At 41.6% G+C, this 55,255-nt stretch overlaps 1 protein-coding gene across 1 annotated transcript; it reads left to right on the top strand.

Moving 5' to 3' along the window:
- Window positions 1-2,328: 2,328 nt before the first annotated feature.
- Window positions 2,329-42,734, top strand: LOC104618044 (unconventional myosin-X-like; the record flags this gene model as incomplete). Its single annotated transcript, XM_010283531.1, has 20 exons — window positions 2,329-2,445; window positions 2,525-2,683; window positions 20,699-20,886; window positions 21,569-21,679; window positions 21,768-21,887; window positions 27,905-28,039; window positions 29,018-29,142; window positions 29,986-29,999; window positions 30,124-30,208; window positions 30,885-30,988; window positions 32,692-32,821; window positions 33,769-33,887; window positions 34,626-34,772; window positions 34,947-35,047; window positions 35,272-35,338; window positions 36,725-36,817; window positions 37,572-37,640; window positions 37,823-37,905; window positions 39,367-39,475; window positions 42,654-42,734. Coding segments are annotated over exons 1-20 (2,157 nt in total), but the record flags the coding sequence as incomplete, so codon positions are not given.
- Window positions 42,735-55,255: the final 12,521 nt, after the last annotated feature.

The raw sequence follows: 55,255 nt of genomic DNA, 5'->3' as shown, positions 1-55,255 counted from the left end.
GAAGAAGAGAAAATAGTGGGTTTGAGTGGGAAGGATGAATCTGAAAAGACATTCTTTGATAGTCCTGCCACTCACAAGTCAATGGTCACTTTGGGGTTTTTTTGTGCATTTTTATTAATTCCTCATGTTAATAAATGTGCTTAGTGATGTATGGAGTGCTCTGCCTACCTTACTAACCTGTGCATCACATATCAAAGAACAGAAATCACAAATACAAAAATTCTCCTACTGGAAAGGATGTTGTGTCTCCTTTCCGTGTTCACATGAGCTGCACTCAAAGGATATGTGCTGTTGCTGTTTGGTTTCCTAATTCTTTTATTGAGTCTGTTTTTCTGTTTTAATTCAATGCTGATACATGGCCTCTGTTAAGTTACTTGCTTTTCTAGGATTTGGTCTCCTTAAATCCCTTTTATTTATCTTCCAGCATACAGTATTCTTTGTTCTGCAGTGTCTGGGTTCTGGTTTTTTTTGGTCACGGTTCTTCCAACTAGGGACTGTGGTTTATTAGTCTTGAAATATAATTACCTCTAATTCTGCCTTGCACTTCGTGTGGCTAGTCTTGGGACTGCTGACACTGTTTTCGGCCCCCAAGTTTTGCTGTCAGTTGATTCGTTCTGTCTGTTAGATATCTGGACCGCTTGCCCCTGGATCATGTACAAGTGGCTGCTTTCTCTGTCCCAGCCAGCATTTCTCTGCCCTGTACAAACACTTGTCCGGTCTTCTTGATGGTTGTCTACTACAAAATACGGCTCAGATCTCTGTGTCTGTCTTTTCCTCGTAGTTAGGAATGGTGGTTTGGGTGCTCCGAATCTGGAGGAGCTTTCTGATGGTTTGCTCATGTGTCCTGTTGACATCTGAGCTCCCTTCCAGCACCTGTTAAAAACTGGTTTCCTGGATCTCCTTTCTCCCCCAGCCTTCCCCCAGTACACTTTGTGCTGGTGCCAGCGACAGCTGTAATGGTGCGATGGCCTGTGCCAGCATTTGGTACACCTGGGATAGGATTTTAATGAACAAATTTCATCAAGCAGTTCTCCTCTGTCAGCTGGTGGGACATCCAAGTACAGCTCTTCCATGTTAAGCGTGGTCTGCGCTCAGCCTCTTGCTGCTTCAGCTTCTTTTTCTCACTTGTCTTGGCAAGACAGACAAAATCACTATTTTCCAGAACGGCCTCCTATGATCACAGAATCACTAAGGCTGGAAAGGACCTTCAAGATCATCAAGTCCAACCATTAATCCAGTGCCACCGTGTCCCCTAAACGAGGATGACACGGCCGTCCTTGTTCAGTCTTTCGTTACCAGGAGCATACGTATGTTTTCATGCTGAAATCCTGTGAGGGGTTTTCTCTTCCCACGTGGACGTGGCCCCTTGCGCTGCCCCGTCCATCGGACAGCGCTGCGTGATCCCCAGCCCGCAGTGGCAATCCCGCGGCGCTCGCCCACGCTTGGGCTGCCGGTTATTGCGCTTCTTCTTTTGGCTTTATAAATAATGTTTCAAAGGATTTTGGAAGGTTTTTTTTTAAATGTTCCACGTGATTAAAGCATTCACATTAACCCCATACTTTACTTTCTTACACTGAAACGGTGACGTTAGCAGGGACTAGTATTGCCCAAGTAGCATTGGCTATGGGATGCAGATATATGTCTATAAGGACAAGTTGCCAAGATGTAAATCAGAAGGAAGTGGGAAGCTGAATTCCAAAGCTATTGTTATATAGTCTTTAGTGATGTCATTAGTATTCGTAAAAGCTTGGGTGTGTACATCTTCTGAGCATATTTGTGATAGTTTTACAGAAGATACATTGAAGTGTTTTCTGAGTATTTAAATTGTGGATTTTTTAGAGCTTTTACTGTCCGTTTCAAACAGGCTTCAGAAATTTGTCTCAAAACCGTGTTAATTAGAAATCGGTTTGCCTGTTTGTTTTCAGATACCTGCAGCACACTGAACTTAGCATGCTACTTGCATTAAGAAGAAATGACCTAACCCAGTAGTGGTCCTGACCGGAGAATTGACAGAAACATTTAAGTGGGTTTCAGATCAAACATATAAACACTTGCAGCCTGTTAGAACAATAATTTTCATTTGCTGTTTTGCACTGTGAAACATTTCCTCCCAGAGTAATTAGAGTGTAAGTGGTGTTTACTGTAAGGGGTGGTTTTTCATTTGATTGGTTTTGGATTTTGGGGGAATGATTATTGCTTGGTTTATTTTTCTCCTGATGAAGTCTAACGGTAGCCCAGTGTGAAACAAGATTACATTTGCCCGTAGAGAGGAAAAGACCTTATAGTCCTCAGTGCATTGTCAGTATGTGCTGGTTTCATCTGACCCCCATGTACCTATTTGGGGCTCCAGTTATTGTCAGAGAAGTTTTTGAAGAAGGTATGACTGGCAGACTACTATGTTTTACAAGTGTGCACACTGATAAACTGGATAGGGAATATGGATGGGTATGAAAGCTCCATTCTCAGATAGGAGTGTTTGAATGTGTGATCTGATTATATTTTCTTTTTCTCCCCCCTGTTTCAGGTATTCACTTACAAACAGAGCACGATCACACACCAAAAGGTAACGCCTATGCATCAAACAAGCGCAGAGAGCGTGGAAGACATGGCAGCACTCATAGATCTCCACGAAGGCTCCATTATGCACAACTTATTCCAGCGATATCAGCAAGATAAAATCTATGTAAGTTTCTTCTAAAATTAAGAAAAATACCCAGAGGGAATGTTTTGGAATGTGTAAGAGCCGTGTGTGTTTTGCTGTTGTGTGGTATCTCCCTTCCTAACGTCCTCCAGTTCTTTGTGTATCCACATAGAGCTGAAGCGTGCCTCATCTAGTGACTTCTTGCCAACTATGATGGAAGGAGAGGGGAGCTCAGGGCTGGCCAGGCAATGCCTTGGAGCCTTGAAAAACAGGCATGCTCTATATGCTTTTACACTTCCAGTGACAAGGTTGTGTAAAGGGCTCTTGTTTTCCTCTTCTCCTCTAGACCCTCTGCCCCAACTGTATGTGCTCTGTGTCACTAGAGAGGATGTGGTGGGATTTGGTCTGTGACTGTCATCTGAGATCTCATCAAGCCAAGATCCAGTTCTGATCAGCATCCCCTTTTCTATTGTAGTTGAGGTGGGATGGTACTACAATCACCAAGATGAGAACCTGTGCCATTAAATGCAGATAGTTGGAGTTTGGGTTGTATGAGAACAGGCAGCTGTTTATCAGTTTCAGAAGCAAGGAATTAGTCTACAAGGAATTCTTTTTCTCAGCTCTGTAATGAAGGTTTTGTGATTAGATTTACCTGCTTTTTAAATATTTTCATTAATCTTGAACTGACTAGATATGAATTTTTCCTAAATCTGGAACTACACTAAATGTGAGAAGGATCGAGGGAATATTAGTGGCTGTTACAGATTGTGAAATCTCACTTTTCAGTGGTTCAGTGGTTGGTGGTTTTTGGTTGGTTTTGGTTTTTTTTTTTTTTTTAATTACAGAACATAAATAATTCTTATTTGCATCACCTGTCTAGACCCTTGATTTAGCCATATACATGCTTTATTTTAAGCATTATCTGTTAAATTTGGATTCTTTATTTTTAAACATGAACATATCTTAACATAAAAATAAACTTTCACTGTATTTAGAAATTTATTCATGTTAAAAAGCAGAAAACAGCACAAGGAAATTATGTGCCTTTGTACATTACTTTTAAAGGGACTAGTACAGAGAATCCTAGATGTTGAGGTAGTTCTCTTTACAAAAGTCTTTATGTATGTTTTTTCTCAAAACAAACCATTTTGCCTTTCAGAAAAATCAGTAAACAAAAAATGAATAGCATATATGAACAACCTTGCATGTGTAGGGGGAAGAAAGCTACTTGGTAAGAGTTTAGTTTTCCACCAGTGTTACTAGATTAGAATACAATACTCAATATGAGTCAAAATAAAAAAACTTTTTTTTCTGAATAATTACTGGTACTCATATGTGGGACATGGATGTCAGCCTTTCTCCCTTTTAAAAAGCATGTGTGTAAAAATGGGTAATTTTTTGAAGAGGCAAAGAATAGCCTTGTTCTGAAGAGACATGTCCTTGCTTATTTCTTGGCTTGTCAAGGCAAGTTTAGGGTATTCTGATACTTGATGCTCAGTGCAGTGTACGTTTCTAGACAAACAGGTTTGTGTGCTGTTAATGATGACAGATCTTCAGTTGCTGCTGAACACTCATTGTCCTTTCAGTTTTGCTAGCTTTACAGCTTTACAGCTTGCTCTTTTGGGTCCAGCTCACCTGAAAAATGTTTGAAAAGGTGATTGGAAAAAAAGTGTGTTTTGAAATGCATATGAAAGCCTCTCGTCCTATATATGTAATCAGGAGCTGATGTACAAAGCATTTTCTTTTCTCCCTCCTCATTGGTACCCCACTCCTGTTGTGCCAATGGCAATGTTTTAACAGGACGGGGCTCCAGGAACAGAAACCCCAAGAAAAGCTGATAAAAAAGCTTGAATTTTATGAAAACTTGATCGATATATGAGCATGTGTTGTAGGGGCTGCTATTGTCATTGCAAAATGAACTGTGTCTTTTCAAGCCAAAATATCTTAACTATGTTGGAATAGTTCAATGATATTTTAATGTTTGATGTTAAAAAGACATGGAATGAAAGGTGCATTGATTTTACCTTTGTTGAAGGCATACATGCAGCTCAAGAAATTGGGTTCCTGGTCATTCTGCTTTGGGACCGGACTAGTTCTTGTACAGGACACTAGAAACCACTGGAGTTCATGCCAGCAGCAATTAAACATTCCAGATTGTACATTTGCCTTCTCCCTTCCCTCCAAGAACTTTTCTCTCTTGGTCAGTAATTGCACCATCAGTATAGTGCACATACTGTCTCTTGTAGCTGCCTCAGCACCTTGGCGGTATCCGTCTCTTGTGCGTTAGGGATAAATTGAGAAGGCACGTGCCCCTCTCCACTCTGAGCTCAGGGACTGGTCATCCCATTGGAAGACTTCTCGCCATCGCTGAATATAAACCTCCATATAATTGCCGTGCCCTGGTGTTAAGCTTCCAGGCCGCTCTCTAATTCAGCTCTGTGCACCTCCTTGTCCACATCCTGAGTGGGGGGAAAAGATACACAAAGGTGTATCTGGCTGGCATTTATTGAGTTATATGCTTGTATTGGTTCTTGAGTCTGGCAGCTTTTTATTCGTTTTCTCAGTGGCAATGAGACTGGGAAGCACCTTTATAGCCTTAATGAGGAATGCACTTAATTAGGACGTAAGTTTTGGGGCTTGCTTCTTCTCACACACACACACAAATTATATGAAGTGCAATTTACTAAATTGTGGTGTAAAGTATATATAATTTCAAAAACACAGAAGAAACAATTAAAAAGAAATTTAAACAGTTGCTTTCTCAGGAAGACAATTATTTATGCAAATCTTCCACCGTTAACTTGTGTGTTTGTCTGTATTTGAGGAGCTGTTTCTCCAGCAATGAGCATTTAAGCAAATGTCTTCAGATGTTTGAGTGCAGTTTGATCTTCCTTTACTTAATAACATATTTGTCTCACCTAATCAAACCCGTGTTCCTAAACTCTTCACTGCTTCCTAATTAATACTATAAAGATATTTGCTATGGATGCCAAGTTTTGTCAAACATGTCAGTGACATTTTTTGCTGCTGCCAACAGCTTCAGCTATAAAGGGTCAGCAGAGGATTTTCTAGATTTCTTGCTGGTTTTGGGGGAGGGGGGAATATTGATTTAGCATGCAGACTATGTTCATAGCGTGAATGATGTCTGGCTCTGTACTTAATGAGTTGAAGGCTCTTAGCTGCATCTGTGCTGCTAGTGAGAAGGTGAATGACAGAAGTTTGTCATTGTCTATGTGCAACCATCTTTTTGTATCGGTGTCAATTGTGTTGACAACTGCTTGTGATAATTTTTGTCTGAATTTCCGTAAAAGAAAAGAGTGCATGCTTTCCCTTTCTGGCCTGTGAGAAGCATGGAGTGTACATGCCCTTTCTTGATTACTTAAAGGAGGCTCCTGTCTGGTATTTTCTCAGGTTTCCTGTTTAATACTGCTTTTATCTAAAAGTTTGCTGCTGGGTTATCACCGCTTTTGTTGCCCAGGAAAGGAACAGGGTTAGGATGGCACTGATCATGTGTTGCAGGGGTTTTCATTGCTACTTTTTCCCCCATTTTACTCCATCAGGAACAATCTGATATAGGAGGTCCAGCTTCTAGACATCAGCATACAGGGTTTTAACACCCGTTTTAGACACCTCAGATTAGCTTGTGTGCTAGGCTGGTATGTGGCAACACGGGGAAAGATAAACACCAGTGCTAAAAGTGGAAGGTGCCCACGTTTGAAAATGGAGCCTTTTGTGAAGGCGAACGAGGAACTTTGTCGCCTCTGAAGCCACGCCGACACGGGGCACGCGACGTGGAGAGGGGACGTGCTGCGCCAGCCGTTCCTGTCACTGTTCAAAGGTGAGTTGTTCCCAAAGCTGTTGATTCTGGTTCACTTTTAGTAAAGTAAATGTTGTGGAGAGGACTGGCTTAGCCTTGGAGAGGACGCCATAAACCACGCCGCGTGGACTGTGCTGTGAGACACGCAAATTTCGGTCCTTGAGCTGGCCGCGGGATGCGCTGCGGTTGTCTTGTCTCTGTGGCCAGCGGTTAGTTACCGATGCAGCCGAGCGGATGCCGGAAGAGCAGACCAGAGAATGAGAGTGCAGCTTTTCCTGAGGTGAGAGGCAGGTTGGAAATGACTGCAGCATACGTGGTGCAGGTCAGCATGGAGGTTTTCAGCATCAGATCCACCCTCGATTGCCCGAGTTCAAGCAATAAACAAGTTTCAAAGCACATCTGATTAGTTTTTTTCCTTTTGAAATGAGCTCTGAAGTGCCGGGTAGGCACGTTGTGCTTTGACGTGGTGATGATTTGACACGTGCTCGTCTTGTTTAGGTGGAAAACATGTCTCTGTGCCCAGGGAGGCATGTTGCGTGGGGTGGGGTGCGGCGGTCCCTCGGCCGCCCTCCCCTGATGAGGAGAGTGGCCTCCAGGTTGTCCGGCACTTGGGTGTGGAGGCCATGAGGGGTGAGAGAGAACATCGCCTATTTTTGCTCACTTTCAAATTAGGACTGCAGCTTGCCTGCCGATAATTGCAACCATCTGTTAGGTTTCTGTGCGTCTGTATAAAATATTCTGTACCAGCCACGTAGACATATAGTGCTGTACCAGCCACATCCGCATCAGAGGGAGGATAGTAGTAATTAGGAGCTCAGTTTTTGTGGCTGGCTTCCATTCTCTCTTAAGCTGAACAAACGTGGAATAACTTGGATGAGAAAGCAACATTTCTCCAATTTTTAAAAGTGGCGTTAAACTGGACGAGTTTTCTCTTCCCTGACAAGGTTGCTTGCAGAATCCCTAGCCACTTCATTACACTGAATGTTCAGTTATCTGTTCTTAAAAGGTATATCCAGTTATTTACACATCGATTTTAAATCTATTTGTGTTTACTTTGGCAGCATGTTCAGTTGTAGTTTGTTAAACTTGCAGTAATTAGATAATTTATTTCCCTCGAAGCCATGGGGGTTTCCTGAGGCAAGCAGTTGATGTTAATTTGATATTAATCGATAATCACTGTCGGGGTTTTTTCAAATTCTGTTTGCAGACATATACACTTTAGTATTTAGGTCAGCTGCTCTCTGTGACTTGTTTGTCTAGGTTTTTGCATTTGCATTTTTTTCTGAGTACAATAAAACTCATTGCAGATCCAGTGCAGTTGCTAGATGCCATGTTACGATGGTCACCAGGAGGTGGTTGTTGATGCATGTCATAGTGAGAAAATAGCAAGGCACACTAGAGTCTTGGTTAATTAAATAAAGTAAGTCAGACATAATTCATGAACTTTGAAATCACTCCTGTTCCTCTACCACAGACACAACTTCTAAGTGGAGGCAGAGAGGCAAAGTAAGATCAGTAGAAGACAATAGCCCCGAAACGTTTACTTACAAAGACAAAAACTGTCATGACTGATTTCTTAAATGGAAAATTTTGATGTGCTCCCTGCAGAAACTGGACCTTAAAGGAATGTGTATCAAGGACCCATATACCTGGACAGCTGACCAGCCTTGGTCTTTGACCTATCATGTTCTGTGGTATAAGTGTGGGCCATTGACTTTAAAAAAACAAACCATGGTACACACAAACTGTGTTGGTAATTAGTACCATATATATTATAGTAACGATATATAAATAGTAATGGTATATAAATAGTAACATATATATTAAGTAGTGTACATGTACATTTAGACCAAGTCCTTAGTTACTATAGTAGCTCCTAGAACTACATTTAGCCTGGTCTTGCCTGCAACCCCACTGCGGTTGCACAGTTCCTCTCCTCAGGCATCCAGCGCTCTAGAGCAGTCCCAGGTAACCAGTTTGCACGTTCTACTTATGGTCGCTGAGGAAGCTGCTGTTTATTTAATCATTATACTTCTGCAGTAAAGACATATAAAAGGTGAGCTGATGAATCACAGTGTTTTTCATGCCTTCCTATGCTATTGGGGAGGTGAGGAAAATTCTCTTTGCCAGCTCCTTCAGAGGAGGTGCAGAGAGCAGAGAATGCCGCTACTAAGAATGCATGACAAACGCCTATACATAGCTACTTACCTCTGTAATTAGCATGTTATCCTTACACACATCAGATAATGTTTTCAAAATGTGGTTCAAAGTGAGTTCCTGTCTCCAAGCGTTAATTACGGCTTCCATTTCACATCTGTTACTAGAGAGCAGCAGACAAAGATCTATATAAACACAGCAGGCTTTTGATTGGAAATCTAGTGGAATTTATTTCTGGTGATTGCTATTTCCAAAGCATGGTCAGTTACGTAGATCAATAATTGTCTGCCAAAGGCCAATTACCATTATTTCTTATTTGTTTTCCTTTTTTTAATACATGTTAGAGGAATAACAATAGCAGTAATGATATGAAAAGAAGTAAACACATGCTATCGGTTGGTTAACCAACTTTGCTTCTGAATTCGTCCTTACTGCCAGACTTCTGGGATTGCTAATAACAACAACAACAATAAAGAATGTTTCTCTGAACTTTGTCCTCACAACTGAAAATATTGGGGATTTTTAAGGTGCATATTTTCAGATCTCAGCAAATATTTTGGCCTGAGGTGGTGTGAGCAACATGATGCCATTAAAAAGGGAGCTCGTCAGAAAGGTCTTTGTAATCGAGTACACTATCGTGTATGCAGTGGCTACACAACCACTTTGCAATGTATGCAGTGGCTGCATGTGTACCTGTGTGCAATGGTTACACAAACACATAAATTTATACTACAGTTTGCAGCACATTACTTGTTGGTAACCCGCTGTGTGTACATGCGGCAGTAGGGATCTTACCCTCTTGCACCAGTGCACTGTTTCAGTGAGGGAGGTGGGGAGGAGAAGGAGGTCAAAGCTCTGTTAAAACATCAAAAAAATTGCTCTTTCTGTCTGCTCTATACCAGTATTTTTCTTCTCATTTGGCTGGTTAGTAGGAGAATAAACCACAGAATCATAAAACAGTTTGGGTTGGAAGGGATCTTTTAAGGTCATCTAGTCCAACCCCTCTGCAATGAGCAGGGACATCTTCAACTAGACGAGGTTGCTCAGAGCCCCGTCCAACCTGACCTGGAATGTTTCCAGGGATGGGGCATCTGCCACCTCTCTGGGAAACCTGTGCCAGTGTTTCACCAACCTCAGTGTGAAAAATGTCTTCCTCATATGTAGTCTAAATCTGCCCTCTTCTAGTTTAAAACCTTGTCCTATCGCTACAAGCCCTGCTAAAGTCTGTCCCCATCTTTCTTATAAGCCCCCTTTAAGTAAATAATGTAACGTAAAGTAAATGTAAATAATACATGGAGGGTCAATTGCTGTAACTTCCAGGCATTTTGAATGATACCTGAGCCCTACTTAATGACAACTTCGTATTGAAAACTACAGAGTAGAAATCTATCATCTTGTGCAGGTTTTGTCACTGGTGACAGTACACATTGCTACTGTCTTCTCAAGATTTGAAGGCTTGTTTTTGTGTTGGTTTCTGCACACCTTCACGGAATGTCACCGGTAACTGTATGAGCTGAGAACAGAAAGCAGACCAACGTACAGAATCAAAAAGAAAATTTTTCAGTCATTTGCGTAAGTGCCAACAGCAGCTTAGTACCATTCGGTCAGAGCTTTTTGCAAATGATGCTGCACGCTTCTGTGTGCACCTTTGCCTCACTTGCAGGTAAGCTCTGGCTCCTTTTTGTAAGGTCTGTTACTTCCAGTACCACAGAAGCATTCAAAGGAGGGCAGGAATTTGGACTCTGAAACTTCAGCTGCTTGTCTGTCACCAGCATGTTTTCTTTACATGAGTTACACGTTGACTGTGAAGTGAGCTGCACAAGATTTACTGCTCGTGCTACACTGTCCAACTGCCTTATTCACATATTCCAGCAGTTTAATACTAGAAAGGCCATAGACGACCCATTTACGTTGAAAATGAATTAAATTACTTTTATAGCTATTGTCTACCTGCATAAATGGACTATTGATTCATAGCCAGGCTGTTATTTTTATTTCAAAAGATGTGGTCCATTCCTTGCAAGCAGTTTCAGCTATTTCCTTTTGATGTCTGTCAGCCTTTACTTTTAAAAGGGGATGAGGTCCAAAATTTCCATTTAGCAGACTTTTGACTGCTAATACCGTTTGCCATCTTAGTGCTGATTTCTAGACCCACAGCTGTTTGGCAGCAGTTCAGTGCCATCCAACAAACTACCTGGCACAGGCTTAGATTTCAGTTATTTTGGCTTTTGATTTCTGTTTTCATGCTCTGTTAAAGCATAATTCCTGCTCTTGCTGCTCTCCTCCTAAAAAATCCCTTTCTGTAGAAGACGTCTTTAAACATTGAAGTAGGATGGAAGTTACGAAAATCTGGGTATCAGTATGTGCAATACTTGCAGGCAGAAAAGAACAAATCTCCAAATCTTTATGTTAAAACTGTTTCTCTTGTGTTCTGGAGATATTGCTGTTTGGGATATCTTCTACCAGAATTTTTTCTTTTGTTTGCATGTGTTTTCTCTGAAAAGCCCCCTTCATCTTCCTGAGATGAATCTATAGGAAGGAAGAACATTTTTTTTCTTTTCCTTGCTGGAGGGTGAATTAGACCTTCAGACAGCTTTGAAAGACTCATTTGAGTATTGTACAATAACAAAGTGGGGGAAAAACAAAACAAAACAAAACACAACAACAACAAAAAAAAAAACCCAAAACCAGTGTGTGGCCTCAGGCCATGTGAAATGAAGGGATGAGCCATGGGGTCTCCGCTCTTTGGGGTCCTTCTCTGATTTGAGCTAGAGATCGCCTCATTAGAGTTAAGCTATGCACTTGTGCACACAGATTGCTACAGTCTGATGTGCAAACCTATAGTCATGTGCTGTATTGCAGTCCATGAAAATGACAAAAATCCATGTCTCACTGATCATTTGCGGGTTTTTGTTCAGGAGATCACCTCCTCTCTCCACTTGGCAATGGTGAAGAGAGGTACTCTTCCGTAACTGTTCATATAAACAGCCCATGCAGTAGATCACAAAAGATCATTATCCTGACATCCCGTACGTAGTACTGCTACATGGTAGAGATTGTCTTGTATTAGTCAGCAAAAAAAAGCAATAAAAACAAGGAGACTTGATCCTTTTTATACAGGAGAAAAACTTCCAGAAACCCGTGAAGTTCTTAAATAAGGAAAGATGTCTATCTGATGTCAATATTATTGTCTGTTATTTTGGTTTTTACCTTTGGCTGGAACAGTGCTTTTGCTATCAGCTTTTCTTTATATTGGTTTCATATTTCCTAGCTGGAATTTTTTGTGCAAATTCTGGATACCACTTGTAGATTTTCCTTAAGTATCTCCACCCACATGGAACAGTCTGTTCAGTAGGAGAAAATAAGAAAAATAAGATGAAATAACAAAAATTAAGATAAAAAAAGGGAAGATGAAAATCAGATGAGACTGAGCTATGAGTGTATCTCAGCCTGTGAAGAGCTCTTAGTTTTGTGCAGGTTCTTCACCATCTCTGAACTTTCTCTGGCGTTAAGCTGAAAGATATGACTGCCTCTGTGCATTGTTTCGGTATTTCGGTTGGTAGCTAAGGTGAATAAACCCCAGTTTTTAACCCTTAAGAAACAGGCAGATTTTTCTAGCTTCAGTTAGTTGCCTAGAACAAGGACACTATGAATGTGCAAGGTTGAAGCTGTAGGGAATGGAAGGTTTTGCTTAGTTTAGAAGTTAAAAGTAGCCAGGCTGCAAAGTAGCATGATGTTGCTTAATGCTCTACACCAACGAAAGCTTAAGGTCACATTGGTCGGGTTGAAGGGTGAACATAACAGATAAGGATGTATCTAATAGGAGATGCTGTTGCCCAACGGTTGCCTTTGATCATCTGAAATAAAGTATAAAAAAAATTTCAAAACTCTTCCAAAATCTTGCTGTGAGCTATGCCAGTGAAACAAGCATAAAGCCTGGCTTTGAAAATGCTTTGGTCTGTTATGTCTTGGATCTGTTCTGTGCTCAGCACAGGAAAGGAAAAGGCCATCAGAGAGGTAGTTGGTAGAAGAAGCTGCTGCAGCTTACATTGTGGACTGAAGCACATGGGAAAATACAGCTAAGCAGTGTGAATGTGCCTGAGAAGATGCTTGTGGAAAACAGTGACAGGGAGAGTGTTTAGCAGGTGGGTCTTGGACATAGGTAGCTGCCTGTTGGCACTTGATCTTCTTAGTGACGTTCTCTGTCTTGTTCTGGTTCCCTTCAAAGGTTGTCTCCTATGAATGCTAGCTCTTGCATTTGTAGTGTGGCCTGTGTGTTTGCAAACAGGTCATTTTGCAATTAATTCTACAACAGACCTTGAGAAGAAAAAAGGACAGTTTAGGGGTTGTAATGGCATGCACATCGACGAGAAACACAGAAATAAAGGACAGCAAAGTCGATGTAAACTTGGACTGTTGGAAACGCACCATGAATCACCAAACATGGTGAGAGCTGCAGAAGCCCAAGCATGTAAGGATGATTACAGACTATGACATTTCCATCTCAGAAATGGCTTGACTGGTTGAAAACATCTAAACTTGCAGATTAGTACTTCAGTTTGATTATGGCTTTTAAGAAAGGAGCCTGGCTTCAGACAGTTCAGCTTATAATTTAGGGAGACAACTGGATTCCACCCCTCTGAAATTAGCATGAGACTAGCTGAAAGATGGGGCATACTTACCACAGAGAGGATAAATCAAGGTCCTACCAAGAACAACGGCACTAATTATCATTCTGTTTATGACATACCCCTGCCCCTTCTGCTGCCTCCCCTAAAAAGCATGCCAAAATACGGTGCAGCCATCTTTCTCCTTTTTATGCTGACGTGTATGTGGTGGTTGACCTAGTTATCTTTCCCTCAGAATAAACTCAGTTGTGACTACCGTCAGTCCCTTTACCTGGGAGAACTGGGAATGATGGAGGCTGTACCTGCAATGTGGGGCAAACTCTTCTGTTCATGGGTTTTGCTGCTGACACCTTGAAATTTGATGTTGAAAACATAGCGAAATTTGATGGCTGTTTTGTGGTCTTTCCAATGTTGTCTGCCTCTGCATGTGCTGTGAAAGCACCAGTATTGTAATTTGGTAACGTTACTGTAGCCTTGATGATTTAGAGGTATGAGAGATGTGCAACTTGTGTGGAACAGCGATAAAAAACTTTTCCCATACATTGTCTAAATGTGCCATATAGTAGCTTTCTAGGCAGCCAGTTGCACTGCGGTTTTATTTGAAGTTACCCATATATTAAGGGTAAGCCGAGAAAATGATACCTGTTGTATAAATTGTCAGGTTGATACTAATATCTCTTTAAAAAAAAAAATACCCTTACTTTTCAGACACAGCATCAGTTTCTTAAGTGACTCCAGGAAAGTCAGGGGTTGCTCAAAAACAACTCAAAAACATATTTTTTGAGGCATCTGTAAACATGCTTTTGTTTCTGTACTGAGATAGATCTTTCTTGTCCCAAAAGCAGAAAGTCTTGAAAGTGCTCTTAAAAGAGAGTTGGCTGGATAAAGTGCTGTCTTAGTGTTAATGTATGTATTTGTATGAAAAAATCTAGATTCTGTATTTGATCACTTCCAACATTTCTAGTACCACATTGCAAAGAACATTGATTTTTGGTGTCATTGAAGAAACAACGATTGAAAATGAGGAATGTAGTCTTCTTGTGCCTGTTCTAATAGTGCAAGCAGTTTTAGCTTCTGTTGTGATTGCTGATCAAAGACTTCATTCAGGAGCAGCATGTAACGACCTTTAACAAGCTCCTCCAGCCTTCTCCTGCCTTCTCTCCCACCCTCCCTGTAGCACGAGATAAGCACAGCCTGAAAAAAAGTCCTTTGGTTTTTTCCTCTCTTGCCCCCTCCCCCCTCATTTATTTATGTATTTAAGAAAGAAGGAGGAATGAGATGTTTCAGATTCTAGAAGTCTGCGAAGTACAGATGAGTACCTTGATTTAGAGGGTAAAAGGAGGTCATGAGAAAAACTGTAGGATAAAATTCATGACTTTAAATGGGTAGAACAAGCTTGAGTAAAACACAGAAATCGGAAAGGATCCTCAGAAATAGAAATGTTATTGTGGAGATGCAGAAGTCTTGACATAAAAGGGAAGAAGTGGATGGTGAATGGTTGCTGGGTATGGAGCAAACCTAAAAGCATGTACCCAAAATGAACCTGTGGAGAGGAAAAGATGGAACGCAAGGTGGTCCTGATATATTCAGTATGTTTGGTTTATAGGATTAATGAAGTGATCTTGCATTACGGCAGTTTCCTTTTTTTTCTTTTTCTGTGTAGAGAACCTGAAAAATATTTTGAAGGGGAAATTTCTTACTGTACTTTTTCCTCTTTTAGTCCAAAAGCCTTTCTACATGGGAAGAAAAGGCATTTTAAAATGTATTTAGTTCATCTACTGCAAATTTTTTTCTTGTAATTTTAAAGCTAACTTGAAAAAATGTATTTTAACCAGTAAAGCTGGCATGAAACTGAAGTAAACTGATTGTGTCTTCCTTAAAATAAAAAAAAAACTTCTCATGTTAGACAGGACTACTCTGACCGTTGCAAGTTTTTGTAGAGTATTTCTGTGGGTGTCAGAAATCTTTGTGAGCTCTTGAACCTTGTTAAAGAACTAATTGTTTTTGAGTGTTTGAAGAAGTCTGGGGTGATTTCGAGACACGAGGTTCAAAGCTGATTGATCTCAGAAGGCAACAAGCCAAACAAAAAAAGCGTTTGGAGAACTGATGAAAAATCTCTTCTTTTCTCAAGTACATCTTTCATTTTGACTCTTGCGATGCTATCGTCTTACTGAATGTCTAGCTGAGACGACAGGGCTTGAACTTCTAATTTTGAAAGTCCTCTTAGGGGATCAGCAAACAGTCTTATTTCCTCTTTCTGTGCTGAAAGAGGGAGCAGGAGTGTCTGTGGTTTGTGACCAAAAGTGTTTTGGGAGATGCGTTATCAATGTAAAATGACAGTAAAAATTTAAAAGTGGAAAAAGAGTCCAACCTTTTACTATGGTAATCAGAGAGCTGCATTGGGATTCAGGCTGAATAACTCAACTTTCATTTATTCTTGGTTTTAAATTAGCGGTGATCTGATAACAAGTTGTTGCTGGTTTAGTCTGTAACAAAGTAATTCAAAAGTCTGCGTGTGGTTGGGTCTGAAGTGTTGAGTTGGTCATATAACAGAAAAGTAAACTGTCCCGTTCATTGCCACCGATTTAAGAAGTCAGGCTTGTGGTAGGAGCTCTACACTGAAATACCCCTCAAACTATTTCAACTGGAGATCTTTAGAATCGTGTCTGGTTGCTAGTGCTCTGGCAGATGTATGAGCATTTTTCCTATTCATAACTGCTTTGGAGTGCTTTCGTTGAAATAAGTAATTATTGACTGCAAGAATCAGATTAGAAACTGCAAAGAACAAAGAGAAAGTTTAATTTGCTCTCTTGTAAGCAAAATAGAAGTGATTCTTATGTGAAAAAATAGTTTCTGAAATTTCATCCAAACGGCTGCCTTGTGACGTTAGCATAATAAAGTAATTTAGAGATCCGACTTCTGAGTGTTAATTGCTTTAATTTTCCCTATGATGATGCCTGGCGCAGAAATAGCATTCAGGAGACAATATCCACTGAACAGTCCTGTGTTTTCTGCGTACCTTTACACCGGTTTAACTTGCTGCTAAGGTGCCCGCACTTGCAAAACCAGAAAGTCAGCCCTCCAAGAAGGGGGTTGCATTGGACGGCTGCTCAGCCCCCAAGGGAAGGGAAAGCAGAGCCTGACAAACAGGGAGGTGAGGTGGTTTTCTTCTGCATGTGGGTGCAGGTCATGCTGTGCCTCAAGTCCCTGGCTTCGTGCCTTTTAGAGGTGCCAGGGTAGAGGCTAGCAGGAGTAGGACCTGCTGCTTACAAAATACTGCTGCTGGTAAGAGCATGTGATAGTTACTGGATGGGAAAAGTACTAAGTCTGGAAGTGATGTAGGAAACGATTCTTACAGCAGATCTTGCTACTGTTGAGTATCCCAGGGGAAGTTTACAAAGACTTTGGGAAGATTTGTCTTTTCATGGGAACTTTTTAAATAATGGGAATAGTTTTTAATAATGGTGCTGCTTCAGCTCACCAATATCTTACTGAGCTACCTTGGGTTAAGGTGGAACTTTGACTTGGGCCAGCTAACTCCTAGGTAGTCCGTGCAGATACCTAGTTGTGGCTGCTTCTGGTTTGGATTGTGACACTTGGTAGATGATAGATCTGATCCACTGTGTCTGTGAAGAATATAGCTTTTTTGTGATCTTGCCTTAGGATGAGCAACCTGTTTTTTGAGGGCCTGACTTTGTTGTGTCTTGTGTCATTATAATTTGGTAGCAATTTGTGTACGCATTTAACTTGTTCTGCAAAGAGGTAATGTGTACTTAAAGCACCAGAAGACTGGAACCACAAAATTGGAGCTATTTCAGCAGAGGTTGTGGTTCTTTACGTTTTGTTGCTGAAAGAAAAAGAGAGAAAGAAGGAATTTTTTAAATGTGACATGTCCTAAGAGTTACTCCATAAGGTGATTTAGGAATTGTTTTCACCGGTATCATTTCTGCTATTCACGAGGTTTCTGTCATTGCCATTATACAGTACTTCTTTTCTCTATGATACCTTCCATGAATTATGAGGCAATGAAGCTATCTGACTTTATTTAATAAAAAACTTCTCTTATTCACAGTAATGACTAATATTCTGGAAGTATTTACATAATTTTTAAAAAGTTATGCTTAAGCCACGTGAAAGACTGTCTCATGTTAAACAAGTCTGTGCAGAAGTGGGCTGCTGTCACCTCTTACGATATTTACCATTTAAATCAGAGAAGCAAGAAAAGTTGCACTGTAGCCATCGGTAGTGCAGTTTTGCCAGTGCTTTATCACCAGAAGATCAGGGAGCGTGGTGATCTTCTTCTGCCAGGTACTTGATCACGCAGAAGCTATAGAATGGACGCTTACAGTTACAAAGTTAGATGGTATCAAGTTTTGTGGAGATTTGGTTTTTTGCTTCTTCGCCATGGCATCTGTTGTGATAGTGTGCCTCGAGTTACTCTTCCTACATTTTAGCAAGACTTTAGTCAGACTCTAATATGGTAAAGAGGAGCAGTCTGTTTTATTGGTCATGCTTGCAATGTAGTCATGTAATTAAAAAAAAATCTTAAAATTTTGCCCCTGCAATCTGTGCTGAACTATGTTTCAAACTGAGGAAGTTTGTTTTCAGGGACTTCCTTGTCAGTTATTTAAGAACCCGTGAGGGGATGATCCCAGGAAATTAAGCTGTTGTCTTAGTGCTGTAATTGCACTGTGATACGATCTTGTGTTGAAAGGGTATCTTTCCTCTAGATGAAACCTTCTGAGCTATTGCACAGCATAGGGGGGGGGTTATAAAACTCACAGATTGAAAGTTCACAGCTCTTTATAACGTACTTGAGTTACAAGGAGGGGGAATATTCACCTCGCAGCTAATAAAATTGTCCTAATTTCAAGGACACTGCTATAGTCCCCTTAGCAAAAGCTCAAAGCAGCTACTTGTGTTGGGCCTGATGGAGGAGGAACAGGTGGATGATGGGGAATGTAACAGCAGGGTAACAGTGAGAAGGGAGAGCTGATACACAGCAATAATTACGTATTAATTGAGGAGAAGAGGAGGGAGGCAGATAGATATAGAATGTAAGTGCTGTGGAAGAGACTGACAGAGAGGAGGGGAAAACATGGAAAAAACTGGAGAGGTGGGTTTGATGGGTGGACTATTTGGTGGATGAGGAATTGGTTGGATGGTCGCATCCAGAGGGTAGTGGTCAATGGCTCAATGTCCAGATGGAGACTGGTGACGAGTGGTGTCCCTCAGGGGTCCGTACTGGGACCAGTACTCTAGTATCTTGATCAGTGACATAGACAGTGGGATCAAGTGGGATCAACCTTAGCAGGTTTGCAGATGACAGCAAGCTGAGTGGTACAGTTGACATGCCTGAGGGACAAGATGCCATCCAAAGGGACCTGGACAAGCTTGAGGAATGGGCCTGTGTGAACACCATGAGGTTCAACAATGCCAAGTGCAAGGTCCTGCACATGCATCAGGGCAACCCTCAGTATGAGTACAGGCTGGGGAATGAAGGGATTGAGAGCAGCCCTGCTGAGAAGGACTTGGGGGTAGTGGTCCATGAAAAGCTGGACATGAGCCGGCAATGTGCCCTCGCAGCCCAGAAGGCCAACCGTATCCTGGGCTGCATCCACAGCAGCGTGGCCAGCAGGTCGAGGGAGGTGATTCTGTCCCTCTACTCCTCTCTCGTGGGACCCTACCTGGAGTGCTGCATCCAGCTCTGGAGTCCCAAGCACAGGAAAGACATGGACCTGTTGGAGCAGGTCCAGAGGAGGCCACCAAAATGACCAGAGGGATGGATCACTTCTTCTGTGAGGACAGGCCAAGAGAGTTGGAGTTGTTTATCCTGGAGAAGAGAAGGCTCCGGGGGGACCTTATTGTGGCCTTTCAGTTCTTAAAGGAGGCTTCTAAGAAAGATGGGGACAGACTTTTCAGCAGGGCCTGTAGCAATAGGGCAAGGGGTAATGGTTTTAAACTAGAAGAGGGCAGATTTCGACGAGATCTAAGGAAGAAATGTTTCACAGTGAGGGTTGGTAAAACACTAGCACAGGTTGCCCAGAGAGGTAGTAGATGCCCCATCCCTGGAAACATTCAAGGCCAGGTTGGATGGGGCTCTGAGCAACCTGACATAGTTGAAGATGTCCCTGCTCATTGCAGGGGGGTTGGACTAAATGACCTTTAAATGTCCCTTCCAACCCAAAGATTCTGTGATTCTGTAGGGGAGCTGATGGCTGCTGGGTCTCGGTGAGTGCCACCGCAGTGGCTTGCTGAAAGAGAGGACGGCTGCAGGAGGAGCACGTGGGGCTGGGTTTCTGTGGTGTGCAAGATGCTGCTCGCTTTATCCAGCTCTCTCTGGGTAAGGTGCAGTGGCGGTGAAGAGAGCCCCAGTCCTGCTGTCAACTTCGCAGGTGGTTCCTGTCAGCGATGAGAGGGTTGACTGCCTGTGAAGAATCTGTCTGTACACGGGGACCGTGTTACGGGGCTGGAGGCTCTGCAGCCCGGCTCTTTGCACGTCCACAGCAGGGCTGTTGAAGCCAGGTGTCAGCTTCCTGCCCGTACCCGCAGAAAGGGTGCTTAACAAAATGGAATTAGTATCACAGCGGTAGCACCGCACACACCATATGATATATCAATTAATTTCACATGTCCAGAAATGTACTGGAAATTCTGGAGGTAATGTGCTTGGTGTTATCTCCTACTGCACTTATTTTGATTTTATTTGAAAAATACAATGAAGACTGAGAAAATGAACAGCAGCGCGAAGAGACTGTTGCAAATGATCACATTACCACAGCCTAATGAGTTAAGGCAATGGGATTGGGCATAAGCAGCTACTTGGGTGGTTTTAACGGATGTGCTGTCTAATTGCAATGGGATAGAAATGAATGTTTTGTCAGCTGCTGCTGTGCATCGAAATAGTGGTAAATTAAGTTGCAGAAACTCAATGTTTTAGGAACATCTGCCAGTTTGCGTGCTTTTCTTAAGGCCTGCTATCATGTAGGGGTGCTAGTGTCTACAATAATGTCTGATACTTCCATTTTAAAAATGAGGGCCAGAGAAGAACTTGGATGCTCTGGATGGACATTTGGAGTTTTGCATCACTACTTGGGACCTGTGGGTACAGTCAGGTTTTAGCAAGTTCAGCAAGTCCCTAAGAACGCGTGAGAAGCAGCTGTAGACCAGCGCTCATAGCCACCGCCACGCAGCTGTACGCGGCGCTAAGGCGGGGGTACGTGCTGTAGGGAGGCTAGGCATGAAAGTACGGGGAAGGTGGAAACAAGGTTTGCCCTTCTGTTGCTTTTGTCAAAAAGAAGAAAGCTGGGGCGGGGGGGAAATACTAGCCACCTTTTTCCGAAGGATTGCTGGGCTTTTGCAAACGTGTATGTGTTGCCTTTCATTTGGGAAGAGTGTTAATCTGTTTCACCCCGTCTGTACTAACAACTTGGGGGGGGGGCTGTGTGCTTGCAGACCTACATTGGCTCGATAGTTGCCTCTGTGAACCCTTACAAGAGCATCCCGGGACTGTACGACTGCGCCGCCGTGGAGCGATACAGCAAGCACCACATGGGAGAGATCGCACCTCATATCTTCGCTGTGGCAAACGAGTGCTACCGCTGCCTCTGGAAGCGCCACGACAACCAGTGCATCCTCATCAGGTAAATGGCAGTGGCTGCTGCTTGGGTGAACCTTCCGAAGTGATTTAGGAACACGGATTTGGGCCACGTGGAAAGGAGAACTCTAGAAGAAAGAAGGCTTTTAAACCATCAGAGTTTTGGGAGACAGTTCTAAACTCGCTTTGTGGACCTCTAACAAAATGTTAATCTTTCTTACGCAGCTTACGATTTTATTTAGTGAAAGAATCTATTGTATCTTTGTGCATTTTTTGCTACTTACCCATCTGATTCTACCGTAAGTGCTTTCCCCTCCAGTTTAAACATCCCTGTGCAAGTCAGTAGTTTCTCACCGCTAGACCCTGAACCCTGTATTGAGAGGAAAATTAAAAATAACCCACCAGTCTCGAGAAATTAGGTAAACAAGAATAGCAAAAGAGAAAATTCTCCACATTTCAGCCACTTCTTTCTGCCTAATTAGCCTTCCTTGCTTAATCTTGTTGTGCGTTAATTTAATGGTGATTTAATATCTTCCTGTGTGATCCACTCTGTCACTGGTATTTAGGATCTCACTGCTCCCGAACGAACATAGAGAGCAGTCGGCAATTCAATAGCTGTTCGCTGCTTTCAGCTCCTCTTTCCTTCTTGCTCCAGAAGAGCCGAAAATGAAGCCAGCTTTTTTCCTTTTCCCCTGCCTGCCAGCTCAGCTGTGTTGGCTCACACGCAGGTGGAGAAAACCGAAGCTGTGCCCGCCGGATTGGGAGGAGCAGCGCAGTGGCGATGGCAGCGTGGCACCAGCCGTCGGGCTCCGAGCCAGGGGTGATGCTCGGGCTGGGGGGTGAGAGAGCTTGTGTTTCCTCTCCCTCCCCTCTCTCACTTTCGCAGTGTTTTTGCGATTAAACCTGTTTGCTCTCGCCTTCCTGCAGCCTACCAGCACAAACTAAATGTGGAGAGCTCTTCAGACACAAAGTGACACGATTTCAGCTGTCTCCTGACTTCTGTGGGAGCCCTTGTGACAGCCGTGGGACCACGGCATGGGACAGCCGGTGGGGCACAGAGGGGATGAGGCAGAGCGAGAGCAGCACCTTTTGCAATAGGCAGTTTCTACTGGCATTTAAGATCACGGGGCCCGTTTGCAAGGCTTCCTGGCATGTGTAGTTCAGCACCCAAGCTGTTGTTAGAAATGTGGATCCGATGCAACACAACTAGGTCTGGTTCCAACTTTCTGCAAGCTCTCAGGATGCAGTGCCCCTCTGCCCTCGCCTGTAGGCAGGTTCTGCCTGGCAATGGTGCACAGAGAGATGGGGCTGCCTGTGTTTTTCAACTTTCTTCAACTGTATTCTTCCTTTCCTTTTCTTTTTTTTTTTTTTAATTTTATTTAATACATAGTGCTGTACATATAAAGCTGAGTCCAGATGACACTCCAAGAAAAAATTAAATGCACAGAGATCTTTAGCTGGCCTGGACTGATGATTTTATGGAGTAACATCAGGTAGTTACTCGTGAACAGCCCACATACCTGAATTTTGGGGACCAAAATAATTTCTGGTGCCTAGCAGGTGGCTGTTGGTATTTTTGTTAATTCCACTCTGTACTGGCCTGAGTATTTTACCTTTCCATCCAAGCTGCCAGGAGAGAAGCAGGTTGTGTCCTAAAAAGGACATAAGCAGAAGTCTCTGATGTTCCAGCGGAGTCTCCAGCAGTCCCTGCTCTGTAAACCATGTGCCTTGGTACAGATAAGCCATAATATGGAGAAGTTTCGCATTAGCAGTCTCTCTTAAAATAGCTGACAAGCCATAATATGGAGAAGTTTTGCATTAGCAGTCCCTTTTAAAATTGCTTACTGTGGTCATGAATAAAAACAATGATCTGTGTAAGTTCAGTGTTTCAGGCAAGCACTGTAATACAACCTTATAAGGGTGTCTCGTTGCTACAGAATATGAAGGAACATGCAACTCGGAACAAAAAATAAAAAGTCAAATCTAGTTTCCTAAAACACTGTTATCTGTTGTATCTGTGAAGGAATCAGAGCAGGATTTTTTTTTAAAACTAATGAAGGTTTTCAGTAGCCCTGATGAGGTTTAGAAAAGTCCCTGTGATAACATACTTATTTTGGGACATCAGAAGTGGAGGTATAACAGTGAGCTTGTCATCTTCAGCATCCTGGTCATTCCTGCATCTTTTACTGGCTTAGAATTAGGTGTTGCAGCAAGTTGTCGCCAGGCTTTCTTGGTTACTACTGGCATTTGAAAAAAAAATGGTCGAGTGAAGCTCTGCATGTCTGAATTGAGGCAAATATTTTGGTCTTTTATTTAATGTCAGAGATTATTAAAAAGGAAGATTTTATTCCATCATGAAAACACAATAAACATTCACATCCAATTCAAGTGATTGAATTGTTCGTGCAGGCTTCACGATCTGATGTGCACTCTTCACCTGCTCCTAACTTTGGGATCTAAAAACTCGTAGCAAGTTGGGGCAGCCCCATGAAATAAGGTAGTGCCTGCGTTCTTACCATCCTCTGGACTTGAAGTGCCCCCTGCTGGCATCCCAAATTAGCTCAGATTTGCTTGGGAGCTGCTTTCTTAAGGCCTTGGGTTCAAAGACCCGTGAAAAAGCTTCTACCGTTTTGAAATGCTTGGGGTATTTGTCTGCATGGGGTAAGATGAGAGGGTTAAGGCAAGAACCTGAATTAAAAGTGTCATCAGTAGTGACTCAAAATGTAATATAAATGCGAGACCATTTTTCCAGTATAACCACACAGACCAGAAGTGAAAATACAGAAGAGATGATATTAAACTGAGTCATCCAAAGATGCTTATTTATTGGTCTGTTTTACACAGACTTATTTTAATTCATGATAATGCTGCATTAAAATGACTTAGCAGCCTAAAATGTCAACAAAGTGGCACATTGAAGAAGCTGTGCACAACCAGTACATCAGAATATTTACACAGTTGTGAAATGGTATTTTTGCTCTCCCAGGATAAAAATTGCTTATTTGGCTATTGAACTAGAACTTTCATGTGGACAAAAATGTCTACACCAATGAAGTTTTATGTTGATCTGAAGCTTACCACAGAGTCCAGTTTCATTTAAAATAGGAAAAAAAACCCCACAGTTAAATTTGATGCTACAACATGTAGACATGTTAAAAAAAAAAAAATCTGATTTTTCAGCTGTGTGCCTTGGCAAGGAGCATGAAGGGTGTCCATCTTACTTGAGGAACAGCCAAACACCTTGTCCTGATGTAGGGAAGGGACTGAGTTCTCCCATGATTAGCTGATGTTTACAAGTTGGGACCAAGTTTAAACCCTGACCTCTTTATTGTAAGAATAGGAAAATATCTTTAGGCATTTTTTTTGTTACTGCTCTGTTTAAGGTGGCCTAGTCCATACACAAGCAAAGACACGCTCTTCTCTCAGGTACAATAGCAGCTGATCCACTTTAAAGCACTAGAAAAGAAGTGTAGAGCGGTCAAATGAGCAGCAACAGTCACCCTGAATTACATTCAAGTCAGTGCTGTGAGTGGGAAATCATAGTCTGACACCAGTTTGTTCTTCTCGTTATCATCCGATGGCCTGACATTTTTGTTCTTGTTCAGCTTGAAAATCAATGTGAACCAAAGTAGTCTTTGGATGATACCCAGACTTGTGATGAGAAGATATTCTTACGAGACTGACACACCAAAATTCACATGTGTGTTGAAGAACTGTGTTTGCAGAGAGACCTCTTTTGTCTGTGTGTATCTGTCTTTGGGGTTTTAAAGCCAGCAGACAGAACTGAGAAGTGATTGAGAGTAGTGTTGATGCCACCTCACTCACGTTATGTCCTTCAGAATGACGAGTCTCTCTCAGTGACCCTTTTTTCCACTGCAGCAGTCTGGAGTCCCGGCTGTTGTGCCCTTAGCGAGATGCCCTGTGTAGAACAAGTCATGGAGAAAGTCTAAAGATCTCCTAAGTGGGGGCTTTGTGGGTTGCTGTCACACTTAATATATTCACAGTACTGAATGTAGTGATGTGGAATGAGCTGGGCACTTAACTCGTGGGGTGGAAAGGTTGCTGGAAAGGTTGGCTGTGCACTAAAAAATTCACCCTTTCACTGACCTTGGCAACTTCTTGTAGGCGTAGGCTTTCTAAGGAGTCTGAAAGATTGATCCCGCTTAACCTACTGTTAGTGTGTATACTGTAGGGTTGAATAAACAACCTAAAAGTTTAGCATGCTTGTTCTTGATTTTCATCTCATTAATAATAGCTGTCTTTTATAAAGCGTTTTGTAAAGGAAAAATGCAGAGCCAACTTGATGCACATAAAATTATGGATCCTGAGCTGAGCAACACCATGCAGGGGTGAGATCTTACTGTTGTGCCAGAGGGCTCCAGGAACCCATCCACTCGGTGCCCAGTAGTAATTTTAAAACTAAATAGAATAGAGTGGTTACCAGTAAATTAATAGAGAACATTGGGTAAATCCACCTTCTGCTCAATCTGGAGTTATTAGACAGAAACCTTTTTCCCCCCTTGCTTGATATCTAGGAGGACTTCGTGAAACTGACGGTGGTTCAGAGAACAAAAAAGAGTGATCAGAAGTATAGCATGGCTGATGGTGGGAATGGCTAACAGAGACAGGCACCTCAAACTGAGGAGGCTATCCATGAAGTCATGCACAGCAGGGAGCGGGAACGCTGGGATGAGCTGTTGGTTTCTCCTTCCAGTATGAGAAGTAGGGGGCATTAAATGAAGCTAAGAGGAGGCAGATCCGAAACAAGACACAGAATCATAGAATCAATAGTTTGGGTTGGAGGGGACCTTTGAAGGTCATCCAGTCCAACCCTCCTGGAATGAGCAGGGACATCTGTTCATATGCTTTTTAAGGAAGTATATCTAGAAACTTACGGAAGATAAGTCTCTCAAGGGTTACAAGACACATGGAAACCAGATTTAGATCAGGAACCCTCTGAACAGCAAACAACTGGAAGCTGGAAGAACACAGAGGGGAAGTATCACATGTCTTCTTCCTTGGGCATCTCCATTTGGTGACTGTCTGAGATTGGACACTGGGCAGGTAGATCTTTGTCATCATCCAGTTCTGAGCCTCTCCTGTTCTAAGAAAAAATCAAGAGCATGTAATTGTATATAATACCAACTGTACCAGAGATAGGCACAGGAAATACTTTTCCATCAGCTTTGAATATCTCACTTGTAGAATTGCTCTCAATTACAGTGGGGTAACTCTCTGCTTCCATAGAACCACAGGTGCTCCAGAGCATGGGACAGAGGGTGGAGGAAGGATGGTATCAGTGAAAGAGCTGATTGTCCCCTTTGGCACCCATATCCCTGCTGCTGAGCTCCACACTGCTCAGAGGGTGAGAATTCAGGCAGAAATAGATATCTATCACTTGGATGATTTTTTGCACTGGGCGAGGATAGTGCAAGGGTTTGTGAAGCTCTTTCAAAACTAGTAGTAGAAATGTTTTGCTAATTCTTTAGTGTACAAGGAACCAGTATTAAATATGGGGAATATTAAATATTGGCTTTGTTGGCGAAGAGGCATGAGTGGGTGATGCCCTGCAAAGAGAAGGGAACAAATACCGAAAAGGCCAGATGCCAAGGATAAAACTAAATTAAAAATACTACAGAATTTGTTTGAGGTGGTGTAAGTATGATGGATGAATCATACTTGCTGGAACGTATCAGTGGGTAGCATATCTTATATGAAGTTTTATGAAACATTTTAAAGACTCTTTGATTCTTCTTGTGAAACAGTTAAATCTCAGCTACAACGCTCTGTGTCTCATTATGTTTTATGAATGCCTCTTCCCTGATTATTTTTGTAATTGTTGGCATTCATTTGCAGGAAAATGCCATGCTGCTTTCTTGGGCTGTACTTCTCTTCTTTGCTTTTTACTAGAAAGCATCATTATACTTTGCTGTAACCTAAAATTACAAGGGTCACCACTCAGCAATGGTACAACAAAAGACTGTCAAACTAAGCTTGCTCCACGTGCCCAGTTGGGCTCCATCAAAGTCAGTGACAAAACTCCCACTTGCTACAATGAAAAGGGTAGGATAAGACCAAAATGTACCTCCTTTCATTGAGAGTAAACTGGAGTTAGGCACAATTTAGGGAAACTAGGAATTAGGCTGCAGATTAGGATATAATGCTATGACTTCAGATGAAAAGTAAGCAAACTAGACAAACTTTAACCACAAATTATGTTTCTTAATGGCTCATGGTGTGCTTATAATTATAAGGCTACATAATTGAAGGGAAATGATATTGAGGAAATGAGACAAATTTACACCTTCCTTTTTTAGAGCGTCAGTTTTGAAGAGAGATTCAGTATGTTGGCTTCTGTTTGTATCAGCAAGATGATTGCTTATTAACAGTTTGTTTTTAAAAAGTCAATTTAGTATTATTAAATAGCTTTGTTCCGCTGTGGATGAAGGTAAGAAGTTCTACATCTCTGATGGTGACGAGAGGTGAAAATTGTATATTTTGAACTCATGTGAATCTGGTTTATTTGGATGGGCATATAAAAACTTTAAGGAATATGTAGCTCACTAAGAGTATCAGTATTAATTATACTGCTAGCCTTCATATGTTTTAATATGCATTGGTGTCTCTAACCTCCTCCTCCTCACAGCAGGGCTCCCCTCCTTAGCTACATTGCTGCAATATAATCCCAAACTTTCCCAGCTTAATTCATATTCTGGATTTTCTCCCCAACTATTGCCATGCCTTTGTTCTAACTTGGTTTTCCCATGTTGGTGAGAATTGTTGGGTAGTTGTTTGTATTCAGAGAGCTCTTCATTGCCTTGTGGGTGTTGTGTACATCCCTACACAATCAATGCCTTGAAATGCTGTCTGAACAGTGGTATAGAGCCTAAAGATACATTTTGTGTTGAATGTCATATTCGGTATTCTGTTGCCATTTGAATATCATTTCTAATCACCCCAGTCTTCCTGACCTCCAGTAATTTAGAGTTTGGAGGGCTGGCCAGCCAGAGGGCTTTTTGCCTAGCAGCTGGAACTGTGCAAACACTTTCCTCCTCTTCTTTCAGTGGTGAAAGTGGTGCTGGTAAGACGGAAAGCACTAAGCTGATTCTCAAGTTCTTGTCTGCAATGAGCCAACATTCGCTGGAGCTGTCCTGCAGAGAGAAGACCTCCTGTGTGGAGCAAGCTATTCTTGAGAGCAGGTATTAGACCTTTCGATACACAGGTATTTTTTCCAGAAGACATAAGCCCTGTCATTAAAAGAAGAGCTTGCAATGTAATTAAAGATGTGGGTGCATTTACCAAACAATAAACTGAATATTGGAAAGAGGGAAATTTTCCATTAAACAAAATCACCTGGCTGCTCTGGAGAGTTGTGAGCACATTGGGGTATCTTAATGAAGCAAAAAGATGCAGAGTTTTGAAATGGGCAATGCTTTAGTGGCAGCTTTCATTTTTGTTTGGGACTGAATTCAGAGTGAGGGAAATGGGTGATGAGAGGGAGAAACCATTGGTTTGGTTTGTGTAGCCTGAGGATAAGGTAGAACAAGATACAGCATGGTGAGGATAAAGTGTGCAAGCGGTAAAAGCATGCTGATGAAAGGGAGGATAAGGAGGACTGATAAGACGGATGAGTAAATGCATCAGATAAATTGGACACACTCTACGCAAGCAAAAAAAAATCTCTGTGTTCAAATGAAGTAACAGATGGTTCTAAACTATTTAAAAACAAAGACAATTTGAGATGCTATCACTTTTGTTTATCATGCTTCATCTCTCTTTTACCTGTTGTACCTTGATGTAATTATTTTTTTTAATTGCCTTAGGACAAGGACTATTTTCTCTTTATCTGTGTAGCAGTTTGCATGTGCTGAGATTTCTTGTTTCTATAATTTGACTACTTCAATGAGAATTCTGTGCATCTCTTAACCAGTTACAGATTAAGCCGCAGAGTAGTTTAGTATGATTAATCTTCCCATTGCTTGAACACTTGCATCTTTTGATAGAAAATTGAGATGCCCGTTGTTAGTAAATTGAAAATAATCCTGAGAACGTAGGCTTTGGCTGAGGAGGGTGTCAGAAGTGAGCTTTTCAGAGTGCTGTTCTTTTCACCAGTGCCACGTGAAACTGTTGGTGTGCTGGTCACACGTTAACGCTCTTACTGTTCTGTATTTTCACAGCCCAATTATGGAAGCGTTTGGCAATGCGAAGACTGTTTACAACAACAACTCAAGTCGCTTTGGGAAGTTTATTCAGCTGAACATCTGTCAGAAAGGAAACATTCAGGGAGGAAGAATTATAGATTGTATCCTCGTTTGGTGATTTTACCCCTGTTTGTGGGCAGCCCCCATGTACCTTCTCTGGAGGGCTGAGGGAGAAGTGGCTCGTCCTTGTCTGTGCTTTCACCCCATCCTGAACATAGACAATTAAATTGAGCTGATGTAGGTGGGAAAGGGAAGCAGTAACACCAAACTCTGTGTGTGTTTGTGGCGGGGTGGGATGTATATTGCTACTGCTAGCGTGGCTCATGTGCGTGTTCCTACGTAGTGAGCTAAAACAGCCTGAGTTCTTGGGCATAACTTCAGTTGTCAGCTATTTCCCTCAGTTTTTATATTTAAAGATAAGCTTCTTAGTTTCTGGAAAAGTACTTGAATGAGCAGAGCTGCTGAATTTCTGCAGTGTGAGCATGGGTGGGTCAAATCCTTGGACCTGTGCATTTGGCACAGCTGGACTATGAGCCAGCTCCACCAGAGTACCAGAGTTGTGGGGATGAGGGATATACCGAGGTGATCCTACCTAGTGTTTTGAACACAAGCTGATTTTGCAGTGGGACAAATTTAATCCTTAAAGCTGTTCCCAAGCTTTAGGGAAAAGTAAAGGAAGGCAGATGCTCCAGAACATGACAAGTCCAGTTTTGACGGGATGGAGGAGAAGAGGGTGTGGGAACATATTGTTACTGGAACGGCTGCAGTATTATCGTTGTTGCCACTTTATTCGTCTTGTTATGGCAGGAGGCATGTTGTTAAGAAAAGACCATGATGCTTTTCTGGTTATCTCAAATGGAGGAATTAAGGAAGATTATAAGTAGCTTGTGCATGAACTACTTTTTACTTTATTCCTTGACTGAAGTTCTTCTTCCTGACTATAGATTTATTGGAAAAAGTAAGTTGATGTTTGCTTCTGCTCAGTTAATTTTGTTTGATTTAATATTTTCTTTGAAATTGTGGATAAAAAAATTCTTCTTAAAAATGATTGCTTAAATGGAAACTATTTTTTACTTTGACAGAATCGTGTAGTAAGACAAAACCCCGGGGAAAGAAATTATCATATATTCTATGCTCTGCTGGCAGGGATAGAAGAGAGAGAGAAAGGTGAGTGGCAAAGTGCAAGTCACACAGCTGTGGTGGCTCTCTGGTAGCAGTCAGCCATGGTGACAGCAGTGGAGAATTTCACTGCAGAAACACACTAACCTAACCAGAGAAATAGGTTATTTATTCAGCCGGGGTTCAATGAGAGAGGATTTGAGCTCAGCTTGATAAAGCAACCTGCTTATTTGAAGAATGTCACCGAGCTGCCGGTAATTTTTCTCCCAGCCTCTGCTGTGGCCCTGGGAAAATTACTTGGGGACAAACATGCTTCATTCTGTTCAAGCTGGATATTTTTGCTGGTACTAAATAACTCCACGGCAACAAAGAGAAATAATTCTGGTTCCTCTAATCTTCTCTCATAAAGAATAAATCCACTGAACAAAAGAAATGACATTTGTGTTTGTGCAAAATTGCCTAAAGCTGTCTCCGCCTCTCCCTTTGGGCCTGCTGTCTTTGCATTCTAGAAACTAGAGTTAACTCCATTGTGCAGCTAAATAAAGCAAAAATCCAGCAAAATAAAACCCTATATCTGTTTTTAATATAAAACTTTGTTTTGTGCATGATCATAATTTCTGAGCAAATGAATTGTGAACTATTTAACTCTCACATAGTAATTTGGCGAGTGACTTTGATTTGTTGGGTTTTTTTTCACTCATCCTCTTTTCTCTCATCTCATTAGATGCTTTTTACTTGTCTGTACCGGAGAACTACCACTACCTGAATCAGTCTGGATGTATAGCAGATAAGACAATCAGTGACAAAGATTCTTTCAAGGAAGTCATTGTGAGTTATTTCCCTAGTTCTTTACGCTTTAAAAGCGCTGCAGGTGCAGGCTTCTGGGGCCCATTGGACACAGCAGGGGACAAAGCCTTGTGTGTTACCTGCGCTCTCTGCCGTTCTGGCTCTCTGTGCAGCTCTCGCAGAACTAAGCTTACAGGGATTTATGTTTTCTCATAACACTTCACTGTCATTTTGAGCATGTCTTTACTTTCCTTACCAATACTTGATTTTCACTCTGTCATTTCAAAATGTGCTATAATTTAGTGAAACAGTTAAGTTTTGGAATGAAAACAGTATCGGTTAGGCAGGCAGTAAGGCATTTACATGCCATTGCCCTTTCCTACATTGTTTTATATTACCAGGTGCGTCTGCTTCCACTGTTTTTCCATCCTAGAGCTTTGCCCAAATCATGTAGCATCTGCTGGGTCAAGTCCACAGTGCAGCACGTGGGGAGCAAAGCACCTGGGCTTCTGTGACTCTGTAAATTGCAGTTGGGAAATCTGGTTGTATGGAGTAACTTACACAGTAGAGTTGAAGAAAATGTAAACACAGATGAAAAGGATGGAGACCTTCTCTGAATGGCTTTATGTCTTATACCCACAACAATTAGTCTATGCTGATTGCTAGGTTAATTGCTAATTACTATGTCACCAAGGTGATATGTGTTAGATTTTAAAAATCAGTAAAAATAATGGGTTTTATGGCCTTCAGCAAACTATTTTTGCTTAGCTGTGTTAATCTGTTCATCAAATGGACAAATTAATGTGTAGTGGATGCAGCCGTTATTTTTAGTGTAAAACATCCTCATCTAGTATGGTGGGGCAGAAGGGTGTTGGAAAAGTTGGTGACTTACCTACATCACATGGCTTAAGCTGATTAGCATGACATTTAATTTGTGCTAATCATCCTAGGGTAGGCAGGCAGAGCATGAAATCAGCTGGGCAGATGATGCTTGCGTGCTGCCCACAGCCTGGGCAGGCTTGGAGCAGGGGCTGAGGCTGCCAGGCTGCGTTCCCAGAGCGGGAGGCAGGCAGAAACCCCGCGGTTTGCCCTCTCCTGTCTTTTCCTATTATAGTCGTCCACTTTGCCTGTTTTTATTGCAGTTTAAGTCAACGAAATGTTACCTGAAACTTTTGTGGGAGACAGGGAGTAACTGCATGGTGAGCGTGGAGATGAATTCACAGTGCTACTGCCTTTCTTAGAGCTCTGCTGTGAAAGGTCTTCTATACAAAACGCATCTTTATCTCTTCTCTGCTTTTAATTGTGGGATGAGTCTGAGGCTTTTGCATTTGTAACTGATAATTTATGAAAGATGAAATGTGTCATGTGTCATCTGTCAGACACCTGCAGTCACCCTAATATGATGAGTCTTAACTGTAAGGGTATGAAACTCTGATCTGGTCTCATATTAGACCCAAAGTTAGGAAATTCTGGTGTATTCCAGAATCCTATATTCCAAAGGCATACAATTACTTACCCCTTCTATGTCAGAGAAAGTTGTATGCTCCTCTTGTTTTAATGTTTTATGTTTTAAATGTCATATGGTGTATTCAGTTTGGGATGAAACCAAAGGAATTAACTCCTGCCAGCTTCCTGTTGGTCCTGACTTGCCTTTCTAAGACCTGACAGCACACTTGGTGGGTTTGTCCTTGTCCCATTTTTGAATCGGTGTGCATGTTATTGAAGAAGTTTACATGTCATTCCAGACTGCAATGGAAGTGATGCAGTTCAGCAAGGAGGAGGTGCGAGAAGTTTTGAGGCTGTTGGCTGGCATTTTGCATCTAGGAAATGTTGAGTTCATCACTGCTGGTGGGGCACAGGTGTCCTTTAAAACAGGTGAGAAGGCTGTGCTTCCTTGTAGTATGTAAATGTTTCTTGAGGTTGTGAAAGTTATATTCGTTGCTAGTATACCTGGCCATAGCAAGGACAAACAGTGAAAGCGTCTTATTGCTTTTTAGTATCTAAAAATGTTGATTAAAATGTTATTTTGGGGTTTTTTTGACAGGTAAGGCAAATAAGTTTCCTGCTGGGTGCTAGGTTTTAATTAGGGAAGACCTTGGGCACATATTTATTCCGTTAATAGTAGTGAAATTCCATTTTAATCTAATTCCTTCTTTGAAATATTCTCGATCTGATAAAACGTAAGTGTTCAAGTACATTCCTTAACTGATATCTCCACTGAAGGTATCTTTTGTTAGAGCTTTCAATACCTCAGTTACAAATCTGAAAGTATGTGCTGGTATGTCTAAAGATTGCACTGATGAGCATTTTAAATGTTTGTTCAAATATGGCGATAAAGAGTAGCATTACATACTGCTTTATATACCACATTACAGCAAAATTACAGATTAAATTATGCATGTAAGAAAAAAATCATTAGTTTTCTTTATCCTCATCATCCCAAGGGAAGCTGAAACGCATTCATGTGGACAAAGAATGAATTACTGTTTGTAACTGGAAAAATACGTTAGTGTAAGCAGTAGATTGTTTGAATCCTTGACATGTAACATTAAGAGGAAAATAAATATTTGTGATGAATTTCTACTGCTAAATTCCTTCAGTTGTGCATATTTATGATACTGTGCTTTTTCATGAGCAGCAAAAACATATCCTAGAGTTTCTAGTTGTGTTATTATCTCCAATCCCCATCATTTTGGAAGCATCTTAAATGGTGGTAACTAACGCACTACTACTACTACTACTAGTAACAATAACAACAATAATAAGTTTCATAGCCTCATGCATTTAAGGACGTATTTATATTTGTCTCTTTCTTTTGCCAGCTCTGGGTAGATCTGCTGAACTACTAGGGTTGGACTCCACACAGCTAACTGAAGCATTGACACAGAGGTCAATGATACTCAGGGGAGAAGAAATCTTAACACCTCTTAGCATACAGCAGGTAACGGCATCTCAGTTTTGACGTGTTTTTAGGGTCTGTTAAATATATGGCTCAGACTTCGAGTCCAGTGATATCATTGGTCACTCAGGAACAGAAGTTTAGATCATGCACCAGAGTTGCTATCAAAAACAGTACGTAGTTTTTTGGGAATGGTGTAATTGGACTTCTAGAAATTTCTGTGTACCCCGTCCTGTCATTCTGGCCAGGGCTTGTAGCTTGACTTTTGTTATTCTTATTAAGCCTCATTGCTTACCGTTTTTTTCCAAATTCAAATCATGTAGGCTGATATTTTTTATTACGGATATTTGTGTCAGGTGGGCGTTCTTGAAAACTTTCAGCAAAAATAAGTTTATTATTTACACAAAGAGAATTAGAAACAGGTATACATAACACTATGCTTATCTCTAGAAAGGAATGTATTATTGAGCTGTTATTTCGTACCCGTCTCTCTTCTTCCTCCACACCTTAAGTTTATAATTTCCTAATTTTTGAATGCTTTAGTACTGAAATGTAATTTTAAAGCCACACAGGTGTACAGCTATTATAACTTATATTGTTAAAGCTTAAATCAGGACTCTCTGGAACTGTTAATACAATTGCTGTCAAGGTGCATAAGAATACAAACCTGCTTGTTTTATACCTTGCTTTATGCTGTGCAAGGGACGCTGACCAGCAAAGTCTGGTAAGTTCCCAGTTACAGGGGTGATTGATGCGTTGTGTGTTCCTTCTTTAATGCAGGCAATAGACAGCAGAGATTCTATGGCTATGGCACTTTATTCTCAGTGTTTTGCTTGGGTCATTAAGAAAATCAACAGCAGAATAAGAAGCAAGGAAGACTTCAAGTCCATTGGAATTTTGGACATATTTGGATTTGAAAACTTTGAGGTAGGTTTCAAAAGTTTGTTCAGATGGATTGTCTGATATTTATGCTTCATTGTTCTACCTATCTTTGTCATCTTCACTGGAACTTGATTATTAAACGTATTACAACTTAAATCAGTTCCTTGTTTGCAGAATACTTGGAGTGTATGCATTTTTGAAAACTTCTTGTCTCTTTAGGTAAACCGTTTTGAGCAGTTCAATATTAACTATGCAAATGAAAAGCTTCAGGAGTATTTCAACAAGCACATCTTTTCCTTGGAGCAACTGGAGTACAGCAGGTGAAATTTGAAAGAATTTTGAAAATATCAGTGTTCACTTGAAATCTGAGTTCCCAGCTGTATTTGCTTCCTTTGACAATCTCCTAGTCTGGGGCTCTGCATTTTTTAAAAGCACGTGGATTTTGTTGTATTTTGCAAGACAATTACATCAGCTCCTCCTATTTCTATATTTTAAATCTTTTCTTCGTAGTTGTCAGTAAAAAGGCCCTCCTTGTTTTCCTTAGGGAAGGACTAGTTTGGGAGGATATTGACTGGACAGACAATGGAGAGTGCTTGGATCTTATTGAAAAGGTAATAAAGAATTTGATACCAGTACCTATTTCTAGTTTTTCTTCTGAGGTAATACATTTTTAAAACACTTGGCAACACAAAGAACAAATGAAGAGAATGATGACTTTTGCATGTTTAAGCAGTGACCTTTTAATCAAATAATTTTCATGGATGGACATATTCTACATTATATTGTAAGCTCAATACACACATTTTTCCTTGTAGTAACTCGTAACAGTGTACCATTATGTACAAAAGCAATATTTGGAGATGATTAAAAAGAGTAGAAAGAGGGGGCAGAAAGGACGACGATGTCTTGCTCCTGTAATGACTTTTCCTGGGATGTGAGTAATCTTTGTATGGTTGCTTGCCAGTTTTTGCTTCACCTATATATTCTGTTTGTGCTCTGATTTGTACTGAGGAAAGGTGCACAAGAGCATGAAACTTCTGCAGAGCTTTTGGTAGGAATGTTAGCGGTGACGGGCAGATGAGGTCTCATTTCACCACCTAGAAATGGTAACTGGCTGGATGACAAAGCCAAAGTTAGATACAGTTTCGTCCGTGTTTGCTTTGTCCGGCAGTGCAGCGGGCTGCGTACGTTTGTCTCCGCTGTGGCTGCCCGAGTTCAGAGAACTGCAGAAACTCACGGGAGCAGGCAAGGGATCCAGCTGCCAGGATGTGACTGCAGTCAGGACGGTGTGGTTTGTCAGGTGCTGCTCTGGGACTATGGCAAGTGGCTTATTAAAATATGCTGTGTTTTTCTAACAGGCTGTATCAGCCTGAAGCTTGCTGGACACATTCATTAACTGCAGGATACCTTCCTTTGTTTACAACCTCTTCTACTATGAGAAGTAGGGAACATCAAAGGAAATTACACAGAGGCATATGCAAAGCAAAGGGAGGTTGTGTTTCATGCGGCGAATAGTTGAACTGTGTGTCTTTTGCTGTGCCCCTGTGGCCTGTGGGTGTTAAAAATTTGCATTGGTTCAACAAGTAAGTAGATAATTTTATGAAAGAAAAATTTTTGAAAGGCTGTTTTCACAAACTCCTCAGACTTAAGGGACTCCTGATCATTGGAGATCTTGGAGGCTGGGGTTATATTCTGGGGCAATCTCTATTTTTTGTATGCACCCTTAATGAGGAGAACTGTTGCTTCCTCCAGCTTCTTTATTTTGCCCTGGTAATATTACTGATACACAGTATCATATGCTATATGTTTAAAAAAGAGCGTTGCCAGAAAAACAGGATTGCAGTCCTCTATGAGAATGGGTTTTTAGTCATGTATGGGTGGTTTTGCACCTCTCTGCACACAATAACTTCAGTAACTTTGTGGGTTTTCCAAACCAAGGACAAGGTCTGTGTCCATCTGTGCGCTAATTCATCTTCTGCTTGTGCTTGCTGTTCTAGAAACTGGGCCTGCTGGCGCTCATCAATGAAGAGAGCCATTTTCCTCAAGCCACTGACTCCACCTTGCTGGAGAAGTTGAATGCCCAGCATGCTGTATGTGATGTTTTGCATATGTTCTTCTGTGCAAATTATGGAGGATCTCTTTGCTTCTGTAGAAATTCATGGTTCATATATATGGGTGCATAGTTGTAGAGGCTATTTTGTATGTGATCCTACTTCCATGGCAATCCGTATCATTCGCTGTCAAGACTCAGTTACCTGGAAGAACATATCCTTGTTGCTGTCCGGTTAAAATTTTCTGTGTTGGTGAATAAGCCAAATTCTGCTCTTAGTTAGAGATCTGACAACCTGCAGTAACTCGGGTTACTTAGATCTTCAATTTCCCTTGATTTAATGAGGTATTCACCTTGGTGTCATTTGCCAAAAGGTTGCTGTTTACTTTGTCCAGATTAGTGTTACCTTTATTTGTGATCCTACAATTATTTTTGAGAATTTCTGGGTTACAAGCATATGTTCACCAATCTTCATAACTGCCACTTTAAGACAGAACCTTCTTTTTCAAAGCGCCTTTAATAGATGGTTCTGTCAGATGGGTTCAGGTTTAGTATAATGCCTTTTTAGATACTATAAATCTGTTATTACTGCATTTGAAGCAGCCCAGACTAACAAATCCTATTATCATTATAAGTTGGTTGTTTGCTTTTGGAGCACTAATCTTCCATGTAGTTCACTGAAAGACAATGGTTTATTTAGGACTGGGTTGAGAGGATAATGTGATCCTTTGTATCATTCCGCTCCCTGACAGCCCCCTGCCAATATTTTTCTCTCTTCTTTCCCCTCCATTTAGAACAATCCTTTTTATGTAAAACCAAGAGTTGCCGTTCACAACTTTGGAGTGAAGCACTACGCTGGGGAGGTAATTTTCTTTTCTTTATTTGCTGAAATTATTCCAGAACTTTCATTAGCTTAATTTTACCCTGAGGCTGCTCAAAATTAACTAAAGCGGCTCTGTTCCCTCAGTGCTTTTTACAGTACCACTCTTGTGAGAGGTGCCTGACTACTTGGCTTGTTGTTTGAATCAGATCTGTTTCCTGCTAGGTCCAGTATGATGTCAGGGGAATCTTGGAGAAGAACAGAGATACTTTCAGAGACGATCTTCTGAACTTGTTACGTGAAAGCAGGTATGTTTCTGTGATTTTTTTTGCTTAGGACATGATGTTAAGGGGTGTCATATCACCTAATTCTGCCAGGGTTTCAATATGTTAGATGTTGCATAGTGTCAGACCTTGACAAAGTTGAAAGGAGCATAGAAGAAATACCAGAGGTGCCTGACAGCAGATCTGACCATGATCAGTTCTCACTCACAGGTTTTCCCACATTGTACAGTACCTCATCCCTGTTCAGTCCAGGGGGTTGCTAGAGAGCTCACTTGCTACTCAGTGGTGAGTAAGGATGCCGAAAGCTGGTGATGTTTTTTAACTGTTTCAGGGTGCCTCATAGGCAGTGTGCGTGCACAGGTTTTTTGCTTTGTAGAGAGCCTGATTTGCTTGTATTTCTGGCATTCCCTGATTTAGGTGAGAGCTTAGTGTCAGGGACCCACCACAGTGCAAATTGCTATATAGTAATTACTCAAAAGGAAAAATTTCTATAAAGATTTCCATTACTAGAAGTCTGAGCTTGGATGTCTTTGGTACCTGCGTGCCTCCGGCTTGTGTAAGGTCTCAGGATCCTTACAGTGGTACCCTGTGATCCGGAGCGGTACCACGTACCTTTCTGTAGGCGTATGATTGAGACTCCAGGACACACAGAGGGTGACAGAAGCGAAGGGAGCTGAGCCCGGGTGTTGCTGTCTTGGCTGCTGCCCTCACCCACCCCGTCCAGTCATCCTGCCTTGCCATGGGAGTTGCTTGTTTGTAAATCCCTTAAGCCCTTCTGTGCAGGGGAAGCTGTTAATAAGCGTCTCCCTCTCTATGTTGGTTGTTCAGGTTTCATGATATATCTGACATAATATCTGTCAATTGAAGTATGGAGGTAAAAGTAATAAATGAGTTAAAGCTGCTGGGCCTGGTTTTGCTGTTGCACCAATGTCTGTCTAGAGCAACTCCATTTAAGTTAAAAGGTCTGCATTTCTGTAGAAGTGATTAAGAGGAGGATGTCAGACTGGCAGTTTATAAAACAGCCTACACAGCTGGTATCAGAAAGTGAAGCTCATGTGGGTGGCTATTTTGTGTTATGGCCCCAAATAAACTGGAAGTCTTGTTTTTCAGTCTCTAGTCAGGTACAGTTCTCACTACAGTCAGCCAGAATTTTGGCTGAGTGGACTAAAATGCAGTAAGGATTCTAGGACTTCATAGTTCATTTCCCTAATGATGTGTTGAGAGTGGAGAAGAAAGAACCTCCTTGTTTTTTTCTATTTTGCTTTGATTTGGTTTGGTTGTTGGTTGGTTTTTTTTGCTCCCCTGCATAAATTCTACAAAGGCAAAATCTATTGCTTATTAATGATTATGGAGAAAATCAGTAAGTATTTTTTGGATGGAGTAGCTGCTTTCTAGGGGACTGTGCTTTCTTTGCATTCTGTAGTGATAAACCTTCTAGTCTGTTAATATATGCTGTAGAGATTTTCTTTCTCCTTCCCATTTCAGTCTTGATTTCATCTATGATTTATTTGAACATGTTTCAAGTCGGAACAGTCAAGACACTCTTAAATGTGGAAGCAAACACCGAAAACCCACTGTCAGTCTCCAGTTCAAGGTTAGTTAATGTGTCATGTCTGCTCTGTAGCTAATCTTTGATAGATAAACCCTGTGTTCAGTAAGGAACAGATGCAGATTAAAACAGTCAAAACTTCAGCATCCAAACACTGCTGTCCCTTCTGTGAAACTGCACTAACTAGTCAATTGATGGGCCCTACTAGCTAGCTTCAAGCAGAAACTAACCTTCACATCACACCAGCCACACAACTCCCGTTGCTTTCCATTTGCTTACTCGTTCTCATTTTAAAGCTCATCTATGAAGTTGATCTCTCTGGTCTTGGTTTTCCTTTCTAATCTAAAATCAACCATGAAATGGCACAAAGCCTTACAGCAGTGCTGTATGCTAAGAAAAAGAAATACTGAATAAATACCTCATGAAGGTGTTGTCTTGCTTTTTAACTTAAAGTTTGGAAAGCATTTTTATTAAAAACCTTTTTATGAGTCTTTATAGCCCTGCCGTTAAAAATGGCACCCAACTGGAATCTAGCATAAAGTCTATCTGCAAATTATTTAAAAGAGAAAGATGGGCACAAAACCTTCTCTAAATTGCACGAGTACAAGTCTGGATTAGTTGTCTTTCATTTTGTTTAACTTAATATGCATTTGTACTGTTAATTCCCTTTTTTAAAAAAGGGAGCAGACTCAAACCCCTTGAGGGCAGATTTTATCCTAATAGACTATTGCTAACTGTTGGACAGAACAGCAAGGAATAAATGCCGGGGCACACACAGTGTCTTTTATTATGAAACACCAATGTTACATTCCCTGGACAGCTTGCTTTGTGCTACCATCGCTCAGACAAGACCCACTTCTTGTGATGAGGTGGTATTATTTGCTATCTGTCTGGGATAGCAGAAGGGACTGTTCCCACTCTAGTCTTTGGATGCGCGCAAAGTAGACCTTTACGATGTTGACAGATAAAAATTTACCGTATTTTTGCACTCGCTTTGCAGGGTAGAACACAATGTAGAGCTCCTTCTCTTCTCCATCACGGCCCTGGCTAACATAAAGCATGATAAAACATGAAATCAAAATACTGTTTTTTTTAATCTAAAGCTGCAGTAGCTGACCATTAACCAGTTGAGCTGCTTTTCAAGAGGTTGACATCATCCTTTTCCCAAAGAATTATGTTGAGTGTTTTAAAGCTTTCCAGGGATTAGTCCGTCTCATTTCAACTGAAGAGAAGAACTTTGCCGTCACAGTTTTATTCTCATGATAGGTTGGTTAACTCTTCATTTGACAGCGTGCTTAATGCGGGCCTGGGGGTGCACGCAGAATAGCTGAGGTTGTTTACCATCTGCTTCAGCCTGTTGCTTAAAGCAGGGAAAACTTCAGATTAGCTTGTCATCTGACAGTGACTTAGAGGTGTTCAGCACCGTGCAGAGTCTCGCTGGCTGTACCACAGACGGATGTGAAAACAGATTAAATAATTTTTGTTAGACTGACTAACTTCTCCAGTCTGTGTAAGTAGTAGCCTGTGTTGCTAAAAGTCTGAGAATTGGCTTGGTAGTCTGTAGATGTTGTAATGCTCACACAGGTTTAATACAGATGAAGCCTCTACTTTTTGAAGCTGAAAATATTTGTCTTTACACAAAAATACTTGTGTTTGTATCTTCTGGCTGTTTAATGTTTGCTGCCCCCGGCTCCTGGTCCCTAGGCTGGCAAAGGCAAACGAACCGAGAACTATCATTTACGTTCCCAGTCACTTCAGCATTTGCTCCCTTTGCTCTGTACCAGCTCCTGTGCACAGCCACAGCTCTGCCTGTTACCCTGACCACTTCATGTTTAATCATCAAAAAAGTCCTTGGTTTGCAAATTAAATCAAGAATTTGTTGTAACAGACTGCCATTGGCAGTTTTTGCTCCAAAACGTATGGTAGGACACACAGTGTTGTTCCTTTAAAAAGAGAATTTTCTACCTCCTTGGCAGCCTGCTCTGTATTGTCTCCACTGCCTGGCACCCAGTGCCACCTTTGAGGAGTGAAACATTTTCACTGCTAGCGTTCTGGGCTCTTCAGAGCCTGGGCTCTGCTCCGGTAAAATTATTTGCATCTCTGCAAAGTAAATGCAAGACTTCAGTTTAAAAGGGTTTATCATACTTAATGATACAGAATGAGGCAAGTTGGAATAAGATACGGAATGACGGCTCGGGAGGGAAAGGGGCGGATATGTAATTAAAGTAATAATCATAAAAGGACTGAGGGATTTTTGTGATTTTTATCTCCAGGCTGAGGTTCAGACAACTGATGGTCTAATGTGTGTTGGGTCATTCAGAGTTCTAAAACTAGGAAAAAACTTGTGTTTTCTTCTATGTTTTGTTTTGTGTTTTTTTTTTAACTGAACCTTATAATCTCTCTTTTCATTGATAAATGCAATTAACTATCACATGAAATAACTGTGAAACTCTCTGCTTAATGCTGCTAGCACTGTCTTTCAGTAAGATGTGTTTTCTTTACCACCCTATCCTTTACTCAATTTTTGTTAGTTTTGGGAGGGGAGTGTTTTAAGTTCTAGTATTGATAAAACAATAGCTACTGTATTCTAAAGTAACTCTTTTTTCATAAATTATCATTTTTTCTACCCTTTTGTTGACATACATTTATTATCAGAGTGTCCTTTTAGTAAGAAGGGTTGAGACCACACAGGAGAGAGGACAACCCTGTACACAAGCTGCTGCTGATGGCAGGGAAAATGGAAAATGAGCGGGTATGGAGTGGTTGAAATGAAAAGAGGAGATCTAGTTTTGTGGTTACTTCAGTTTTACCTTAGACCCCTTATCCTCCCTTGTGACTTGTAGCAATTTGAGAATGTGGATCCTAATTCTTAAGCAGTCATTCAAAAGATCCCTGGAACAGCAGCTTTCCAGTTTGATGTTTCCTTGCAAACAGTTTTCTTCATATCATTCTTTATATCATGCTTATGTTTTGTTCACTGCGAAACGGTTATGACAGCTTTGATCAGTTGGGGCTGGTGGAAGAAACAAAGATGCATGGATTGATTTTGTATGTTCACTGTATAGCAAGAGCTTCCATAGCATGGCAATTTCTGGTGTGAGCCACTAGGTGTTGCAGTTAGATACCATCTGCAATGCTAAGCTGCAAGAGCTTTTGCCGGCATATTTTTTTTGTACCAATACTCAGCTTGTGAAGTGCTGTCTTCTTTCTACCTGTGTTTTAGGAATCGCTTCATTCTTTAATGGCGACGCTGAGTTCTTCAAATCCTTTCTTTGTTCGGTGCATCAAACCCAACGTGCAGAAGGTAAGATTTAAAATCGCACCCGTCTCTTCTGTATGTCTCAGGCCTAATCTTTCGCTGCCTGTTTGGCTACTTACCACTGTGTGAAGCAGAGGATGGCATTCTTCACTGACTCCGTAAAAGGCTCTGCAAGGTGAAGGCACTGGGAAAGGCTTTTGATTTTTTGCAGGCAGGACATGTCTTTGAGCACCTTTTTAATAGTCATTGCTCCCAACTCAGATAAATGACTGGCTCTAAGCATGGTTATAAAAGGAAGGTAGAAGGCTGCACTGCGCGTTTGACAACTCCGTGAGACCCTTTTTAGGAAGAAAATGCCAAAACTGCGAAGTCTGTTTTAAATCACGATGGGAAGTGAATGGTGGTGCATATAGCAAAACTGGTGTGAATGACCAACTCTCTGTCATCAGACTCTTAGTCTTTCAATTTCTGTATAATACCAGGTATCTTCATGCTGGATGTTTTGTTCAGACTTGGAAACTGAGGTATACTGTATCGATCTGAGTCACAGATAATGAAAGGCAATGTCAAGACTTATTTATATATGTTGGAGGGCTCTGTAGAAATGAAGAGGTAATGGTACAGTAATTGCTGAAGTTGTTATTGTTAGCCTGGTCCTGATGTTCTGGGTTTTTGCACGTCTCTTTCTGGCTTTATAGACTGTTGTTCAGTACTGTCTGCTTAGGTCAAAAATGCAAGAACCAGGAGTGCCAACAAATTTTTTTTATCATTTTTTTTATGATTTTCATGTTGCAACTGAGAAATAAGTGACTTTGCTATAAATCCAGTTTTACCTGTTACATGTCTCTGGGATGTTTGGTTAATCAGGACACTAAAACATCAAACAAGGCAGGTTGCATTGCAGGTTTTTCTATTATCTGGGTGGTACATCCTCGACTTTACAGGTTTTCGGTTGCTAACTATTTTTAACTCCGCTTTTGCACTGTTGCTCATGGTGTGTCAAATAACATGCGGATCGCAGGAAGCTTGGTGAGAGGGAACAGCCAGAAAGTGAACACGGCCTCCTTTCTGCGTCCTGAAGTGTGTGGTGCTCTGAGGTGTGCAGCCACCAGGTAGCCAAACCCCACATGGATGACAGTGCCTGAGCCGGCATTAGGGTCAGTGCGCCTGTGCGTGTAGCGAAGACCCTGATCACTGAGGGAGGGCAGTTTGGAAAAGCTTGTTTTCTTCCCTGCTCCTGTTTCTGCCTGGAAGCCCCATGACCCTTATAAAGCCCACCTGCTGCCACTGGAGCATAAGAAGAATGTCAATAACTCACACGTTTTCCTTATTTGTCCTTTTGCATTCGAGTAAGGTTCATCCCCACAGTACCAAAGGCACAAGGCTTTGCCATGGTTGATGCAAGAACCAGGTGCTTCTTGCATTTCCATAGCAAGGAAAACACTGTGTTCCCACTCCTATGGGGAGTTGGTTGCTCTACCAGCCCTTTTCCCACTAGAATGCTCCATCCCTGACAAATTTGGCATATGCTACTGTATCTGCACATATATTTTACTATCATTAAAACAAAGTTCTCACAGAATTAGCAGCTGTGCCAGCAGAAGGAGCTTGAGACAGCCTCTGTCTCAGGAAACCACATCTAATTGCAGGAGTGTATGCAGGAACAGATCGGGAAATTCCTGTAGACAATCCCTTTCAAAGTACATATAAAATGTCACTGAAATCTTACACAAAAACATTTCTCTTTGTTTTCCATTTGCTTTAATTTGATTGCAAATTTAACTTGATTCAATGTCTTTGCCAAATAAGAAATCCTATTTGAAGAACAGGAGTAGAGAAAAGGGTCACACAGTTTAATTGTAGTAGCTGATTCAATAGAAGACTTGATGAAAAATGAGAACGAAAGCCATATATAATACTTGTCAATGGCATTCTTCACTCAGGGAAGCGTTCTCAAAATGCATTTTTGGGATTCACTGTTTTAAGTTTTGTCTGCTGTGCACTGCTCTCTGTTCCCCCATGTCTCACAGACACAGTGATTTTTAGTGCCAGTCTTGTGACGTTGTTGGTGTTGCTCTTTCTGCAACGGTGCAGGTACAGAAGCAGGCACGTGAATGGCATGTGGCTCCCCTGTACCTCAGCTGGATTCTGTGGATGCACACCACATTAAGCATTTCATAGGTTATCCTCTCCTACATGTTGCTTCTTTTCAGTTAGACAAAATAAAATAAGGTGAGTCAGTTTGCATATCTCTGAACCAGTACGGTTCAGAGACACGTTAGCCGTGCATGGACTACCAGGGATTACCGCATATATGACTCACTGTGCAGGGTTGGTTAGAAACATAACTGCTTGAAACATTCAGATGAGCCACTGAAACAGAGAAACTGGGATTGAAAGAAAGTAAAAATCTTCACTGAGCATTTTCTTCTGTGTTTTCCGTCCATAGTTTCTTGCTCTGTAGTGACGGTGATATGGAATGATAGAATGTCACTCTTCAAAAAGTGCTTAAACAGTGCTTGCCAAATAACAAATGATGTGAAAGAAAGGGGTGTTGTAATTGCTTTTTTGAAATATGCAGCATTAAAGGAGAGCTGGACCAGGCAGACTTGGCAAGGAGAGAGCAGAAGTTGTGTTATCAGGAGCAAGGCCTCTCGAGCTACTCGTTGCGCTCTGGGTTGGGTACGAATAGGTGACACACCTTCAGTGAGCGTCCTCTATAACTCTGGAGGGGAGGGGGTGGTGGTGCTCGAGAGCTGTTTCGCTCTGGAAGTATGTTTGAATTCTGCAGCTGAACGAGGTTGAGCAGATGGAAGACGAGTTCAAGCCTTTGAAGAGCAGAATGTGCAGCAGACAGTACTTCCTCTGCTCTTCTAGACATTAAAGTGTACTCATGTTGGATAAGAGATGTGATGATTTACAGTAATTATTTGATTTTTTAATTGATCAAATGCTTAATTTCTAAATATGTTACAGTGGCAAGCAGAAACAACTCAGCATATGCAGTAAACCACTGAACATTTACATATCAAAGCAGGATCTGCACTCATTAGAGCAATTTCCTAAAGGGAGCGCACAGAGTACATGACCTTTTGTCATGAGACATTTCAGCGAGCAGGCCTCAGACAGAAGAACAGAGGACCCATTAATCTTTGGGAGACCCCTGAACAATCAGTGTGTCTGTTTTCACAGTTTCTAGGCCGTTCTGAACTGACCATAACGTGGAAACTTTGCCAGTTGGTATGCTTAATGAGTATTTTCTGCTAATGAAGGGTCTCTCTCCTCAGCTGCCCTTATCTTCACTGCAGCTTGCAGAACTACGTATTGTTTCATCCTTTTGAACTTCAACATATCTTTCTCTGTTTCTTGGTTTCTTGTTTCTTTTCCTGCCTCCTGTTCTATTCGATAATGATTCCTCCCTGCCAACCCGCCTTTTCTGGTCTCCATCTATCCTTTTTAGTGCATGTTAAATTAAAAAAAAAAACAGCCAACAACAACACACAAAAAAAACCCAAGCAAAACAACAACAAAAAAAAGGACTGTCTTTTTAAAACAAGCTACAACCATTGCTACAGCCATCAGCTGAGCGTTTCTTCCAGCTTGCTGCTGTTAATAAAGTTGCTAAGCCTTGGTGCTGCTCAGGAGACAGTTCAGGGTAAATTTAAGATCTGAACTTCCTATGCAAGCTATTTCAGAGGCAGAAATTGTCCCGTTGGCCAGAAGGAGCCAGCAGTGCCTTCTCAAGTTCCATTCTCTATTTAGGAATTTTCTTCAGAAAATATGTTGATCTAACCTAGCAAGTGGCATAATGTTGGCATAATCCTTGTGAGTGGCCCCCCACCTCCAGCATCTGCATGGCCTCATCTGTTCTGATCTCTTAAAATCTCGATTATTACAGCTTGCTTCTGTAATTCCCTGTTCTTGAGACTTCAACAGGTTCAAATGCAACTGTTCTGTCATGCCCATAGACGGGTGCATCCACTTCTTTTTTGGTTACACATCTAAGTCCAGTTTGGTCCTGATGGGCAAAATCCTGGCTTCATTAGAGTTGGCATGAAATATTTGATGTAGACAAGAATTCAACTTTTCAATCTTTTTTTTTTTTTTTTTTTTTTTTTTTGTCTTTAGGAAATCTGTGTTGGTGTGTGCCATCTGAACAGGATTGCAGGGTCTCTACTCACCTCTCTGTCTGCCTATTTATTGGCTATCTCATTCCTCTGTTGCAGTGGTGGTCTTGCCACTGGCAAGATAAAAGCCACCTTCTTTGAAGCTTCTGAGCTCTGAAGGGGCAATTCTGTTTCTCTGCAGGTTTCTTTATATCTTTTAGTATTAAAATTTAATAGGTAGGGTGAAGAAATGAGACAAAATTAAACCTGTATTATAAACTTACTGCAGGGTAGGGGTTACAGGGAGCAACAGAAAAAGTGAAACTAGTAATAACTTTGCAATTCAAAAGAAGACTGGTAGGAAAAGGTCTGTAATAAATTCTGTGAGGCTTACTGCTGCTTGGGAGTCCTGTCATGCTGCATATTCATTCTGGGAAAATTACTGTCAAGGCAATAAGATTGCTAACATCACTTCTGGGGACACAGCCATTTAAAGGGATCAAGGTATGGCTATTGGCACCTGCAGCGTACTTTGAGGCATGGGTCATTAATAGCCATGAGACACCCTGGAACAGCAAGCAGTATGTCCCCTAATACAAAATAAGATGCAAACCTATTTTGCTTGGCGTCTGAATTAAACTTGTGCTCTTAAAATAGCTCTGAATCATTACAAAGGTAAGTATAGCATGATACCAACCTAAACACCAGTTAGAAGTACAGCTTAGGAACGCAGCACAAAGGAACAATGAGAGAACAGCTTGGCCCCATCTGCAAGGATGATTGTGTGCAGGGTGTGGAGCAGGTACAAGTTCAGTGAATGTGGTATGTGAACTGGTTGTCATGCTGGAATTGCAATATTGTCATATTGAGACTCGACTGTGTGAGTTTGCCTTGTAGAGAGATCTTCTGCAGAAATATGGATAAGGACAGTGCAAGTCTAATGCTGCTGCACTGAGAACAGCACTGACATAAAACCTTGAAAGATGCAGGGAGGGAGACTCTGGGCTTTCAGGATGGTTTACTGTACCTTAATTCAGGGTTCCTAAGCATCTGGATAAAACTTTACTTCTAAATTTCTTTATTTTTTAAAATTTTCCTTAATAAAGTGGTCCAGCTTCAAACTTCTATGCGCATCCTACTGCAGTTGTATCCACAAATTTTACTTTATTCTTTGCTTTATGCACAAATCTCAGTCACTCAGCAGACTCTGGGTCTCCTTACTGGGGAGTAGATGCCTTTGTGGGTTTTTAAAGATGCTGAGCCCAGCAGTTAAAATCTAAAAAGTGTTGGGTCCTAAATGGAGGCGTCTTTATGGTTTCCTCATTTAGTTGCAGAGCCCTGGGGTAGCCCTTCTGTAGCAAAGCTGCAATGTTCTCTAGTGCTGGGACCGAGCAGATCACGGGGTAAGTTTGACTGGCTATCCGTAAGAAAAAGGGAATAGAAAGCCTGATCATCATGTTAATAGCTACTCTGTCGTACTTCGAAAGTACAGGGAATAGATTATATGGCCCAGGTACAGCTACCGGGCGTATGCGGTTCTATCTGTAGAAAGTTAAAGTCTGGTAGTATCAATTTACAGCTGTATAAGCAGCTCATGTATTAGAGACGCTTACTGCCTATTTTAAAAATCTCTCTTTAATCTCAGTTGCTCTCAGTAAATACTTGTTGTAAGAAGGCTTTCTGGCTGCCAATTACAGCTGTCATTGCTTCTGGAGGAAGCAGGGCCACAGGCTCGGAGTGCAGATGGGGCTTGCAGGGGCAGCCGGGGTCAGGCTCAGGGAGCTGCTGTTAAGGCTCATCCTCTGGGAGGAGAGCAACCATTTCCCAAAAAAACTTAGCATGTTGGCCTCATCTCACAGGCCAACAAGTGCACGGGGCCAAATACAAACTATTTATCCTTAGCCCTTTGACTAGCTCATAAAGCTTTATTGTTCGTAATCAGGAAGGCGCAGTAGTAAGGTGTGGCATGGTGCCCAGCCGACGCCGCTTAATTCAGCTACCTGGATCTTGTCGCCTTGGGTTTTGCAGAATTACATAGCTTCAAATCAAGACTTGTGGAGTATGTCCCAGCTGCATCATTTTCTGGCACATCACTTGAGTAATTAGGTCAGACGCTAGAAGACTCCTTAGGTAAAAGTGATAAGGAGAGTGGGTGTGAGGGAAGTGATCGCTCCTGCTCGCAAAGTGCCGGCAGTAATGTTACGCGTGGCTCTGAATCCCTGGCTGAAAGAACAAGACGATTCCTGCTAGGAGTTTCATGCTGCACAGGCAGTGCCTGTCTTGCGTGTCACCTCCGAAAGATCGCGCCCATCACTTCGTGGTGCAGCGCGTCGGTTGTGCTGCCCGGGAGCCACTGGGTTGTTCCTTTGTCCCCATCGCAGAGCGTTGCTGCTGGCTGGGCTGAAGTAGGTCATTCCTCTCTCCAGGCAATCGCCCAGACAGGCATGTCCTTCTTCTTCGTCAAGGTTTGTTGTTTACGGAGCAGGGCTGACTAGGCATCCCTTTGCTAAGTGTATTAGAGTTTGTCTTTCAATGACCGTGGTATAAGGAGTTTAAAATTGAGCTGTTGAATAGGGAGCTGAGGTGGGGAGCCACTGGGGAGGGAGCAGATGCTGTGCTGTAAGGACTTCATCAAACTCCAGGCAGCGCAGGCAAACTGATTTTTGCATGTTTTACGTCACGTACGTGCACTGTTGCCGAATTTCCCAGAAAGACCTTCTGGTAGGAGTCTGTCTGCAAGTGGTGGGAGTTGATTTTGAATCTCGGATAGTAACTGTGGCGATGTGCTCTTGTGAGCAGGGTGGGGGGATGCGTGGGCAGCAAATGCTGCTTCAGGAGGGCCTTGGGAGAGGAGGTGGCCCAAACAGCAAAGTAGCAGAACAATTTTGGGGAACAATAAAATGTCTAGGGGTGGGCTACTTTGAAAATGCAACACTTGCTGTGTAGTTCAGTGTAATATTTAGAAGTGAGAAGAATTTTGACTACTGGAGCAGTTGGATCTGTCAGCAGCAGAGGGTTTTAGCATCTCCAGCTGACCTCAGGTGCTGCAAGAATTCTGCATTTTGTGCCACCTGATGGATTTTTTGTGTTTTACAAATTCCTTCATCTGCGATTGTGTGACATGGATGGGCATTTGTGGAACTGCACCTACTGATCCCAAGTCTGAAGTATTTGCTTTTTGTAAATCCCGAGCAAAGAACTTGGTTTTTCTTCCTTCTTGTGCACTCTACCAAGTATTTGAATTGCAAGCATTGTCATGCAAATGTATGCATGGAAAAAGCGTGTACTTCATCAAGCTTTGGAAGTTTTCTTTTTTAACCACAAAAAAAAATCCCCCCAACATCTCCAGATGGCAATTTACATTCAAATCCTGTTTGCTGTGTTCTCATGGTAACTACTCCACGGGAATATGCACAGTCCATGATAAATAGCCATCCGTAGAGCTCCAGAAGCATAGCTGGGGTACAGAGTATTGTTCTCTAGCAAAAACTTCGATGTTCGTAACTCCCTTGTGAAACTGTGTCGTAGAGCATTTTGTGCATTTTATCTCTTAAGGTTTAGGAATTTGTTGGCTGTGAAATATATTTACATTCTTGATGCCTATAAGGTGAGATTAGCCCTCGTGTCCTGTTAGTCAGGAATATCTACAGCGATTGCTGTAGAGCCAGCCCTCGCTAGGCTTGACTTCCTTTGAGTAGCAGCAGGAATGAATTAAGCAAGTACAGCCAAAGATATCACATGAAAGACTTGAAATACCAGTGAGCTGAAGAAAGCCCTGTTCTGTGTGTCTCTGTGTGTGTGCATAGCTGCAACTGCTAAAGATTCAGTTTTTCACAATGAGCGAACGCTGAAGGGTGAAAAAGCCTTAAAAGGTAAGGGGTTTAATTCATGCAGGTTTTTTAATAATTTTAAGCTTGCATACTTGGAGCTGCAGTGGACTTGTAGAAAGAGAAAAGAAAGTGCCTGGACTTCGGCTGAGCAAGCTGTACTGGAAATGTTTCTGGGGTTGTATTTTCTTTTAAAGAGAGTAAATGCACGCAGAATCAGGTTTATGAAAAAACGACTAGATTTACTGGTCTAATCATATTTTCGAATGCCAGGAGAGGTTTGCTGCCAAGCAGCTTTAATAAATCACACTCTGTTTGAAAGTTAAAGGAGTGATTGTTCACAGAGGAGGGAAAAAGTCAGCAGAAGCAGAGCTGTGTGTGTGGAGGGGGGAAGACCTGTGTGGTAGCGATGGGCTGCTTTCTGGCGAAAGATCTTTTCATGTTGTTCAGGAATCCATGGCATAGATTCAGAAAAACCAGCTAGGGAAAATTTAGGACCGTAGTATTCCTGTAGTTTATTAAGACAGAAGGCATGGCTGTAGTTTTGCTTTGATTGCATGATAAGAAAGCAACACTGGGGACAAGTGTGTTGGGGGGTGGGGGGAGTCCAGCGAGATATCTGCAGCACCCAGAAGTCTAAATAAGTTATGTAGTTTTACTGGAGAAACTTGATGGGGCACATTTGAGACAGTAATTCCTTGGTCATAGAAATACAGGAAATGGAATATGCCTGAAAAAAAATTAATTGCAGTAATAATGGAAAGGTTATTATAACAGCAGTAAATTTGACTTTGTTTGCTGTGTCAACTCCCCCCTTCCAATCCCGATGACCTAAACTCCCCAACCCAGCAGGTAAAATAGCTGTGCTCTTCACCACTGATAGCCTTTGCTGCTGGGATCTGCATTTTGCTCCTTGCTTTCCCACTTAGAGCTTGCCTGTGCAAACATTAGAATTCAGCCACAGGGTAGAAAATTAGGATAAAATTGCTTGAGAGAACCTGTTGTGAAGGAAATGGGTTTGATCCTGCATCATTGAAGTCTATGGGAGTTTTATTCTGGTCTCAAGAAGAGCAACCCTAGATTTGCCTTGCAAATCTAGATGGAGGAGATACGATCTGATAAAGTGCCTATGGGACTGGGAAGGGGGGTTCTCATAACTTGTAGTTGTTCTTCTCTCACTGATGTTGTGTCCTTTTAAACCCCAAGTGGTAACAGTGGTCGTAGGTCAAAATGTAGGTATTTTCATTTTGTGGAACATCAATTATAGGTATTCAGTATTTCTTTTGCTAAAACTGCCTTGTTTCAAAAACTGTAAGATTTATTTTCTTTCTCGTTTGTTGGCTTATTCAAAAAAATATATTTACAACCTGTAACATAAATGGAAGAATAACAACAGTGATTTTTTTCCAATACAGCTAGATTACTGATAGGAATTATCTGAAAGTTATAGTACTGTCCCAACTATTCACAGACCTTTGTCATCGCTACCTTCAGAACACAAAATCCGTGTCAAGAGCAGAAGGTAATGTTATTGAGGAGTAGACTTGGGTCAGTTGCTGAAATTTTTTCTCTTTAACTGTATCTGTCTGTGTGTGTGTGTGTGTATACACACATATATGTGGCTTTTCTTAATTTAGCCACAGGATGTGGCAAAGAAGCAAAAACTTAATGGGGGAAAACCTCACTGTGATGAATTTGTAAAAACTAAGTATACTTCAGAACATCTGCAGTCAGCTCGTGAGACAAAACTTTAAACATTAAATGTTTGCTGAAAGCACATCAAAGCATCTTATCTTTGTTGCCTAACTTAGGCTCTGAATTTACTGTTTCTGGTGGGTTTAGGCAGTTTGTAAGCCTAAGAAGCAAGGCAGGTCCATTCCTAACACTCTCATTAGAATTACAGAAGTGAGGTTGTGGTTTCAGTTGAATGAAGCGGAATGTAGTAACTGTAAAGTCCGTGTTTCAGGACATCAGCGAGTCGTAGCCGTCTGACAGCAGTCAGCCTGAACCACAGGAAGTTTTTGGCTTATGCATGGTGAGGTTTGAGGTTGCTGTTGTTGGTTTGTCTCCTCCATGTTCCTGATGTGCGTTCCCTGTTGAGGCAAGAGGGAGCTGGGCAGCCAGTGCTGCTCACGGGAGCTTTGCTGGGGAGGTGGTGGCACCACAACTCCTCAGGCTCTGTGGACGATATTAGTTTTGTTGTTCAGTCCCAAGCACAGGGTAAGTGTACACTCTGTCCAGGTCTCTGAAGCTGCTGGTGAGCCAAGCAGCCCATTGCATCATGTAAGTCGTTCGGGACACTAGGAGGTTTTTCGTTTTGGCTGCCACCCCTGGATAGTCGCACAGACCTGTGAGCATTGTGCAATGCTCAGTGTAGAAAAGGCAAGGTTTGTCGCCAAGCTCGTAGTGCTATGTTTTATTTCCACCGTTTACATGATGAGATCTATCGTAGCATTTTTGAAACTTACTCTCTGTAGATCTAGAATTCTTAGACATTAAGAATGTGGTAAGTAGGGGTTTTTGGGGGGTCTCAAAACTTTTAATAGTCAAGCAGAAATCAAGTAGATGGTTTGAGAGGAGACATTAACTTTCAGAAAGCCAGATAAATGCCAAATCCTCTGCAATATTGGCATTCTTGAGTGAATGGCTGCCCCAGATTCAGCGTGAAAAGGACGAGTATGTCCATTTGCAGCTTGCCAGCCACACCATTTGTGCATATTTAGCCAAAAAGAAACAGTGTCCAGCCTCATTAATTAAGTAGTCTCTCAAAGGAAGAAATGATGATTTTTGCTAAAAGTGGTTTAGCACTTAAATTAGCTTCACAGACTTTTTTAATATAAGCAAACAATTCACATAGCAAACAAAGTCGCATTTAGGAAGCTGATTCTATCTTCAGTGTCTCTTTCTGATTCAAACCTTAAGGGTTATGTTTTGTTGTATATTTAAGCCAGCCTAGGAATTTCTCAGGGGAGAAATGGCTGTTCAGCCATCCAAAATTGACATTTCCCTGTGACCACTGGTGTCCACAACCTAGTGCGCCTCAAATCATCCAGATTCTTAAAGCGCACGTACATCTCATTGGCCTCAGTGAGCTCTAAGCACTCATCTAAATGCTTTGCTTAAGTTATTACCCGTTTTAGGCTGCTGTGTGTGTACTGTGCAGCACATAACAGAGTACCTGGAGCCATGATCCCTCTTGTCACTCAGCTTTGAAGAGGAGTGAGGCATATCTGCAGCTCCCTTACAGTTGTCAATCCAGCCTGAAGTTGCGACTTCTCTGTGCAGAAGAAGAGGGAAGACTTCTTACAGCCGTGGTTCCAGTGGCATGGAGTCCACACTGCTGGCCAGTCCCAGGAGAACATAGTGCTGGTATGTCAGCGGTGAAAATGCATCTAACCGATCATGGAGTCTCAGTGGTGTGTTTTTCACCATGGTGAGAAAATCTGGAAGAGGGACAGAAAAAAATCTGCTTCTGGGGCAGGAAGAGCCATATTCTTATTTAAATGTGATGCATCAGACTGTAAAACCTAAGTAAGGGCAGACTATTTCTCCACAGGATCATCTTAAAAATAGATAGACTCAACTAAGCATGTGCTTCATGTAACTAAGAAAAGATGCAACTTGCCTTAGAGAAACAAAGAGCCATTGATCTGCCTGTAAATTCTGCAGGCTTTGTGGAGACAAACAGTGGCATTATAATTAAATCACTCAGAAGGTTGTTGAATGTTAAATTAGTTAGGTCCTGATGTAATTTTACCATCTATTATAATTCTTTTTTTTCTCTCTCTCTCTCTGTATATATATGTGTGTGTGTAGTTAGATCAGTTAATAGTTAGTTTGATAGCTATACTGGTGTTAAGGGAGGTTTCCTGCCATCCATTTTGGGTAACTCCACACTATGCTGATAAAGTAAAGTTAATTTACTCTATAGTTCATTCTTATTTCACAGATGTATGGGAATTGGAACAAACGAGTAATTTGTGCAACTTTTTTGTGAGGGAAAGAAGCATGGCATCGTTTAGTCTATATATTAGTGACTAGTCTTATATTAGTGACTTTAATGAAGTGTTAATGATTGCCAATATATAATCTATAGCAACGAGATCGCAATGTTTTTCTGTTCTATCTAATGCAGTTACTAGGAAAGCTTGCAGGAAGCACAGGAGCTACCTGCTGTTCTAGCCAAGATGATCTTGACTCACCTGTGCCTTCAGCATGGCCTCTGTGGCAGCACGGATAGCTGTGATCTGCAGAGCTCCTCCATCTTGTGTTTATGTAATACATGAAGAAATCAGTCCAGGGGCTTTTTGTTTGGTTTAGGATGGAAGTTTCGGAATTACCAGAAATATCTAACTTGGTTTTGATGTGGTTCTTGGAAACATCGAAGAACTCATGTAGGAGACTTCCCAGCTCTTACTGAGGGGATGGGACAGGACTGTTGTGTTATATCAGAGCAGTCCAAGGAGAACATATTTGTTGCCTTTCTCTGTGAAATGGATGTACAGAAGAACAGACAACTACCATCATTTTCTGTCCCTTCCCGCAAACACACACACATACGGGTTTCACTAGTCTTGAGACCCCTTTGCCCAGTCGGCTGCAGATCTGCAAGGCAAGTCCTGATTTTATAATG

This window comes from Phaethon lepturus, unplaced genomic scaffold, assembly GCF_000687285.1.
Source record: "Phaethon lepturus isolate BGI_N335 unplaced genomic scaffold, ASM68728v1 scaffold53453, whole genome shotgun sequence".
Lineage (NCBI taxonomy): Eukaryota > Metazoa > Chordata > Aves > Phaethontiformes > Phaethontidae > Phaethon > Phaethon lepturus.
The sequence above is the reverse complement of the archived record's forward strand: the minus strand, read 5'-3'. Positions and strand labels throughout refer to the sequence as shown.